Source organism: Symphalangus syndactylus, chromosome 8 (assembly GCF_028878055.3).
Source record: "Symphalangus syndactylus isolate Jambi chromosome 8, NHGRI_mSymSyn1-v2.1_pri, whole genome shotgun sequence".
NCBI lineage: Eukaryota > Metazoa > Chordata > Mammalia > Primates > Hylobatidae > Symphalangus > Symphalangus syndactylus.
Genome location: NC_072430.2, coordinates 103,236,391 through 103,308,479, shown reverse-complemented (window position 1 = coordinate 103,308,479; position 72,089 = coordinate 103,236,391). Strand labels below are relative to the sequence as shown.

At 35.2% G+C, this 72,089-nt stretch overlaps 1 long non-coding RNA gene across 1 annotated transcript; it reads left to right on the top strand.

The window, feature by feature from the left end:
- Positions 1–23,704: 23,704 nt before the first annotated feature.
- LOC129487300 (uncharacterized) lies at positions 23,705–41,810 on the top strand. The gene is made up of 3 exons (XR_008659286.1): positions 23,705–23,740; positions 41,008–41,075; positions 41,760–41,810. It is a non-coding gene; the product is annotated as an uncharacterized lncRNA (long non-coding RNA).
- Positions 41,811–72,089: the final 30,279 nt, after the last annotated feature.

Genomic DNA, 72,089 nt, shown 5'->3' with positions numbered 1-72,089 from the left:
ATTTGAATTGGACTTTTGCAAGTGATTAGGATTTTGTTGGGCTAAGAAGGAGGAGGCAGAAAGAGCATGCAGGCACAAGAGAGGTGTTTCCAAAGTCCAGGAGTTTTGATAACTCACCTGGGACTGGAAGGTAAGTTGATTTGGCTGGATCCGCGTGAAGTATAACATTATTGCATGTAAGCCTTGTCTTCGTCAGTTTGGGCTGCTATAACAATGTTCCATATAGGCTTGGTGGCTTATAAACCACAGGAATTTATTTCCCACAGTTTTGGAGACTAGAAGTGCAAGATCAGGGTGCCAACATAGTCAAGTTCTGGTGAGGACCATCTTCCAGGTCACAGACTGCTGACTTCTGGTTACATCCTCACAGAGCAGAACGAGGACTGGAGCGTTTTCTAGGGTCTCCTTTATGCAGACACTAATTATATTCATGGGGGCTCCACCCTCATGACCTAATTTCCTTCCAAAGGCCACCTCCTAATACCATTATACTGGTGGCTAAGTTTCAACATAAGGATTTGGGGAAACATAAACATTCAGTCTATCACAAGACAATCCTATAAGGTGGTTAGGCATTACTTTCTCTAGTATATGGATGAGAAAGTTGAGGCTAAGGGAGGTTAAGCAACTTAGTGAACATCACGCAGCTTGGGGTCATCTCCACAACTTCAGTTTCACAATCATGAGTAATAGTTTTATAGAACACAGCTGAATTTTGCTCAATGATATTAAAATGCTAATATGGGAGAACGTATGATATCTAAATAAGAATAATGCTAACAAGATAAACTTCCAAATACTTGAGAGCCAATTATTCATTACATATAAACCTGCCTTCTGCCACCCAGCACACTTTTGTTTACCCACTTCTGTCAGAAAATGACTTTTTTGAAATATATTGAGATGAGAGGTTTCTTGCTGAGGTTTCCTTGGGAAGTAAGTGGTGTACTTAAACTTAAGTCCATCTGAATGGCTCACTATAATACATTGATGCACCCTAAAGGATAACATTATTGCATCTTTATTTTATAGACAGGATCTCACTGTGTTACCCAGCTGTGCAATCACAGCTCACTGTAACCTTGAACCCCTGGGCTATCCTTTTGCCTCAGCCTCCCAAGTAGTAAGGACTACAGACACGCACCACTATACGTGGCTATTTTTTAATTTTTTTTTTTTTTTTTTTTGTAGAGATGGGGTCTTGCTATTTGACCAGGCTGGTCTTGATCTCTTGGCCTCAAGTGATCCTCCCATTTCAGCCTCCTGAGTAGCTGGGACTATAAGTGAACCCCACTATGACCAGCTTCTAAAAAGAATTTTAGTCTGTATCATGGAAGACAGCCTGAGAGATGGATAGGGGCTCCTGGCTTAGGAGCATGAAAGAAGATTCCTCACTGTTCAGAGGATAGGATGAAACATGTTTTAGTGTGTGAAAGAAATAAAACACAAAGTCTTTTGATTTATCATCTAGGAAAGGGAATAATAAAGCAAAGCCCGGGAAAGGAAATATAGTCAAAGGAATAGGAATTATAATAAACCCTTAAAACAAAAGTGGCTTAATGAGGTCAGGGGAGGAGACAGGACAAAAGGGAAAATATGTTAGGAGAATAGACTCCATTAAGTGATCATTAAAGGAAGAAAGAAATCCCTCTGGGAAAAATGACCTATTCAGGAAAAAGAAAGGCAGGCTCAATCCCTGGAATAAGACGCACTACACTCCAAATGGTGTTTTTGACCCTTGGAATTCAACATGATAGTCAAATTGTGCTTTGCTACTGACAAGATTCTCCAAATTTAGATAATTTATACAATGTATAATTATAAAACACTATCCTAAGAATTGTAATTCTATCACATTTCCATTTGAGACATTGTATAATCACTAAAATAAGAGCAATAAAACAAAGGAGAAAAAATTCAAATTGTTTTAGAAGACAGAAATTCTTTTGTGCTGTGTTTCTGGAATATTTTGGTAAACGTGTCAATAGCAAGGCATATACATTAATTGTGTCACCTACAAACAATAAAATGGAAGAACATATAAAACTAACTTAAGGTACATTTAAAATAACCTACCATGATAAAGCATTACCTTAAAAATTATACTGCCTTCTATTTGGGCCATTGTATTATAACTTAAATGTGATTTGCAATAAAACTAAAAGAAGAAAATATCAAAATTACATTAGACAAAAAAGCATCATCCTGTGGCTCTGGATTTCCAGAAGGAGACTCACTGGGAGGTGGGACCAATTCAAAAGGTGACCAACTTCTGTTTATGGATTGTGTGGCAGAAGGCTAAATCCAACAGCTGCTGTTGAGACACATTTTGTTGGTGGTGGAGGAGCTGCTGGGCTAGGGAAGCCCCTCAGTGAAGGTGATTTCTGGGAGATTCCTCTTCTCAGGAGTTTTCCCCTGAGATTCATCTGATGGGTTGGGGAGAGGGAGGACTCTGGGCCAGTAGTGTCATGTTGAGTTGTTTGTGTATGTGTATGGTGGGGGGGTTGAATCTAAAGACAGTCCCAAGTATCTGCCCTAGGACAGCACTAGGACAAACCCTGTCTTATGGAGTAATTGCTGCATCAGGACAGAGCTGGCCAGATGGATGGTCCTGATCCTGTAGTCCTGACCCAGGGGTGATGCTATCTGGTCAAAATCTGACACTGGACCCTGGATCCTCTCACAGCCTGGTGTTCCTCCTTCCTTAGGGACTCTGTTGTCTAGAAGATTCCCTGGTAGTTCTCCCTAGCCAAATGCCCTATTTGGAACATTGAGTACATAACAATATTTTTAAGGCATTTAAATTATTCCTTAATAGTTTTTTGTCTGATACGTGTATTTTCTTTTCTAAGTTAACATGATTTTTTTCAACCTACAAAGCTGGATTTCATAAATAGTGAGTGATGACTTTTTCTGAAAGAATTTTGGCATATATTTTATAGGTGTCCAGCTCTTTACATACATGGCTGATCTTTTCATCTTCCTTGAAAAGCTGCTCATCTATTTTTCCAGGATAAATTCTCTGTAAGTTGGATATTTAGTTAAAATTCATTTCCTCAGTGCAGTTCAGAAGGGAATTGACATTTTTGCTTTCTCTTTCTGACTGCAGCTAAGCTTTCAGTTTGGAGACTTTTAATATGTTCTTTAAGTGCATCAGTTATTTATTTTATTCAGTTAATTTAGTATACATTCGATTTCTGTTATCTCTGAGTTCTTACAAATTTAACTCAGCTTTATCAATCAGTTTCTTCAAAACTCCTTTGGATTCGTCTAAGAGGTCTCCATTTTCTAATGGATTCATTATATCCAATTCCAAGTTCTCACTATCCAAGAACAGCAACCCAAATCTTTCATCCAAAGAGTTCACCCTGAGTCTTCATCTGATTTTCTTTACCATTTTGATTTTTTTCAATCTCAGTTATACTTTCCTATTTTTTGATAAGTTTGCTCACTCATCTTTTCCGTTCTTCAGCTTCTTATGAAAGTAGCTTTGTACTTTCCAAAGTATTAGAATGTTCATTTAATGCATCCTTTAGTATTGTTTCTCTCAAGTTGTGCTTCATTACTTGTGATATATTTTTAAGGCAGTTTTTTTTGCAGCTACTTGAAATGGAATAAATTTTTGTGTATCTTTTAAATTCTGAACCTTTTTTTATAATGTTAGCCATTAGATTAACCTGTTATAAGTATTTAGATTTAACTTTTTCACAAAATCTATATTGTAAGCCTAAGTCCTACTTTGTATTGTAGCTTAATTACTATTCACAAAATTAAAAGAGAAAAAAATCAAAATTACTTTAGTGCGGAGAAAAAAATATTTTCTGTGTCTCTGGATTTTCAGAGGTAGACTCATTGCAAAACAAGATGTACAAATTAAGTGAGGTGTCCAATATCATTAGTCAGAGGAATGCAAATTAAAACCACAATGACATACCATTTCATATCTAGTAGAATAACTAAAATTTTTTTAAAATTGAATTCTCCAAATGTTACTTAGAATGTTGAACAACTGGCACTCCCATATATTGCTGATAGGACTTAAAATGGTACAGCCACTTCAGAAAAAAACAAAACAAAACACAGCAGTTTTTAAATAAGGGTAAACAATAGACTAGCCATTCTAGGAATTTACCCAAGAGAAATGAATACATATGTCCACATAAGGACTTGAACAAGACTGTTCACAGCAGCTGTATTCATTATAGCTCTAAAATAGAAGAATCCCAAATGTGCATCAAATGAATGGGTAGGCAACTTTCTATATATTCCATAGAATGTATAAAATATTTCATACAGGCATTTCATACAATGAAATACTACTTAGCAATAAAAAAGGAATGAGCTTCTGATTTACACAACATGGATGAATTTCAAAAGCATTATGTTGGCTGAAAGAAGCCAAACACAAGAGTATATATTATACCATTCAATAAGCTCAAGAACAGGCAAAACAAATCTGTGATAGTAGAAATCAGAATAGCGAGTACCTGCACAGGAGGATGGGGTGACAAAGTATGAGCTGGTAGCTCCTTCTGGGGTGAAGGAAACCATCTATAACTTGATTGTGGTCACATGGGATTTTACATTTCTTTGATATCTCATTGAATTGTACATTTGTACATTTTACCTTACTAAAAAAAGTGGACAGGGATTACTTTTGCTGAGAGGGTGCAATCAAAGCATTCTAAAGCCATGTGACTGCATCTGGATGAGAACTTGCTTCTTAAGGATCTTTTGATGTCTGGGGAAGAGCAATTGAGGAAGTATTAACAGAGCTTGAGCACTCTTGCTTTCAAGAAACAGGGTTGTTCACAGCTTTCAGCTGCTCTTCTGGTACCTTGACAGCATCTCCTGCTGCTACTGACAACCCAGATTTAAAGGGGGGAATTTATGTGGGAAAGACAGTCTCACATAAATTCCTCAAAATTCCCCAAAATTAAGGTCCTGTGGGAGTGGGTGGTAGAAGAAACAGTGGAATGGAAGAAAATGAAAGCAAATATGGCATTTAGCTTAAGGGAAGGAAAAAGCTTGTTAGAATATTTATGTAAACAGAGATTTTGCTTAGAATTGAAAGAAACTGAAATGTGGATACATGGAGCATGAGGCAACAAAGAAACTAGGGGCAGGCGATTAATACTTGCCAGCAAGTGAGAAGTGCTTCCTGTAAGCATTTAGGATGATTCTCTGATATTTAATGAATCAACAAAGTGTAAAAACAAAGTCTATGATATTGATCTGCTATATATACTAATTTACCAGTGATTTTTTAAAAAAATCAGGCTCCAAGTGAGTTAAATATTTCTACTTCTAAAATATAAATCATTCCACATATTATATGCTTTCATTTATTAGATATATCTAGAATAGGGAAAAGTATAGAGATAGAAAACAGATTAATGATTGCCTTGGGCTGAGAGAGTGTGTTTCTTTTTTTGAGGGGTGATAAAAATGTTCTAAAATTGATTGTGGTGCTGCTTGTAAAACTCTGAATATACTAAATGCCACTGAATTGTGCATTTTAAACAGGTGATTGTACAGAATGTGAATATCTCAATAAAACTGTTACAAATATCAACTATTCAAACCACACTGAACAGGCAAATAAAAAAAGTACAAGTGATTGTTTTGTTTGTGGGCAGATTTCATATGTATCTATGATTTGATTGAAAGTTTATATTTATAGGAAGGAAAATGAAGAAAGTTATCAATATGTTAGAATTTTCTATGCATGAAGAAACAAACTAAACTAAGATATAACATATTAAAGCTTAACAAAATAATTCCAAAAGAAAGATCACCTTAAAAAATGTTACTCTGTGGCAGACAAGTGGATGATATTAAGATCTCAATTGGCTTTTTCTTGAAAAGATTATTTGTGGTAATGTAGGAAACTGAACTACATACACGTAGCCTCTGTTTTGTATCCCTGTTATAAGAAATGAGGATGTAAACATACGTAGTATAGCTCACAAAGGGACACTGACTTATTATACTTTACCCTGTGTAGTTACAGTACCTGAGAGGTAGAAGGTGGTCAATAAATGGTTGCTGAATACCACCTTTGAAAATCGTAAATCACCATGAAAATGTTACATATTAATTACTCTTGGAAGGCAGCGACTAAGTTTTGTAACTCTTTGTTCTGTTCACAGTGCCTCTTACATGTCAAGACGGAGAGCCAAGGAGTGTAGTGGAATTAATTCCCACTGGTTTGGGAATGAGACATGACTGAGTTTGAATCCCAACTGTCAGCTCAGGCTAATTACTTACTGCTTTAAGCCTCAGTTTTCTTCATAAAATGGGGAGGCCATAACTCATAGAGGAGTTGTGAGATCCAAAGCAAAGAATGTAAAGAGCCTAGAAAAATCCTGGCATATTTAAAGTGCACATTACATTTTAGTCATTTTTCTCTGTATTTAACGGATAAAAAATCACTGTCTTATTCAAATGTAGATATGAATTCTCAAATCAAGTATTTAATTTAAGTATGGATTATTTTGGGAGCATTATGATAATATTATTGTTAAAAACATTTTCGGGGAAGAAATTTGAAATGTAAGAAGGTAATGATAAAAATATTCTAGAAAAATATAAATAATTTTATAAAAGTGTATAGGAGGTTTTTCTGAGCATAGCATGAAGACGGATGCAAAGGGAAATATTGATAAAATACCTAAGAATTTAAGTTTGTACATAGAAAAATCACAGTGAACAATATTGAAAGATTACAAACAGAAAGATATTTGATCTACAAGGCTGATAGTTTTAATATATATAAAGCCCCTGCAAATCAATGAAAAGTCAAACAAAAAAAATAGGTGAAGAGTAGAGGCATCCAAGAGAAGAGTTACAAAAGATTAATAACCACGTAAAAAATTCATATTTACTAATACTTTTAAAGTGTTAAAATTGATATTCATTTTTACCTATATATATATTCCAGAGATTAAAAAGAGTGCTATCTGGAAGATACACCAAGGAAGACCATATCCTGGGCCACAAAACAAATGCTAACACATCTAAAAGCATTGAAATTACAGTGTGTTTTCTGTGACCAATGTGGAGCCAAATTAGAAATCAATAATAGAAAGATAACATAAAAATCCCCAAGTGCTTGAGAACTAAGTAAAACACTGCTAAATAACACATAGGTCAAAGAGGAAGTCTCAAGGGAAATAAAAATATGCTGAACTAAATAAAACTAAAAATATAGCGTATCAAAATCTGTGGGACTCAGCTAAAGCAGTACTGAGAGCAAAATTTATAGCAACAAATGCATGCATTAGAAAAGGGGAAAAGTCAGCTGGGCTCGGTGGCTTATGCCTGTAATCCCAGCACTTTGGGAGGCCAAGGTGGGCTGATCACCTGAGGCCAGGAGATCGAGACCAGCCTGACCAACACGGTGAAACCCCATCTTTCCTAAAAATACGAAAATTAGCCAGGTGTGATGGTGGGTGCCTGTAATCCCAGTTACTCGGGAGGCTGAGGTGGGATAATCGCTTGAACCCGGCGGGTGGAGGTTGCCAGAGCCAGGATCACGCCACTGCACTCCGGTCTGGATGACAGAGCAAGGCTCTGTCTCAATAAAATAAAATAAAATAAAATAAAATAAATGAAAATAAATGAAAATAAAATAAAAATAAAAAATAAAAGGGGAAAAGTCTCAAATTGATAATATAAGCTCCCATCTCATGAACTTAGAAAAAGCAAAATAAACCCCAAGTAGAAAGAAATAATAAGCATAAGCAGAAATCAATTAAATTGAAAACAGCAAATCAATAGAGAATATCAATAAAACAAATAACTGGTTTTTCAAAATGACCAATAAAATTGACCAACTTCTAGAAATGCTGACAAAGAAAAAGAAGAAGAAGATTACCGATATCAGGAGTGAAACAGATAATACCCGTACATACCCTGAAGACATCAAAAGGATAATAGGGGATACTACGAACAATTCTACATATATGAAGTTGACAACTTAGATGAAATGGACCAATCCTTGAAGAACAAACTATTACAACTCACCAAATATGTAATAGATAATTTGAATAGCCCCATAACTACTTGGGAAATTAAATTTTTAATTTAAAAACTTCTCCAAATAGAAATTTCCAGCCCCCAATAATTTTACTGGAGAATGAATTAACGCCAATTTTATACAATCTTTCATAAAACAGAAGAGAAAGGAAAACTTTCCATCTCATTTTATAAGGCCAGAATTATTCTGATACCAAAACCAGGTAAGACAATGTCAACCTCAAAAAAAGAAAAGTACAGATCAAGATTTCCTGCATTTAGGCACAAAAATCCTCAACAAAATATTAGCAAACCGAATCAACAAGGTATAAGAAGATTAAACAACATCATGAAGTGGGTTCATTCCAGTTATGCAAAGCTGGTTCAGTAATTGAATATCAGTTGATGTAACACACCATATTAACAGGCTAAAGAAGATAAATTATATGACCATATCAAGTGATACAAAAAAAGCGTTTGACAAGTTCCTACACTCTGTCAAGTGTTCCTTACATTGATAAAATCTCAGTAAATCAGTGATAAAGAGGAATTACTTCAACTTGATAAAAAGGACTGCAGCACTACAAAAAAACCTACAGCTAAAACTCTACTTAATGGCAAAAGAATAAATGCTTTCCTTCTAAGAGTGGGAACCAGGCAATGATGTGGGTTCTTACTACTCTTACTGAACTTGGTTCTGGAAGTCCCTTATTATAATAGCCCAAAACTGAAAACAATCAAAATGCTCCTCAATAGGGCAATGTTTAAGCAGTAGTACATCCGTACTATGGAATGCTATTCAGCAATAAAAAGGAAAACACTTTTTATTAATGCAATAACTTGGATAAAGCTCAAGGTTATTATGCAGAGTGAAAAAAAAGCCAATCTCTAAAGGTCACATACTCTATGATTTCATTTATGTAACATTCTTGAAATTACAAAGTTATAGAGCTGTAAAACAGATTAGTGGTTTCCAAGAGTTAAAGAGGAGTTTGAGCCTAGAAGGGAGATGGGTGTGGCTATAAAAGGCAACAGGAAGAATCCTTGCAGGTGTAGAAATGCGGTATCTTGACATGGATCAATGTCACTATCCTGGTCCTGATATTGTACCATAGTTTTACAATAAGTTAGCATTGGGGGAAACTGGGGAAAGGGTAAGGGGATCTCTCTGTATTTTTTTTAATAAGGACATATGAATCTACTACTATCTCAAAATAAGTTTAAAAAAGTATAAAAAATAATGTTATGGAAAAATGGGCACACTCATATATTTTTCTCTTTTGATAATAAGTGTTTCTACACTTTAGAGAAAAACATGAAAATAACTCTTTATTTAAAAATTGTGCATATATATATATATGTATTTTTTTTTTTTTTTTTTTTTTTTTTGAGACAAGGTCTTGCTCTATCACCCAGACTGGAGTGCAGAGGCGCAATCTTGGCTCACTGCAACTTCTGCCTCCCAGGTTCAAGACATCCTCCTGCCTCAGCCTCCTGAGTAGCTGGGACTAGAGATGCATGACACCAAGCCTGGCTAATTTTTGTGTGTGTTTATTTGTTTGTAGAGATGAGGTTTCACCATGTTGCCCAGGCTGGTCTCAAACTCCTGAGCTCAAGCAATCTGCCCACCTCGGCCTCCCAATGTGCTGGGATTACAGGCATGAGCCACTGCACCCACCCCCAAAATTGCATCTTTTAACCAGCAATTCTACTTTTACGACTTTGTCTTTAGGACATCCCTTTGTACAAATAAAATGCTTATTTTAGCATTTAATGCATAGACTGAATGGTATAAATTATAGATACATAGTTACAGTCTATCAGTAGGGTACAGGTAAAACTAGAGTACGTTTGTATAAATGAGTATTATACAGCCATTATAGTGGATCAGATAAGGAAAGATGACCAGAAAAATAATTCTGAGGTATTAGAAGTTGAAAAAGGCAGATTCAGAACAACACTGTTTTCCATTTTTGTAAAATAATAGTAGCATGTATGCTTATACAAGCGTAGGAAAAAATTAGAACAAACAGAGGTCAAGTTGTAAACCATTTACCATCACTCCCACCCTGGGGCTGGAGTAGGATGACAGTGCAAGAAGTTGTCACTATTTACTTTATATATTCCTACATTGTTTTCATTTTTCATTAGGTATATTTGGTACTCTTATTATAAAACATAATTATGACATAAGAAACTTGTAATATCAGCAGAGGGTTTTACAGTTGAAGAGACACCTTTTTATGTATATGATTTCATTTAATAAGCAAACAGCCTCATGAGGAGAATAAGTAGATCCATGTGTGAAACGAGGAAATAGATGGTCCTAAAGATGAACTCACTTGCCCTAGGATTCTCAGTGGTGAGTGACAGAGCACAGGTCTAGAGTCTTTGGCCTATACTTTTCGCAGGCTGACCCATTATTACACTGCTTGTGAATTTCTTTTTCTTGCTCACACCTTCCTGCCTAGCTGGAATGACTCTCTTCTTTCTTTCTCTTTGCCTTGCAGCCTGTCAATCAAGACCACATCCTTTCAAAAGCTTACAGAGCAGAAGTAGACTCCTACCACGCGTTCAGCTGGTGTCCTTTGACTGCTGCTTTGCTCAGTTCCACCTTGGATGGCTTGCACTGCATTTAAGGGTATGTTGCACACTACTAAATGTTTGTCAGCTGTGGGCCTTTTATATACCCAAGGAGATCTTGTGTGATGTTGAAGGCAGAGGCCAGTTCACCATTTCTTTTGTTGTCTCCTTAGACATGGAGAATACAGTGCTCTGTTCAAAACATGCTTACAACAATTCACTATTAGCTTAACATCATCTTCAAAATAAGCATCTAAATACAACTCATGAAGGACACGGTATTCTTTTTAATTGGCTAATAGTGAAAGTAAGAGAATCACAGAAGCCTCCCAAGTTGATAAGGGTAGAATTCCTGTACCCTCAAACTGACAGCTACTTCCCTCTGGAAGTATAGTGACATGAGTTAAACTACATAGCAGCTTATTACTAAGATTTTTTCATTTAAAAATAAAACACTATTTTGCCAGCAGCTGCTTTTATGCTATATTTTCTACTCACATTGAGTTTATTGAGCTTCTGTTACAGAGGAAATCTGACTGTGTTGACAAGTTGTTTGACCCTGAAACTGTGGAAGTTCAACTCTCTTGCTGCCGATTTGACCTCTCATTAAAACTTTTGGCTCCTGCCTGCTTCTGGTTATGTTAACCATGGGGTGGGTTTTTCTATGCAGTTAAAGGATAAAGACCAAAAGTTTTGAAATCTGATCATCATTCATAGTCCTGTTTATGATCTCTTACCACAAATGATCTGTTAGACTGCCTCCTATTAATCATCCCTTGAAGAGGAGGTGGGAGTCAGTTTGCTGTATCTTTTGTGCATAGGAAGGTTCCCCTTCATTTAACCTTACTGGAAGAGACTGCAATAATCATTTCTCTTGCTGATGGGTGGCCATTGTATTATTGTTTGCTCCCTCATTCAAGTTGGTGGGTGGCATTTATAGTGTGTGCATTCCATCCTTCTGGTGATTGAGGGGTAAGGATTGGGTAGGAGAGGTATGGTAAGGAGGCAAAAGCTACCTCTGAGATGAGATTCCGAAATAAACTGAAAGGGTTCTTATCCTAGCAACCCTCAAAAAATACATAGAAACACATCTGTCCCTTATTTTTTCAGCTTGCTTTATGGTGAGTCATTCAAGTTTTTAAAACCATACAATTACACATGCTAGCAGCAGGGAAAAAGAGTCGATAATAAACCTGGCAGGGGTAATTTAACCAAACCATGCATATCAGTGGTTTATACCAAGAAGGGAGATTTAGAAATTCTTTTCAAGATACATGCTTGCATGTGTGCACAAACACACATACACACAGGTCCATAGGCATATATATTATAAAATTATATCTGTGCGCACAACTACGCATGTCATCTCTAGAATGTTCAGAGGAAAATGAAAATGGGGGTATTGTATCAAAGAAATGCAATGTAAAACAAATGTAGTTATAGGTTTAGAAAAACAGAATTCATTTGTGTGTGCTAGGTTATCATACTCCTGCAGTTAGGTAAAGAAATATTCTTTTCTGAGAAAATTATAAGGAAAGAAATGTAACAGTTTAAGAAACAGAATAACTGAATATATCCAGATCATTGCTTTCTTTAAGGAAATGAGTAAGGGCACAAAAGCTTACTTATCCCATTGCATTGGCTAAATCCCACTATATATATTTTTAAAAATCTATTAATAAATATCCTTTGTTCTGAAACCGTAATTGGAAAAAATGTGAAGATTAATATATCCTGGAACATTATCTATATGCTGTAAACAAATGAAACAGAACTAGTTATAGATATAGCATCCTTCAGAAGAAGGAACTTAACACGGCACTGGGTCCTGGGCTGTCTCTTTAATATATTTATTATAGTTAACTTTGCAGATGTTAGTCAGAGAGCCTCAGAGGTTCAGGGGAGACCCTTATTACCTAAAGTTTACCATAAGATAAAATTCTTAGACTTTATCACTTATTCTTACAAAATAGTTATTTGAGTCATTTTTGTTTAAATTGTGAGTTACCATAGGATGGGAAAGTTAACTGTTGATTTTTTCCAAGCTTATAATTATTTTAGCATTTTGCAAATGTTTCCTACATTTAAAAATTATGTTTTTGAAAACAGTTGATAAAAACGAAAATGTGGGGAAGACTTTTTTATTCCATAGAATTTATTCCCTACCTACAGGTCATCAGATCTTCAGCTTCTCTAACTCACTTCTTTCTCATGGTTCAGTGTAATAAAAGGAAGTGTTAAATGCATTTCTCCCCTAGGATTCTTTTAGGCATGGATCACAGACTCAAAGGAGATAAATACATTATTCACGCACAGACATATGCACACATCATACTTCTTTTTAGTAATTTTAAAAGGTAATTTGATTCAGGTTGTGAAGTTGTTCGCCAATTTGTCTAGTAATGTTAAGTCCATCCATTATTGGTATGATATGTTGTTATGATGTAAATATCTTTCATATATTCAACTGCATGTAATTGTGTGATGATGTTGGTCCTGGAAGTATTTCAAGGCACATTTTTGCACCTGAATCTGAAAGCAGCCCTAGTTTAGTGGCATACTTTGATTTTAGAGTGCTTTTACTTCTTTTCCCAATTAGGAGTACTCTGAGTGTGTATGTGTGTTTATATTTTTGTGCATTTTGAGAAAAGAGTTTATGCATGAATCTGGATTGAAGATACATTAAAAATATATCTACCCCAGAGCATTTTACCTTAAATATATTTCATTTTGTACATATGCCATAATTTTAACAACTTCTTCATGTGGTGCATTCAAGTAGTATCTTTCCTTTGAAATTTAAAGTGAGTAAAATTATTTTTGTTCATGTTTCAAATACTTCTGATTGATATTAGAGGTTAAGTGTGTTCCACAAACATTTTGAGGTCATGATGATTTAGAAATGTATTGTCAAATGTTGTCTTTATTATTATTATAAATTCCCTGACTTGACATATTAAGGAGTGAAGTAGAGTTTTTTTTTTTTTTTTTTTTTGAGACGGAGTCTCGCTCTGTTGACCAGGCTGGAGTGCAGTGGCGTGATCTCGGCTCACTGCAAGCTCCGCCTTGCGAGTTCACGCCATTCTCCTGCCTCAGCCTCTGCGAGTAGCTGGGACTACAGGCGCCCGCCACCACGCCCGGCTAATTGTTTTTGTATTTTTAGTACAGACGGGGTTTCACCATGGTCTCGATCTCCTGACCTCGTGATCTGCCCGCCTCAGCCTCCCAAAGTGCTGGGATTACAAGCGTGAGCCACCGCGCCTGGCCTGAAGTAGAGTTTTTAACTAAACTCTTCTGAGTGGTTTAATAGTCACTTTCTGCTTTCCTTTAGAGCTTAGAATAAGATGGATCTGATTTTTTTGTCTTCGATCTTATATTATATGGTATTTTGGGGTATTTGGAATATTTACATTTACATTGCATGCTAACTCAATAAGATTTCTAAAGAAACTTGTATCAAATAGTATTTTGTGAATTGAAAGAAATAGTATGTGTGTAACAAACAACCATAGAGTCTCAGTGGCATACAACAGTAAGTTTTTATTCTCATACTTACAGGTTAGCTGGGGTGGCTCTGCTTTAGGCTTGGGTCAAAGAGACAGATGGGATAGCTGTGCTCCATATATCTAATTTGGGAACCTAGGAGCAGTTGATATCTGGGACAAGTTTTCCTCAAGGTAAAGGCTGACAGAAAGCTGAGTGGATCCATGAGCATTAAGGGCTGGAACACTATAACTTCCACCCATATTCCCTTTGCTAAAGCAGGTCATATAGCTGAACATAGTATCCAATGGGGTAGGGAAAAGTAATTTGTTTAATAGGGGGCAGGGAGTGAATGTTTGCTATCACAGAGATAGATTGGATCTATACAATCTATCCAGTATTTTTGGATTTCCTTGTTACAATTTAAGAACGTACTTTGTCCCATTCATTGACTTCCCATTAGGACTAATCTTGGAACCCCTGGCTCCTCAAAGATGCCTGGCTTCACCTACATTTAAAAAGCCATTGGAATTCTTCTTACATGCAGTGTGCAGACGTTTCCTGACTTATGATAGCTTGATAGAGGATTTTTTTTACTTTACAATGATGTGAAAGTTATATCCATTCAGTATAAACTGTACTTGAAGTACTCATGCAACCATTGTTTTCCACTTATAGTGCAGTATTCAATAAATTACATGATATATTCAAAACTTTACTATAAAATAGGCTGTGTTGAATGATTTTGACCAAGTCTAGGCTAATGGAAGTGTTCTGAGCACATTTAAAGTAGGCTAAGCTATGATGTTCAGTAGGTTAGGTGTATTAAATGCATTTTTTACTTACAATATTTTCAATTTTCATTGGGTTTATTGGGATGTAATCCCATTGTAAGTTGTGGACCATCTGTATTAATTTTCTATTGCTATTTAAAAATCACCCACCATTTAGCCATTTTTAATGATGTACACATTATCCCACAGTTTCCATTAGACAGGAGTCCAGACAGAGCTTAACTGGGTCCTAGGCTCAGGGTCTCAGAGGCTGCAATCAAAGTGTTAGCAAGACTGTGATCCTTTCAGGAGCTTGGGGCTGCCTTCCAACTCATGTGTCAGCAGAATTCGGGTCCTTGTGGTGGTAGAGCTAAGGCTTCTGCTGCCTTGCTGACTCGGAGCTTCTCTTAGCTCCTAGAAGGCCCTGCAATTTCTTGCTACACAGCTACCCATTGTCTTCCCTCACAACATGGCGACTTACTTTTTCAAAACCAGCAGAGAAATCTCTTCCTCCAGCCTGCTAAAGTGGGGTCTTATATAATGTAATGTAATCACAGGAGTGACTACCCATCACCTTTGTCATATAACATAGCCTAACCAAGGGAGTGACTATTCAACCCCTTTGCCATATTCTATCAGCTAGAAGCAATCAGTGGGCTCCTCTCCCACTCAAGGGGAGGGGCTTATGTAAGGGGTTTGGTCAATGGGGGTCATCTTAGAATTCTGCCTGTCACATACCATGATCTACCAATTAAAAGCCACAAACCCAGCACTAGTGCCTTTGGAAGAATCATACTTACAACTCCAGAAATTCTGGCTTCTCTGTTTAGTAGCCATCACTTGATGCATGGAAAGCAGTAGGTAATCTGTAGCTCCAGGACTAACCTAAACTTCCTGAGGACTAACATTCCTCAGAAATACTGGAGGGATCTTAATTTAAGCCCCCAAAATATTATCAGTGGTGGGATGGGCATAGAAGTGGGTAGTTTCTTTGAAAAAAATACAAAGAAAAAAACAACTAACAGTAACACCTAGGTTTTAAAATCATGCCCAGCTCATGTTTGACAATCCTTCTGATAGCCCAAATACTATAAATTTAGTTGACGATAACAGAACAGATGGAAAAAACATATGGCTTGTAGGTAGTGTGTGGTAGTTGATATTTGCGGTACATTAGGGGAATTTATTTTATTTTGTCTCTTTCCTTGTGTAACTTTGTGATACTTTATCAAGTGAATTTTATATGCCTTTTCTGACTTATCTATGTTGTAGCTATTAAACTCTCTTTGTGACTTGAATATAATATTAACATGGATTTTTAAAATAATATTTCACAGCAGGCATTTAGATTCACTGGTAAAAAGACTATTTCATTCAGGAAAACATATCTTTAGCCATTTGTCATTATGTAGAGTCCTTGGATAGAGATTATACAGGTAAAAGAAGCAAGAATTTAAGGAGATTAATTCAATGAAGGATTAGTAAAGAAGGTCAGCTTAACTGGGATTTAGTTTAGACATGTCACTAAAATTTCAACAAAAACCACTAGGTCTTGATTTAACATTGATCTCTAATAACTTCACATTTTCTAAAGAAAATTTAGTCAACAAATCAGAGAGTTTGTTGAAAATGCTACTTTTTGATCCTGTTACAAGAATAAGAAAAATTTAATGTGCTGGAAATGGCATAAACATATTTGTTTATGTGTGATCTTCAATTTGATTTATTTTAAGGCTAGACAGCAGCCCTAGAAACCCTGTACCACTTTAAGATTTACTACACAAAACCCTAAATAAAATGCAACTTTGTGATGTTTGCCTATTTGCAATCTTGTAATTAAAAAAAAAAATCCGGATATTTATTTAAGGTTTTTCAAACATACAGGGCAAGATTAAAAAAAGAACATTTCTCTTTAGAGGGACTAAGGGATAAAAGTAGACTTTGGCAATTCAGTATAAATTAAATAAATATGTGTGAAAATCCCTATTCCTGTTGGCTACTTAATACCGTGTCTGTAATGATGAAGCCACACTGAAAATCAAAACTGAATTATTGGTAAATATTTCTTAAATGATTCATTCAGTTTCCTGACATGACTCTTTTTTCCTTTGCCTTATCTATCATATCAAGATAGAGACCCATATTCCTAGTTATCTTAGCAAAAGAAGAGCTTGCTTTCTTTGGATTTCATCCACATGACTTCTCTTTAAATAGCTGAATTTTATGGGTTCTTTTTGTCCCTCAGGCTTTGAACTCTCTCACACACAAAACCTGCTAGAATAGGTGAGAATAAAGATGTTGTCTTAGAATGGCTTATTATCCTGTAAAATATCTATATAGTATATATTTCTGTTTCTCCCTTAACAGTGAACACAGTAGAATAATGCATTAGGCAAATTTTAAATTTCCAGTCAAAACATAGTTAGGTTTAATGAATGATTAGTCATTTTGAATTATTATTAAAAGAATTAATCAAACATGTTTTTATCTTTTTAAAACAGACTTTAATTTTTAGAGCAGTTTTAGATTCACAAAAAGTTAATGGAAGGTATAGAAATTTCCCATATACTCCTGCCCCCACACATATTTAGCCTCCCCCATTATCAATATTCGCTACCAGAGGGGGAATATTGTACATTTTTTACAATTGATGAACCTACATGACACATTGTTATCACCCACAGATCATAGTTTACATTAGGGTTCACTCTTGCTGTTTTATTGGTTTAGACAAATGTATAGTGACATGTATCTACCATTATCATATCATACAGAGTAGTTTCACTGCCTTAAAAATCCTCTGTGCTCCTCCCATTCAACCTTCCTTCTTCCCTAACCCCTAGCAACTACTGATCTTTTTACCATCTCCTTAAACTCTTCCAGAATATCATATAGTTGGAAACACAGTATGTAGCCTTTTCAGATTCGTTTCTTTCACTTAGTAATATGCATTTATGTCTTTTCATGGATTGATAGCTCAATTCTTTTTAGTGTTGAATAATATTCCATTGTCTGCATACACCACAGTTTATCCATTTACCTACTGAAGGACATCTAGGTTGCTTCCAAGTTTTGACAATTATGAAGAAAGCTCCCATACACATCTGTGTACAGTTTTTTGTGTGAACATAGGTTTTCAACTCTTAGAATAAGTTTAAACTCTGAGTAGATTACCAAGGAGCCTGACTGCTGGATCATATGGTAAGAGTATGCTTAGTTTGGTAATAACCGAAGTGTTTTCCAAAGTAGCTGTTTGCATTTATATCAGCAATGATTAGAGTTTCTGTAACTCCACATCATTGTCAGCATTTGGTGTTGCCAGTGTTCTGGATTTTGGCCATTCTAATAGGTGTTTTCATTGCTATTTTTACTTGCATTTCCCTGATGATATATTATATGGAACATCTTTTCATATGCTTATTTGCCATCTGTATATCTTTGGTGAGATATCTGTTAAGATCTTTGGCCCATTTTTTAATTGGTTGTTTGTTTTCTTATTGTTGAGTTTTAAGAATTCTTTGCATATTTTGGATAATAGTACTTTATCAGATATGTCTTTTGCAAATATTTTCTCCCAGTCTGTGGCTTGTCTTTTCATTCTCCTGACTGCATCTTTTGCAGGGCAGAGATTTTTAATTTAAATGAACCATAGCTTATGAATTTTTCATTCATGGATTGTGCCTTTGGTGTTATATCTAAAAGATTATCGCCAAACTCAAGGTCATCTAGATTCTCTCCTATGTTATCTTCTAGGAATTTTATAGTTTTGCATATTACTTAAGTATGTGATCTATTCTGATCTAATTTTTGTGATGAGTGTAAGGTCTGTGTCTAGATTCATTCTTTTGCATTTACAATTTTTGGGATATCCAATTGTTCTAGCACTATTTGCTGAAAAGATTCACACTCTTTAAACTCTATAATTTTATAATAGCATATTTAATCCTTGCTATGGTTTTAACATTTGTTCTTTCCCAAACTCATTGGAATTGAAATATAATTGCCATTGTAACAGTATTAAGAGATGGGACCTGTAAGAGATGATTAGGCCATAAAGGCTCTGCTCTCATGAATGGATTATGCCATTTTTGTGGAGTAGGTTTGTTACCACAGTAGTGGTTCCTTATAAAGCGTAAGTTGGCCCCCTCTTTGCCTCTCTCTCTTTCCCCCTCTTGCTTTTCTGCTATGAGATTATGCAACAAGATGGCAACAAGATTATGCAACAAGATGTCAACTCTTTGATCTTGAACTTTTCAGCCTCCAAAACTATAAGCCAATAAATTCCTGTTCATTGCAAATTACCATTTGTGATGTTCTGTTATAGCAATACAAAATAAACTAAGACAGAAAATTGGTACTGGAGAAGTGGGGTGTTGCTGTGACAAATACTTGAAAATGTGGCAGTGGCTTTGGAACTGGGTAGTGGGCAGAGGCTGAAAGAGGTTGGAGGAGCAGGCTAGAAAAAGCCAGTATTTCTATAAATAAAGAGTTAAGGACAATCCTAGTGAGGGCCCAGTAGAAGAAAAGAACTTCAGGGTAAGTATAAAACTTTTTAGAGATTACTTAAGAGGTTTTTATCAGAATATTGGTAGAAATTTGGATGGTAAAAGCAAATCTGATGAGGTCTCTGATGGAAATGAGAAATATTAAAAATTGGAATGAAGATTGTTCTTGTTATGAAGTTGCAAAGATCTTGGCTGAATTGTGTCCATGTCTCAGGGCTTTATGGAAGGCAGAATTTAAGGGCAGTGAACTAGAATATCTGGCAGAAAAAATGCCTAAGCAAAACATTGAATGAGCTATGTGGATTCTTTTAAGTGCATACAGTAAAACCATAAAAGAGAGAAATTGATAAGATTAGCATGGATAGAAGAAAGCCAGGTGCTATTTATCAAGACAATGGGAGATTGATTCTGAAGGCATTTCAGAGATCTTTGAGGCTGCACCTCCCATCGCAGGCCAGAGCTATAGGAAGGCAGAATGGTTTTAGGAGAAGGGCCCAGGGCGCTCTCCATGGGCTCACTGCCCAGGGCCACCTTGGGACTCTGCTCCCTGCATTCCAGTGCAATGTTCCCTGGCTGTGGCCCCAGCTGTGGCTCAAGTGGCCTTGAGTGCAGCTCAGGTTGCTGCTCCAGAGGGCACAAGCTGTAAACCTTGGCAGTGCCCACATAGTGTTAATTCTGCAGGCGCACAGCATTTGTGAGCTGTGGAGGAATGGCTACCTACATCTAGATTTCTAAGAAGTTATTGACCAGCTAGGTACCCCATGCAGAAACCTGCTGCAGAGGCAGAGCTGCCAGAGAGAGTCACATTAGGGCAATGCCTAGTGGAGCCGCAGGGATAGATTGCCCTGGGACCCCAGAACTATAGAGCCATAAACATGCAGCCCCAGCCTGGGAAAGCTATAGGCACAAGACTCCAACTTGTGATAGCTGTTATGTGGGCTAAGCCCAGTAAAGTCATGAGGGTGGTGGTGTCCAAGGCCTTGGGGGCCCAACCCTCACCCCAATGTGTCCAAAGTGTGGGATATGATGTCAAGGAAGATTATTCGAGAGTCTTAAGATTTAATATTGTTTGCCCTGTTGGGTTTTGAACTTACTTAGAAGAAGTTGCCCCTTTCTTCTTGCCTGTTTCTCCCTTTTGGAATGGGAATCTGTCCCTGTTGCACCAGTGTATTTTGGAAGTAGATAATTTGTTTTGAATTCAGAGGCTCAAAGCTGGAGGGAATTTGCCTCAAGATGAATTGTGCCTTGAGTCTCACCCATATTTGAGAGATGAGACTTTGGACTCTTGATGCTGGAATAAGTTAATACTTTTGGAGCTATTGGGATGGAATGAATGTATTTTGTATGTGAGAAGAACATGAGTTTTGGGTGCCTGGGGCAGAATGTTACAGTTTGAATGCTCGTTCCCTCCCAAACTCATGTTGAAATTTAAATACCATTGTAACAATATTAAGAAGTGAGAACTTTAAAAAGTGATTAGGCCATAAGAGCTCTAAATGGATAATGCCATTATCACAGGTGTGGGTTCGTTATCATGGGAGTGAGCTCCTTTTAAAAGAATGAGTTTGGCCTCTTTTTGCCTATTTTTCTTTCTCTCGCCCTCTCTTTCCCATCTGCCTTTCATCATGATGCAGGAAGAAATCGCTCACCTTGGACTTCCCAGACTGCAGAACTTTCTCTTCATTATAAATTAACTGGTCTGTGATATTCTGTTATAGTAGCACAATATGGACTAGTACGATTCTATTCACAAATAAGCAGTATATATTGCTAACTGTAAATCAAATAATGCCATCACAAAAATAACTAAAATCACTTGAGAATCACAAATTGCTTTTGGTTCAAAGCTCAACATTAGTCTATATTTGGTAAATGCTAACATCTCTTCCCACCCCACCATGGATGTTTTATCTAAAGAAATTTTATGTTTCAGCATATCTTGTTAGGTTTCACTGTAGCTTCAAGTCCAGGGAAATGAATATATTGTTTTGCAAATTAATTCCATAGTCTTCCTATTCCGGTGTTTAATCTTTGGTTTTTCAAAGATATTCTTTGGTCTGATCTAATTTCCTTTTGCTTTCACTATGATCTGTTTCCTCCTGTTAAGTAAAGATGAACAGGTTAACATCTAACAAATAATATCCGAGTCACCCTTAGGCTTATAAAAATTGTGCTGTAAGTCCAGTTTCTTCAATCTCCTTAAATTATTTGTAAAATAGTCTCATTATAAGTGATATTCTAAATAAACCAAAGAAATGGGCACTAGTTACCTCTTTGACGGTTGCATATGGTGATCTTTACACACTTTTGTTGAAAGAAATGCCAACATGTATTTGTTCATGTAGGTTTCGTTATCTCACACTTTTGCTCCGGCAACCGTAATGTCAAAAAATGCCCTTATTTGCTAAACTCAGCTACTTTCTTCTCCACCTGTGCCATTGTTGCCAAGACCAAATGGGTTTTCTAAGAGAAGTTAGATTTTCTGTCACTGTGATGACACTACACTGTGCTGCTCTATTTGCTCTTAGAATATAAACTACAAAGGATATGCAGTCAAAGCCTTGTGCTTTCTGCTAGGATCACTTGAAATGAATCTTTCTATGCTTGTGTCACAAGTTTGATATACAATTTGGTTCATTTATTTCAAATTGTTTTTGACTTTTAGAGGTTGCTTTTGAATATTTTAACATATTTTTTAGATATATAAATCATTTGTACAATTCCAAAGTGAAAACTTTGTAACAAAGTGTATTCATAAAAGTCTCACTTTCATACCTTTTTGCCACATTATGTACACCAGAGCCTACCGTTTTTATTAGTTTTGAGTTTATACTGCCAGTGTTCCTTTCTCATCTTTTTCATTTTTTTACAAATGAAATTAAATGTGTGTGTGCACATCTATCCCCGACACATATATATGTGTTATATATAATATATATGTATATATAATAGGAGTGTATTGGTATCTCATTGCACATATTATATATGTATATGTGTATATAAACACATAATATACATACATGTATGTATGTACATATATACACACATATGATATATATACATATGCATGCTCACACATATATTTTTCTACACTGACTGTTTTCACTTTGCAGTCAGCCTAAACATAACCTATATTAGCATAGTCCCTTTCATTATTATTTTATGGCATTGCATAATATCCCATTGTGAAGAGGCACCATAGTTTTTTCAAGTAGCTTCTATTTGTGGGCATTAGGGTAGTTTCCAATATTTTCCTATCGCATATATAATATTGCAATAAATGAACTTGTAACCTTGTTTCTTTTTAAAATTCACAAACTCTGGGATACTTTCCTCTGAGTAAATCCATTGATTTTCTAAGCATTAAGAGTAATCACTTATCCCTTTCATATTTACAATATATTGTATCATATTTACACATATATTTCATTTATTAATGTTTTCTACATATTACAAGTATCTTGGGGTCATAATTTGTGTCTGGCTTTTACATATCCCAAAAACATTGGGTATGATATAGCCCATGTGGCTTCTGATTGTTATGAACTATAAGCTTCTTTTACTGCCCATGTTTATGAGTCAATATGTATGTTGATACAGAGGTTCTTTTGCTTATTAATTTAGAAATGTTTATCAAAAGTCTACTACTCTATGTGGTGCTGTGTAGGATGTAAAACTGTGGAAAACATTCTTCCATGAAGCTTATGCTACCTGTGATTTACCTTGTGCCTTAAGGTCAGGCAACTTACATTTTTGTATCTCAGTTTTTTTATCTGAAAAATGGGAACTATAATCACTGTTTTGATTGTTTCATGGGGCTCCTGAAAGAACCTGCTGCAGTGATGAATGCAAAATAGCTTGCTAAGACATAAAAAGCCATAAAATATATACAATAGTTACTGTCATTTTAGTACTATGTGTTCTTAAATGTTTTGCTATTATCTTCCCCAACAGACTCAGCTGTTTGAGAAATATGAGTATAGTTATTGTTCGTTTTATATTTCCTCAAAGCAGCTAGTACAGAGGGAACAGACACTGAATTTATGAAACTTTTATTTTATTGAGTCATGTACCAAGGGTTTCAAACTCAAATTCCTACAGGGGCTACATGGAGAACATAAATTGGACCACAGTAGGAAGTGCTGAGAAATTATGGCCAAACTGGAGAGTAAATTCTAGGCCTAAAAACATTCAAATTCAAGTTCAAAAACAGCACCGTGTGAAGTAAACAAACAACTGAGGGCCACATTCAGTAGTCTTTATGTTCCTCTGTGCATGGTGGTTTATACAAATGTTATATGTGAGACAGAAACCTTATTTCTTTGCTCCATTCAGATTCTAGATGATTTTAAAGATGTGGGATATTGACAAACACAGGTAAGTCATCATAATAATTATCGGTAAACCTAAAATAATAACAAAAATGTGTTGTGTGACTGTGAGGGTGTAGTAAAGGATATAAGATTCAGCCTTAGATGGTTATGCTTATTGTAGATGTGCTTTCTGCATTTGCTTCCTACGTTAAACATGCCCTATTCATGGGCACCCAAGGGCTGACATTACTGTGCTACTTCTCAGAACTCAATTTGCTTTTATCTTGTAGATACTATGTATCATACCACTGATTGTATTTCTTTTTTTGCATGGTTCGTGGAATGTTCAGAGCCAAATTTATCACTGACTTCTAGAAAAGTATACCAGATCTCCTGTCACAGATACTGGATTCTAATTTTGATTTAGCGTTGTCTTTTAACTCCTTGTTCTCCCTTCCCCTTTCTCCTGACTTACGTTTTTTTCTTATGCTGTTTTGCTTTATGTATCTTTGGAAACTACCTCAAAGTTTTTTGGAAAAAGGTAATGTATAAATGACAGAAGTCCCAAAGTATGTGCGTTTGGAGATAAGAGAGTAGTCACCTCTGTTATTCTTATTGTTGTTGTTTACAAAGAAATGGTACATGTAGCCGGTGGAATATTACTTCTATAGCCAGACTCTTAAGAAGGAACTGAAAAATGTGTGCTTTCTATATTTTGCTATCCAGTAAGCTTTACTCAATTTTCCCTACACAATTTTTGGAAGAAAAAAATTATTTTCAATTACAGAACTTTCTTTTAGGGGTCTGGGATGGTCCCTATTGCCACTTTTCGTATTTTTCTGGCTTTTTACTTTACAAGACAAATTAGGATGTAATTCCTGGCCTCTTTTTGGTGACGTGGGGCCATATGTTTAGCTCCAGCCAATGAGTTGTGACTGAAAGTGACTTGAGCATGTCACTTCTGGGCCAGAGCATTGAATTGCCCTTGTGAAACCCTGCAGCAATCTCCTTTTCTTCCATGTGTCAACTGGCAACATCTGAAATGGTGGCTGCTGTATCTGCCAGGATCCCTGAATGTCGACCACTGTTAACTTGTATTAGGGAGCAGAGAGTTTGGAGTACTTTGCTACCAAAACACAGTCGTGGCTATCTTAGGCAGTTCAAAGACAATTCATAACAAACCAAAGATTAGGGACATGGATTGCTTATCAATTGTGCTTACTTCTTGCTACGTAATTAAGATACAGGTGAGGATCCAAAAATAAGTCGAAACAGATTTCAGAATTTGCCTTGGAATTTAAAGGAAAAAGAAGAAAATCATTCAGAATGAGAAATATTATCTTTCAGAAAGAAAAATCTCTTCTAAAACCTGAACACTCCCACTGCTCAGCTTTGCTTACATTAAAATCAAGAACAACAACAAAAAATGCTCCCTATGACAGCCTGAGTATCTGGATACTATGTTTATACACTTTTCATCAGTTCTGTATTTGTGATGCTTCCTACAGCTCGAGGTGAATGAGAATCTAGAGGGAAATTATGACTTGATTTAGCCCTCATTTGCCTCAACTCGACAGGCAATTTTTACATTTTCAGAGACTCAGGGGTGTTATTTGGAGAAATTACTCAGGAATAAAGATATCCCACCAGGCAAGAGAGGATTTCATGTTTTTGAGACACCTCTTTCTTCAATTCCAGTTTGTAGGTGGGACTGGGGGGAAGGAAGCGGCATTAGAAATATCTAGATAATATCTGTGACTAAGAAGAGGAAGCCCCCCTCCAAGCTCAGCGAGTGAACTCTCAAAGGAGACAGATTGGCCACCTGTCTTTTTGTGGTTGTTGTTTTTGAAGTTTTTGGAAAAAAGCATAAAGAAGGAGGAGCATCCTCCTCTGAATGGAATAGCTTTCATCAGATACTCCTGTATTTCCTGGGGTGCAGGCCTGGATGCTGGTTTCAAAAATCTGGTCTTGGAAAAATGATTCTCTTTTGCTCTTGATTTTAGGAAAAGGTGCTAGCCTATATTATAAATGGTGGTATGACTCAGGCAAACTGAGATTAGAGAGAGATAAAGACAGATATGTGGATGGAAACACAAGCAAGCCAGGTTTCCAGAAGCAAAAGATGATTATCCTTCATTAGGGATGTTTAAAACTCTTGCCATTCTGTTTTTTGTTTTTTTCTTTTTTTTCTTTTGAGACAGTATATCTTTCTGCCAGAATGTAGTGGCACAGTCATAGCTCACTGTAACCTTGAACTCCTGGGTTCAAGTGAAGCAGACCTCCCACCTCAGCTTCCCAAGTAGTTGGCACTACAAATGTGTAATACCATATACCTGGCTAATTTGAAAAAAATTATTTTGTACAGACAGAGTCTCACTATGTTGCCCAGGCTAGTCTCGAACTCCTGGCCTCCAGTGATATTCCTGCCTTGGCCTCCCAAAGCACTGGGATTACAGGCATGAGATTCTCTTGACATTCTTGACAAGGCTTCTAGGGTGGGTGAAAAAGGAAGTTAGAAATTCTAATGTAATAATTTTTTTTTTCTTATTTTGTAGTGGCCATATCCTCCATTGAACTGAGAAATTTTCACACCTAATTGATTCCTAATTGAAAATGAAATATGTATTTCCACAAGCAGCTTTAAAACATCTAAGATTGCCAGCAAAATTTTTCATTATAGTTTGCAAAGAAAACACTACATTATTTCTCACTTCTTAAAGTGATATATTAATTTCATCCTGTCTATATACATTAAGCACACATGTTGTATAGTATTTCTTATGAATTATGAATTTTGCTAAGTGATTACACAAAGACATATAAGAGTGTTAATTGTAGTGCTCTTTATTGTAGCAAAATATTAGAAACCATCTACATATATTAAACCAAGAACAGGGTTAATAATTTACAGTATAGATATATTAAGCAATATTATATGCTCAGTAAAGTTACATATCACAGAAGGAATCTATATTTACCTGAAGAAAGTGTGCTCAAAATGTTAAAAATCAGATTAAAAATAAAATAATACTTTTTTTTGTAAATAATAATTGTGTGTACACATGTAGAGAAAGAAATCTATGGTCGTTTTTAATGCTTTGTTCCCCAATGGTCATGCATTAACATTTAATTTAAAGTGAAAGATAAAATTAAAAACATATATTTGGATTTTTAGCCCAGACCTCGCCTTTGAGCCACAGATTATGTTTGTGTTATCTTCCCTTGTATGTTTTACAGGCATTTCCAAGTTAATGTGGCCCATGTTGCACACAATAAGTCTGCGCCAATCCAGTGCTTCCATGTCAGTAAACCACAGCTCTGCTATTTCCAAATGAGTCAACTGAGGGTCAGTTTTGCACCAGTCACACCCACAGCCCAACCCTATTCTCCATCTAATTTATAACCAAGCTCTGTTTCCAACACAGATCCTCACACAGACTGTGAACACCTCTGTATCTCTCCATCTTAAATGCATTACCTCATTCCAGGTCCCATACCTCTTGTGTGACTTCCGGCAACACTTCTGTGCTCTCCCCATCTTTTCACCCTTATTATTAGCCAGGGAAAGCTTTTGACGCACCAGTGACCTTCCATTGCTCCTAGAGTATGTTAAATATTCTCTTATGATTTAGAGAGAACTGACTAATATGGTAGTCTGGTCCCTGGTCCCTGCCTTTACCATAGCCTCATATTGTAGCTTGTTTTCTCTCTCTCTCTCTTTTTTTTTTTTTTGAGATGGAGTCTCACTCTTGTCACCCAGGCTGGAGTGCAATGGTGCGATCTTGGCTCACTGCAACCTCCGCCTCCTGATTCAAGCGATTCTCCTGTCTCAGGCTCCCGACTAGCTGGGGTCACAGGTACCTGCCACCACACCTGGCTAATTTTTTATATTTTTAGTGGAGATGGGATTTTGCCATGTTGGCCAGGCTGGTCTTGAACTCCTGACGTCAGGTGATCCGTCCGCCTTGGCCTCCCAGAGTGCTGGGATTACAGTGTAGCTTGTTCTCTTTTGCTCACAAATCCCTGGACACTCTAACTTCCTCTGTCGTCTTGAAGTACTTCTTATCAGCAACTTCTTACCTTAGGGTCTTTGTACAGTCTTTATTCTTGAAATGTTCCTCTCCACTTTTCACATTTAATTCTGATTTCTTTTTTAGATGTTACACTCTTCTTTTTCTTATCACATTTTATCACTATTTGAACTGTTTATAGTCTATCACTCCCACTAAAATGAATGCTTCCTGAGAACAGAAACTTAATTGTCCAGCTCATTATTGTGTCCTCAGTGCCTAGCACAATTATTGGCACATAGTAGAAGTGCAATACTAAGTATCTGTTGGACAAATGACTACATGAATGTGTATTTGTGTCATTCAAATATTAAAATGTGTTTATACATTGGCCATTCTTAGGCTATGATATAGTTGACTTTTCTTTTTCTACATTTCCCATTTTTTTGACTAGATAAGTAGTTGTTAATTTTCTATTTTTTATTCTATAGAAAATGATAAAGTAATTTTTTATTCAGATTGACAGCAAAAAAATTAATAGAAATTTTAATAAAAGTACAGTGTTAACAGCCCTCAACCTTTGAAATATGAAGCATGCTGGGACATGTTCTTTCATTTTGATCTATAGGAATTTAAAGGTATTAAACTCGCTGCAGGCATACTCCTTATTATTCTTTGAATGTAATAGAAACATATTGATAATTACAAGTTAAAATTGAATGTAAGTGCTATAGCACTCAGACAAAAATCTATTCTCCAGTTCAGGAAAATTCAAATTAAATTTTGATCATGAAAGGTACATCAGATGTGAGCAAAATAATATTATTTTTTGAAATCAATGAGGATATTATGTATAATAGAATAAATAACATTTGAATTATGTAAACAAACCTTGATGTTATGATGATCCCTTTGATAGCCATAGAGAATACTAGCAACTTTACAGAGAAATTCAACTGCCAAAGAATTTAAAGCTCTTTCTTTTAAATTTGCAAGTTTTTTTGACATAGAATTTACATCTTTATTTCACTGGATATCACACCATCCAGTTTTAACATTCCCTATATTTCTATTAATAGACTTTAGAATATGTGTGAATACATGTTATAGTTAAGGGTTATATCTAGATAATGTCTATCAATGTTAAGCTAATTATTGCATAAGACAACATCTTTAATTTATCCTTGTTGAGAAGGTATTTGCACATTAAAGCATCATGGTATTTGGATTTTAAAAAGTTTAGTAACAATTGTTTATATTATAAAAACATAAGCATTTTATGCTTTTTATTTATGTTTATTTTAAATTAACTATGAAAAAAATTCTCATAGTTAATAAGTATAATTAGTAAGGTAATAAATGACAGCATAAATGAGTGGTATATTAACTAAATGTAAATATATTAATTCAAACTATGTATGTGTACATATATTTGATGTTCTTTTTTCATTGAATGATTTTGAATAGGATGGTATATATATATATATGTATTCTTTTAAAACAATTAGGATTTTGCTATATACACAATTTCAGATCCTGCCATTTTCTTTTTTTTTTTTTTTAGTAACCCCTTTTAGAAGAAAATCCTGCCATTTTCTTATAGCATAATATCTAAGCCATTTTCCCATGTAATTACGATTTTCCTCCTACATTCTTTCTTTTTTCCCTGTGCTTCCCTATTAAACAATAAATATTGTTTCATTATTTATATCAACATTTCTCTTTGTAGGATATTGAAGGTGAGTCTCACCTTTGTTAATATAAATGATTCTGAAGTGAATATCCTTGAGTCTTTCTGATTATCTATCTAGAGCAGTTGTTTTTCAAACGTTTGTGTGCATTAGAATCCTTTGTTGGGCTTGGCAAAACAGACTGCTTATTTCCCTCCCCAAAGTTTCTGCTTGAGTAAGTTTAAGGTAGGGCTTTGAGAATTTGCTTATGTTTATGCTGCTCATCTGGGGGCCTTGATTACAGAACTACTCACATACATGCAGTACATTTTTCGAAGTAAGGTTATCGGATTAATGAATATACATTTTTTAAGGTTCTTGGTACATATTGCCAAATTGTTTTTCAGAAAGACTGTATCAAATTGCATGCCTACCAGGAAGTCTCATAGCATGGAGTATTTTAATTTTAAATCTCTTGTCATTTTGAGACATGAAAAATGTTATCGCCATTGAAGCATTTTGTATAATAATGAAACATTGGAAACATTTCCATCAAAAGGAAAATGGATAAGTAAACATAGGTATAGCCATACAAGGAAACTCGATTTAGCAGTTTAAATGAATGGGCCTAGGTCTAGTCTATTTGTATCCAACCCCGGAAAAATCACAAACTGTAAGTTTGAATGTAAAAGGTTTTAAAACATGCAAACAATATTAATTGCTTATAAATACATATACTTACCCAAGATTTAAAGAGCACACAAATATGTAGTAAGGGTATAAAGAATATGCGAAGGAATGCTAATACACCAAACTCCAGATAGTTACTGTGAAAGGAGAGAATGAAATCAGTGAGGTGGCATTCAAGAGGCTTCCATTACATCTGTGGTATATTTTTATAAACAGATTTAAAGCCAATATGACAATATGTTAAGGTCTGTCGAACCTGGTTAAATACTTATTGCCTTATTCAGTATTAAAAAGAAAAAATGGGATTTATCAATATTATTTGCATATCTTTAATTAGTAGTGAGGCCGAATATTTTCTAAGACTATTAGCTAATTTTTATTTCTTTCTTCTTCATATGCACATAGATTAAACTAGAAAAAATTGATTTGGAATCGTTAGTTGTAGAATTTATTTGCATTTCGCTGTTGCATGGGTTTTAATTTCTAAACATCATTGGTTACACCCATTTTTAAAAATAAAGGATCAGTTGAAAAAGACCTATGAAAACAAGAGCAAGAGAAAAAGAGTCTACTAAATTACTCTAAAATGAAATAACAATTAAAAACAACAATACAGCTACATGCAAGTATTTATGGAATGTTATACTAAGCAAAAGTTGAGAAGAACCAAAACCATGGTACACCTAAAGACTTCTGTACTAAGCTGAATAATAGCCATTCAAATATATCACGTCCAAATCCTTGGAACACAGCTTGAAAGGAAAAAGAACCTTTGCAGATAAGATTGAATTAAGTGTCTTGACACAGAGAGATTTTCCTGGATTATCTGAGTGGGCTCTAAATACATTCACAAGTGTCTTTATATGAGAGAGGTAGATAAAGATACACAGAGGGAAAGGTGGCAATGTGACGATGGAGACAGAGATGGGAGTGATGTGGCAGCAAGTCAGGAAATGCCAGCAGCCACCAGAAACTGGAGTAGATTCTCTCTTAGAGCTGCTGGAGGAAGTACAGCCCTGTGATACCTTGACTTTGGCCCAGTAATATTGATTTAGGACTTCTGGCTTCTAGAACAGGGAAAAAATAAATTTATGTTGTTTTAAGCCACCGAGTTTGTGGAAGTTTGTTACAGTAGCCATAGGATATGAGTACATTTTCCAAATCAGAAATTTTAGTTTGGTCATATCCTGAAATTTTTTAGTCATTTTTCAAGAATACTAAACACATTATAAAAAGTGGCAATTTGTCATGTTAAGCATTTCTGGTTTAAAACAAAAATATGCACAAAATGGCCACATCTTTTGAATTACTACTGTAAGGTTTTAAGACACAATTTCTTAAAATTTCAAGGTGAACTGTATTGAAGTTATCAGCAAAAGTTAACAGCAAAAATGCTTCTAAAATGAAGAAAGTGTGACTCTTTCATGTTACCTCCAAATGATTTAGCTTCATCGTTTTCTGAAACAATTGAATCTTATTTAAAATATTCCTATGGCTAAGATTATAGAATACTCTGAAAAAATGAAGAGATTTATAACATAGACAAATCAACTATGATAATAACAATTCACAACATAGTCAAGGGAGAAATAAATGGAGAAATGATTATAGATAAATACAATTGATTATAGCTTTAGACAGACATGTGGTTGAATTAGTTTACTTGTTTCAATTATTAATGAGAAATTGATATGCCAACTTCAAAATCTTAACTTTGATCTTAACTTTGTATGCATCTTACAGATCCAGCAGATTTGTTTCATTTGTTAACTTAAAAAATATACATTGAAAGAATTCTACATTCATAGAAAGATGGAAAGACATTTATAGGTAGGTTCCATGCACCCTTCACTTAGCCTTTCCCAGTGTATATCTTGCCTAACTCTAGTACAATATCAAATCCAGGAAATGAACATTCATATGATCCATACAGCTGAATCAGATTTTGCTAGGTATACATGCAGTCATTTGTGTGTATGTATATGTTGTATGTGTATACTTCTATGCAATTTTATCATGTCTATCATCACATAACCAAAATCAAAATACTTAAGCATCACCACAAGGTTCCTTCATGCTATCTTTTTATAGCTATACCCATCACCTCCTTTGTTCTCATTAACCCACAGGAATTACTAATATATTCTCCATGTCTAAATGTGTGTTTTGTCATGCAGATTATATATGTGGAATCATGCAGTATGCATTTTTATGACATTGGCTTTTTATTCTTCCTTACAATTTCCCTAATATATATCCAAGTTGTTGCATTTATCAATAGTATTTTTCTTTTTATTGCTGTGTATTTCATGGGATGGATGTCCCACAGTTTGCTTAACCATTCACCATTGAAGGACATTTGGGGAGTGTCCAATTTTCAGCTATCATAATTAAAGCTTCTATGAATATCTGTGCACACATTTTTGCATTAAAATAAGTTTTCATTTCTGTGGGGTTTATGTCCAAGAGTCTTAACTGCTGGGTGATGTGGTAAGTTCCATTTCTAGTTTCAAAAAGAATTTCCAAACATTTCCACAGTAATTGTATCATTTTAAATTTCCACCAGCACTGTATGAGTGATCTAATTTCTCCATATGCTCTACAGAAAACTGTTTTATTACTATTTTTTTTTTTTATTTTTGCCATTTAGATAGATGTACAGTGATATCTCATGGTGGTTTTCATTTGTACTTCCGTAATGACTAATAATGTTAGGCATCTTTTATTTCCTTATTTGCTGTCTGTATATTCTCTTTAGTGAAATGTCTTGTAATTCTTTTACCTATTTTCTAGTTGGATTTTTAAAATTATTGTTTTTTAAGAGTCAGGGTCTCACCCTGTCACCCAAGCTGGAGTACAATGGCATGATTATAGTTCTCTGCAACCTCAAACTCCTGGGCTCAAGCAATCCTCCCACCTCACCCTCCCGAGTAGTTGGGATTACAGGTGTGAGCCACTGCTCCCAGCCTGTTTGTTTTTTAATGTTGAATTTTGAGAGTTCTTTATATATTCTAGGTTCTAATTATTTGTCAGATATGTGATTTGCAAATATTTTTTTCCAGTCTATATTTTCTTCACATTCCTTACAGAATCTCACAGAGCAAAAGGTTTTTAATTTTGATGAAGTCCAATTCATCAAGTTTTCCTCTTTTGGGTTATGCTTTTGGTGTCAAGTCTAAGAACACTTTCTGTTGTTGTAGGTCCTGAATACTTTCTCCTATTTTTAAAGACATTTTATAGTTTTAAGTTTTAAATTGCATTCATTATTCAGTGAGTTAATTTTTTAATAAGGTGGGAGGTTTAGTTTAAAGTTCATATTTTTTATGTATGTTTAACAGTTGTTTTTGTTCCTTTGCTAAAAATTAGCTGGACACAATTTTGTGGATCTATTTCTAGGCTTCTCATTTTGTTTCATTGATAAATGTGTTTATCACTCTACTCTGTCTTGATTACTGAAGCTATATAGTATGTCTTAACATTGGAAAGAAGAATTCCTGCTTTTTTGTTCATTTTTTCAAAATTGTTTTTACTATTCTAGGGCCTTTCACTTACCATATAAATTTTGGAATAAGCTTATCTATGTTTGCAAAAACCTTACTGAGATTTAGATAGGCATTGCATTAAACCTATACATCAATTTATGGAGAATTGAAATCTTTATTATGTTGAGACTTCTAATCCAGAAAAATGATTTTTCCCTTCCAGTATTCAAGTCTTCCTTTATTTTTTTCACAAGAATTTCATAGTTTTCATTATTCAGATTCCATACAGGTTTAGTTATATTTATGCATATGGTTTTTATTTTGGAGCAATTGTAAATGGTATTGCATTTTTTATTTTAGTTTTAATTTGTCTATTTATAATGGATAAAAATGCAATTAATTTCTTCATGTTGATTTTGTCTCCTGTGACTTTATTGGAATCAGTTATTAGTTTGTGGAAGATTTTTTTTTTTTTGTAGATTCCTTGGGGTTTTCTATATAGACAATCATGACATCCATAAATATAGATAGTTTTATTTTTTTTTCCTTTCTAGGCAGGACATTTTTTTTTTTCTTGCCATGTTGCAATGGCTAAAACTTCCAGTACATTGTTGAATAAGAATGGCGAGAGTGAATGTCCTTGTCTTGTTCCTGATTTTGGAAGGAGAATATTCAGTTTTTCACCATAAAGTATAGGTTTTCTTGTAAATGCTTTTTATAAGGTTAAGGAAGTTCTTCCCTATTCCTAGGATACTGATGATTTTGATCCTGAATGGATATTGCATTTTGTCAAGTGCTTTATTTGTGTCAATGGATTTGATCATAAGATTTTTTTCTTTGGCTTGTTAATATGGTGTATACCAGCCTTGCATAATTGGAATAAACTCTACTTGGTTATGGTGTATAAGTCTTTATATATATTGTTGGATTCAGGATAATAATATTTTGTTGAGAATTTTTGCGTCTAAGGTTATGAGAGATATTGGCTAGCCATTTTCATTGTTTTTGTGTGTTGTCTTCATTTAGTTTTGGAATCAGTGTAATACTGATTTCATAAATTGAGTTTGGAAGTGTTTCTTCCTATCCTGTCTTCTGGAAGAGGTTATGTAAGATAGGTGTTAATTTTTAAAATATTTGGTAAAAATCTTTAGTGAAAGAATCTGGGTCTGAAGATATCTCCTTTTTTGTGTGAGGTTTTTAATTACAAAGTTAATTTATTTCATAATTATAGGGCTATCCAGGTTATCTATTTTATCTTGACTGAGATATGGGAGTTTGTGGTTTATTTATTTATTTATTTATTTATTTATTTTTAAATGATACTTAAAGTTCTGGGATACAAGTGCAGAACATGGAGGTTTGTTACATGGGTATACCTGTGCCATGGTTGTTTGCTGCACCTATTAACCCATCATCTACATTAGGTATTTCTCCTAATGCTATCTCTCCCCTAGCCTGCAACCCCTGACAGGCCCTGCTGTGTGATGTTTCCTTCCCTGTGTCCGTATGTTCTCATTGTTCAACTCCCACTTATGAGTGAGAAGATGCAGTGTTTGGTTTTCTGTTCCTGTGTTAGTATGCTGAGAATGATGGTTTCCAGCTTCATCTATGTCCCTACAAAGGACATGAACTCATCCTTTTTTATGGCTGCATAGTATTCCATGGTGTATATGTGCCACATTTTCTTTATCCAGTCTATCACTGATGGACATTTGGGTTGGTTCCAAGTCTTTGCTATATACTATAAGGCTACAGTAACCAAAACGGCACGGTACTGGTACCAAAACAGATACATAGACCAATGTAACAGAACGTGTGCATGCATCTTTATAGCAGAATGATTTATAATCCTTTGGGTATATACCTAGTAATGGGATTGCTGGGTCAAATGATATTTCTAGTTCTAGATCCTTGAGGAATTGCCACACAGTCTTCCACAATGGTTGAACTAATTTACACTTCCACCAACAGTGTAAAAGTGTCCCTATTTCTCCACATCCTCACCAGCATCTGTTGTTTCCTGAATTTTTAATGATCGCCGTTCTAACTGGCATGAGATGGTATCTGTTCATACCCTTTGCCCACTTTTTGATGGGGTTGTTTTTTTTTTCTTTTAAATTTAAGTTCCTTGTAGATTCTAGATATTAGTGCTTTGTCAGATGACTAGATTGCAAAATTTTTCTCCCATTCTGTAGGTTGCCTGTTCACTCTGATGATAATTTCTTTTGGTATGCAGAAGCTCTTTAGTTAATTAGATCCCATTTGTCAATTTTGGCTTTTGTTGCCATTGCTTTTGCTGTTTTAGTCATGAAGTCTTTGCCTATGCCTATGTCCTGAATGGTATTGCCTAGGTTTTCTTCTAGAGTTTTTTATGGTTTTAGGTCTTATGTTTAAGTCTTTAATCCATCTGGTGTTAATTTTTGTATAAGGTGTGAGGAAGGGGTGCAGTTTCAGTTTTCTGCATATGGCCAGCCAGTTTTCCCAACACCATTTATTAAACAGGGAATCCTTTCCCCATTGCTTGTTTTTATCAGGATTGTCAAAGATCAGAGGGTTATAGATGTGCAGTGTTATTTCTGAGGCCTCTGTTCTGTTCCATTGGTCTATATGTCTGTTTAGGTACCAGTACCATGCTGTTTTGGTTACTATAGCCTTGTAGTATTGTTTGAAGTCAGGTAGTATTATGCTTCCAGGCTTGTTCTTTTTGCTTAGGATTGTGTTAGCTATACGGGCTCCTTTTTGGTTCCATGTGAAATTTAAAGTAATTTTTTTCTAATTCTGTGAAGAAAGTCAACTATAGCTTGATGGGAATAGCATTGAATCTATAAATTACTTTGGGCAGTATGGCCATTTTCATGATATTGATTCTTTCTGTCCATGAGCATGGAATGTTTTTCCATTTGTTTGTGTCCTTTCTTATTTCCTTGAGCAGTGGTTTGTAGTTCTCCTTGAAGAGGTCCTTCACCTCCCTTGTAAGTTGGATTCCTAGGTATTTTATTCTCTTTGAAGTAATTATGAATGGGAGTTCACTCATGATTTGGCTCTCTGTTTGTCTGTTATTGGTGTATAGGAATGCTTGTGAATTTTACACATTGATTTTGTATCCTGAGACTTTGCTGAAGTTGCTTATCAGCTTTAGAAGTTTTGGGTTGAGATGATGGAGTTTTCTAAATATACAATCTTGTCATCTGCAGACACAATTTGACTTCCTCTTTTCCTATTTGAATACCCTTTATTCCTTCCTCTTGCCTGCTTTCCGTGGCCAGAACTTCCAATACTATGTTGAATAGGAGTAGTGAGAGAGGGTATCCTTGCCTTGGGGCAGTTTTCAAAGGGAATGCTTCCAGTTTTTGCCCATTCAGTATGATATTGGCTGTGGGTTTGTCATAAGTAGCTCTTATTATTTTGAGATACATTCCATCAGTACCTAGTTCATTGAGAGTTTTTAGCATGAAGGAGTGTTGAATTTTGTCTAAGGCTTTTTCTGTATCTATTGAGATAATCATGTGGTTTTTGTCATTGATTCTGCTTATGTGATGTATTATGTTTATTGATTTGTGTATGTTGAACCAGCCTTGCATCTCAGGGATGAAGCCAGCTTGATCATGGTGGATAAGCTTTTTAATGTGCTGGTGGATTCAGTTTGCCAGTATTTTATTGAGAATATTTGCATCGATGGTCATCAGGGATATTGGCCTCAAATTTTCTTTTTTTGTTGTGTCTCTGCCAGGTTTTGGTATCAGGATGATACTGGCCTCATAAAATGAGTTAGGGAGGAGTCTCTCCTTTTGTATTGTTTGGAATATTTTCAGAAAGAATGGTACCAGCTCCTCTTTGTACCTCTGGTAGAATTTGGCTGTGAATCTGTCTGATCCTGGGCGTTTTTTTGGTTTTTAAGCTATTAATTACTGCCTCAATTTCAGAACTTGTTATTGGTCTATTCAGGGATTCAACTTCTTCCTGGTTTAGTCTTGGGAGGGTGTATGTGTCCAAGAATTTATCCATTTCTTCTAGATTTTCCATTTTATTTGAATAGAGGTGTTTCTAGTATTCTCTGATGGTAGTTTGTATTTCTGTGGGATCAGTGTTGATATCCCCTTTATCATTTTTATTGTGTCATTTTGATTCCTCTCTCTTTTCTTCTTTATTAGTCTGGCTAGTGGTCTACCCATTTTGTTAATCTTTTCAAAAAACCGCCTCCTGGATTCATTGATTTTTTGAAAGATTTTTCGTTCTCTATCTCCTTCATTTCTGCTCTGATCTTAGTTATTTCTTGTCTTCTGCTAGCTTTTGAATGTGTTTGCTCTTGCTTCTCTAGTTCTTTTAATTGTGATGTTAGGGTGTCAATTTTAGATCTTTCCTGCTTTCTCATGTGGGCATTTAGTGGTATAAATTTCTTTCTGAACATTGCTTTAGCAGTATCCCAGAGATTCTGATATGTTGTGTCTTTGTTCTCATTGGTTTCAAAGGACTTATTTATTTCTGCCTTCATTTTGTTATTTACCCAATAGTCATTCAGGGACAGGTTGTTCAGTTTGCATGTGGTTGTGCAGTTTTGAGTGAGTTTCTTAATCCTGAATTCTAATTTGATTCCACCGTGGTCTGAGAGACTGTTTGTTATGATTTCCATTCTTTTGCATTTGCTGAGAAGTGTTTTACTTCCAATTATGTGGTCAATTTTAGAATAAGTGTGATGTGATGCTGAGAAGAATGTATATTTTGTTGATTTGGGGTGGAGAGTTCTGTAGATGTCTATTAGGTCTGCTTAGTCTACAGCTAAGTTCAAGTCCTGAATATCCTTGTTAATTTTCTGTCTCATTGATCTCATATTGACAATGGGGTTTTAAAGGCTCCCACTATTATTGTGTGGGAGTCTAAGCCTCTTTATAGATATCTAAGAACTTGCCTTATGAATCTGGGTGCTCCTTTATTTGGTGTATATATATTTAGGATAGTTAGCTCTACTTGTTGCATTGATCCCTTTACCATTATGTAATGCCCTTCTTTGTCTTTTTTCCATCTTTGTTGGCTTAAAGTCCATTGTATCAGAGACTAGGATTGCAACCCCTGCTTTTTTTTTTGCTTTCCATTTGCTTGGTAAATCTTTCTTCATACCTTTATTTTGAGCCTATGTGTGTCTTTGCATGTGAGATGGATCTCCTGAATACAGCACACTGATGGGTCTTGACTCTTTATCCAATTTGCCAGTCTGTGTCTTTTAATTGGGGTATTTAGCCCATTTACATTTAAGGTTATTACTGTTATATGTGAATTTGATCCTGTCATTATGATGCTAGCTGGTTATTTTGCCCATTAGTTGATGCAGTTTCTTCATAGCATCAATGGTCTTTACATTTTGGTAGGTTTTTGCAGTGACTGGTACTTTTCTCCTTTCCATATTTAGTGCTTCGTTCAGGACCTCTTGTTAAGGCAGGCCTGGTGGTGACAAAATCTCTCAGCATTGCTTGTCTGTAAAGGATTTTATTTCTCCTTCACTTATGAAGTTTAGTTTGGCTAGATATGAAATTCTGGGTTGAAAATTCTTTTTTTTTTTTATTATACTTTAAGTTCTAGGGTACATGTGCACAACGTGCAGGTTTGTTACATATGTATACATGTGCCATATTGGTGTGCTGCACCCATTAACTCATCATTTACATTAGGTGTATCTCCTAATGCTATCCCTTCCCCCTCCCCCGACCCCATGACAGGCCCTGTTGTGTGATGTTCCCCTTCCTGTGTCCAAGTGTTCTCATTGTTCAATTCCCACCTATGAGTGAGAACATGTGGTGTTTGGTTTTTTTTATCCTTGCAATAGTTTGCTGAGAATGATGGTTTCCAGCTTCATCCATGTCCCTACAAAGGACATGAACTCATCCTTTTTTTGTGGCTGCATAGTATTCCATGGTATATATGTGCCACATTTTCTTAATCCAGTCTATCATTGATTGATATACTCTGTATAAAATTTCAATTATTTTAAATTTGTTAAAATTTGTTTTCTGATTAGATAAGATGTATCTTTGTGAATGTTCTATGAACACTTGAAAATTATGTGTATTTTTCTCCTGTTGAACAGTTTTCCAAATAAATCAATTAGGTCCTGTTGGTTGATAATGTTCAGTTCTCCTAAATTTTTGCTGATATCCTGTGTAATAGTTTTTATTAATGATTGGTAACAAAATGGCATTCAGTAGCTTTAAAAGTAAGGTTGTCATTCTGACTTTCCTCACAGAGGTATGATAAATCATCAATGAACATGGTTTTTAAATCCTACAATGTAAAATTTACACAAAACATTTACATTAATCATTAAAACTCACCTGTGAATCACATAACTTTTTTTATAGCTCTTTATGTCTTCTGTCAGTTTGAAGAAAGTAAAGGGATATTGGTGGTCTCAAACTTGAAATTTTCTATGCAAAAGCATCAATAAATTCATTAAAATATCAAGTGGAAGTAGAAAATATGATTAGAAGAAATAAATGTTTAATTTAGCTTTGGATTAAGCATCATACTACATTATACTGAGGGAAACAGCTTCAAATGCCTCGCAGACTCAGGCTTGGTAATCACCACATTCCTTGAATTGGGAAGAGGTAGGAAGGGTTCTCAGTTCCACTTTATGGATAGTGATTGAAGTAGGTTACACTTCAGAAATAATTGGTAATTCTCACAACTTGTAATGTCTTTTCTACAAATAATTTTTATAAACTAATGGTAGTTACAAATATGAGAAAATCAGAAATGTAGAATAGTGTATACAAATGGAACACTGAATTATTCAATATAGCATTTTGGCCACTGAATTCTGTCCCACTTTAATATTGCAGTTTGATTCTTTACAGCATTGTGACCTAATTCAAAACCTTAAAAAAAGTTTTATCTTTTCTTAAGATGGGAAGCCTCAAGAGTTGCTACATACACTAAAGCCTGGATTGTTGATTTCCCTGTACTGTATTTTAAGCAAAATATTTTTCCAACTGAAAAGCAAAGCAAAAGAACAACAAAGGCTAAGAAAGGAAACCAAATAAAAAGGCAGTTACCATGGAATCTTCAACATTAGGCTTGAGAAAGCAAGAGGATTTTTAATTCTATCAAAAGAAAAGAAAAAAATCATAGAGAAACCGTTGCTATACACATTACTTTATAAATCTACCATTAGAACTGTAAACACAGGTTTAACAGTGGATTTTGTACTTTTACAGCTGCTCTTTGATAAAGTAAGAGAAAAATTAATCCTTTATAGTCCTTGATTATCTGGTTATAGCTTACTAAAGATATCAAGTAAAGCCATTTTAATGTTTATATTTAAGTTGTCCTTGAAAAAATACATGATTTTTATTTAAAATCAACGTATTCAAAAATACGTTTATAAGACAAATGGTGATATAGTTCATAATTAAAGCAAATATTAGTCTTTCAGCAAATATAAACCACCAACTTTTCCAGGAACTTGGGTATGATTTTTTTTCATAGAGATGAAGATGAAAATAAATTTATATTGCTAGCTTGATGAGCTCAAGAGTCTAGGTGAAGATTTACAAGTGAGTAAATCCCTTATGCTATCAATATTCTTGTTTAACATTTCAACTGTATTCATGAGATTAGCCTTTAGATAATGTCTAGGTTGATAATCGAAAGTACACTAATTAATAATGATTGAATTCTGCTTCTTCTGGTGAATGAGTCATGCTCGACATTATTAGAGTTTATTACAGTTTATATTTTGAAAGCTTACCACTCTACAACTATGCAACCTTGAAAGAAAGGCAAGCGTGGGAGGCAAAGAGTGAGAAAGCTGTGGAACCTCATCATTGGGCTGATGATGAGGGCATAGTTTATGTTTAGTTCTGGTTTCAAGTATTTGGGTTGCCGTGTTTTCAGAATGCCACGATCACCAGGGGCCATTGGAAGAATCAATTATAAAGTTCATAGTTTTCAAGACATACTCTTAACCACAATGGAAAAGAGGGTTTTGTTTATGATAATTCTTGTCAGCATTAAAAAGTAAATTATTTTCAAGATAATTTGACTTTAACACAGAGGAAAAAATCCCTTAATTTCTCAGAATCATAATTAATTATTTGTAATTTTTTTAATGCAGAGATGTTTGAAGTGGTGCCAAAGAGTAAATCAATTGTCTTCTGTTTTGTTCTTAGTCACTGAACAGTTTCTTACTGTTTGCTGTCTGCTTTCTGTTTCTCTCTCTCTTCTCTCATTCTTTCCAGCAAAACAAAAGCTCATTATGTCTCATGGGTGACGGGATGAGAAGGAGGAAGGAATAAAATGGATTGGAGTCCTACCATGTGCTAGTTACTGTAAAATTTGATTGATTCTATTAAGTAAGTACATGTACTCCCTTTTAACAGATAAGGAGACCTAGACTCAGAGAGATTTGTCAAGAGGGTTGCAAATGAAACTTACTTCCCTTCCTTCTGTTCTCAGGTTTTGAGTGTGACCGCATACAAAGTAGATCATCTCAGTTAGAAGCCAATTCTACCAAGATGTTACTGATTTAGCTTGGGAAAAGTTCTGAAGCCCCATTTTCTGTGAAAAATGATGTTTAAAACACAATATTATGTTGTTTTCTGCAATGTAGGTGCTAAAAGATGTGAAGAGTTCTTGTTTTCCCTAAAGGATCACAAAGTCAAAGTCTATACGATGTTGACTTTGCAGGTACTGCTGTGGTTTCCCCAAGCAAAAGAACCTGCAAATGAAGTGTGATGACTTTGTGAGGGAGAAGAATGTCATCCTTCCATGTTTTCCCATTCATACCAGGCTCTAAATTTATGAGCAAATTATGTTCTGTGAGTTCTTTCACAAATCAGTTTCTTGGTAGTTGGAATTCTTTTCTTCATTTAAACAGTGTGAGAAATGTTGATTTGGCTCTCTATGTAAGTCAGCATCTTAGGTAAGCCAGGAAGTAGCAGGACCACAGAACTAACAGTGTTTTTTGGAAGATAAGCACTACTTTGAACACAATTTCTAGTGGATAGTACATTTTTTTTAGTTTGAAGACAAAGAGAAGATACTGATATCACTAGTCAATCTTCACATTTCATTCATTTTCTGAGTCAATTCTTTTCAACCTCCTTTCTAAATATGTCTCATGTGGCTTCAGTTTCCACTGAAGGCATGAGACATACCTGCCTTGCACCTTAATGCACCTTGACTGGGCTGTTCAGATGGACGCACTGTTCTAGGTTGAGATGTTGGAAGGTGATGGTGTTGGTATTAACACAAGAAGCTGACAAAATCCTATGGCTAATTATAATTAAAACAAAACTTTATTTCCTTTGCACAGGATCTCAGCAAACAAAGATAGGGCAGTGGAGCAATAGTAGATGTTAAAACTATTTGCTTTTTTTTGTTTTACATCAGACGGTAAAATATAGTATTATTCAGGAAATTCTCAATTTATATGTGTAGCAATCAACATTTCACACCTCTCATTGCATATTGCATAAAAAGTGAGCTTGGTAGAAAACATGTCATAATGTTTAAATGTTATTTTTACGAATGGCCTAAAACTTTGTTTCTCAATGTACATTGTAGGGCATTTGACAAAGAAGCCTGGAGACATTTTTAATTTCCACGGCACTGGGAAGGGTTGCTAATGGCATCTAGTGGATAGAGGCCAAGATGCTATTAAACATTGTTCAATGCTCAGGATAACCCTCTACAACAAAGCATTATCCCATTTAAAATGTCAATAGTTCTAGGGCTGAGAAACCCTGGCCTATGAAAAGCAGTGTGCTAAAATTGTACTCTAAGGCCTCAGAACAAATTATTTAGTTACATGGCTAATATAAGTGGTATGCATTTTTACTGAAGTAGCAGAGTTGAATTTGTAAAATGTTGTCTCTTTAGGTACTTTTTTTTGTCAAATTTTAGTACAACGGTGACTTAGTCAGCCCCCACTGCCATAACAAAATACCTTAGATCAGGTGACTTAATCAACAAAAATTTATTTCTCGCAGTTATGGAAGCTGGAATTCTAAGAACAAGGTGTCAACTCGGTTGGATTCTGGTGAGAGTTGTGAAGCCTCTCTTTCCAGTTCGCAGATAGTCTCCTTCTCACTGTGCCCTCATATGGGGTGGGAATGAGAGGGCAGAGAGACAGGGAAAAGAGGAGAAAGCTCTCAGATATCTCTTCTTATAAAGACACTAAGCCCATCATGAAGGCCCTCACACTCATGACTTCAAATAAATCTAATTATTTCCCAAAGGCCCCATCTTTAAATACTATCAAATTGGAGGTTAGGGCTTAAACATCTGAATTAAGGGGGACACAATTCAGTCTATAGTACATGGTTATTTCCAAAAAACATGTATAGGAAAGATACTGTTAGCAGAATCTAGCAATGCTCTCAAGAATGGGAATGGATTGTCAGATGTAAAAGAAATCTTAAATGTTTACAATATGTTTTATCTTCAGTAAATATTTGCAAAGTTCATTACCTCTGAATGTAATATCTCATAAGATATTATATCTAAAGTCTCTGGAGATAAATTCCTCAGAGATATATTTTTATACCTTCTGAAATGAAGAAGTAGTATTGTAGTCAAAATGATTTGTGTTGCTAGAATTTACTGCTTCTTTAGTTAAGAAATGACTGGTTAAGAGGGAGCCTGTATTCTGCATGGGCATAACTAGGAGCCTAATTACTTCATCCAGACTTACACAACATTAAAAAAAAAGAATTCGGTGTTAATACAGTATAAGGTCAACATATTTTGATCAGCATTTGTATGCCGTGGATGGCTTGGAAATTCAGTTCAAATTTTAAGTTTTTACCCTTGATTTTTGTCTGTGTTTACCTAGTTTCTTTATTTCTCAGGCTTAATCATTTTTTAAAGAAAGTAGATGAGTGGTTGCAAAGGACAGAAGGGTTAGGGAGAAGTGGTGAGTGCTAATGGCTTCAGCGTTGCTTTTGGAGGGTGATAATATAAAATTGTGGTGATTGCTACATAACTTCGTTACTAAAATTCAATACTAAAAACCACTGAATTGTACATTTCAAGTGGGTGAATTATATAGTACATGAATTATACCTCAATATAGCTGTTGTATTTTTTTAAAATTGTGATTAAATGGAGCACTGCTAACTAGGTAGCATCGACTAGTGAATTGGGCCTAGGCCAGGCAGCTCAAGGACCTGCTAATTGTATTCTCTCTCTAAGTAAGGTATCCTCATATTTCCAAGAGACAGTACCTCCACCATCATTCACTTAACCTCTAATAATGTCAAATTGAGTGGCTCAGTTTCTCTTATTGTTTAAGAGAAACATATTATTCCTGACCTTGTAGCTTCTTTGCAGACAAGCCTCGTATGTCCTTCTGTTGCTTTAGATATCATTAATTTCCTTAGACAATATCCATTATGATATTATTCTGTAAAACAATACATGGCACTTTTGTATTAAACTTGGGTTTAAATGTGCTTTACCTTGGGAGAAGTTTCATGAAGCTCATGTTTAAATTTAACTCCGGGTTCCTTAATATGCCAGGTTAAGATGCTTTTGGGGATAAATACTTTGCAATGACTTTTAACTTAGAGTTACCTCGATTCACTGTGTTTGTTTCTCTTCTAAAGAAATTTGTTTTGACTGAACAGGATGCCATTGAGCAAAGTTATTTTGCCTCTGATATAACTAAAATTTTGGAGGCATTGTTATTATAAAAAATTGTAAAAAATATGTTTGACACACAATTCCTCTCTGTACACATTTTTATTGAGAACAGTTTCAAACATAAAGTGTGCTGATCACTTTTCTCCTTGCTCTCCATCTATTTCCCCACTTCCCTTGGTCTGGCCTTATGTCCGGGGAGGTCTGGGAAGCCTGCATTTCCCAAACTCTCTTACTCACTGCCTTTGGGCCAGATTGGGCTAACTGGAAGGAGACTGCATATCATAAAGAAGAATCTTTTTCAGGAGGGTCTCTAGCAGTGGCTGCGTCTCCTTAGTAGTCACAGGTGCTGTTCATACTGCTGATCCTGCTCAGTGGTCCTGCCACTTGATATTACCACATTTTCCCTTTGTTCCTCAAGTTGTTGGGTAAGAGGGGCTTCCTGCTACTGATCATCTCAGAATTGCTATACGATCCCCTATTCAGGTTTTTAGGGTGTCTAACATTTTTGTAATAAGTTCCCGTGTTAAAATTCCTCTTTCAACTACTAAGTAGACTCACTCTATCTAACTGGACTTTGTCAGGTAAATGCAGAAAAGTTGAAAGCATACGTGTGTATTTGACACCTTAATCATTGTTATTGTTTTGTCGTATTTGCTTTATAATGTAGGTACATGTATGTGCACGTGTTTTTTGTGGTGAATCATTTGAAAATGCAGAGAAGATGACACTGTACCTCTAAATCCTCTGGCATGAACCTCTTAAAGACAAGAACATTCTCCTACTTAACCATGGTAATATTGCCTTACCTTAGAAAGCTAACAGACATTTTCTAATATCTAGTAGTTGGTCAGTATTCTAGCTTTTATAATTAACATTTTATTTTAAAAGTGTATATCATTATAGCTAAAGACTTCATTTTGAAAGTTATACATTTTTTTTTCAACAATGATGATTATATTCAGAACACAATGAAACTGGAAATGAGTAGCTGACTTCTCATGGCTACAAAGACTGTTGGCCTTATTATGACTCCTCATTCATATTAATAGATTTCAGTAATTTTGTGAGAAATATGCTATTGTAATTTAATCCCGTATAACCATGTGTAAGAACTATCTAAAATGAAACTATGTTTTTCAAAACACATGAACAAAAATATTTCATGCATCATTTTTCAATTAACTTATTTGAATACTTTTACTGATTTGTAAATTTGGTAATCATCTCATCATTAGGGTATACTTTTACCATTTGAGTCCTTCAGTTAAACTGGGTAAAATTTCTCATAACTTCCACAATTTTCAATTCATAATTAAATGACATGAATTGTAAAATGTTATAGCCTTCATGGTTATTTTGACATGCGTTTCTATCTTGAACCATTCTGTTTTTAAAGATGATTCCTTGACAAATGTGATATCTCTTGGTAATGTTGTTGAATTATTAAATGGTTCATGGAGCCATAGCTCTTAAATAGCAATAAGGAAGAGATTTGGAGTATCTAATCGTAATCCACTGCTTCCTATGTTAGATGGGTGTAATGTTGTCTACAATGCCTACTCCTACTTCTTCAAGGTAAAAGTACTGCAGGTAGCCTTTGTTCCCACAACTTGCTCATTCCTTGAGGGATAACACTGAGTTGCTTGCATTCTATTCTCAGACTTATATTTCTTTTAAACAGCTCTTAGAATAGACTACAAATTTAGTAGCATAAAAGCAACACTTTTTTTTTTTTTTAACTGTGTCCCTTTGGGGAAAAAAGGAACTTCTTCCCAGGCCTAGACTGTGTTTTTCAAAGTTATGTCTTAGAATGGTTATTATGAGCTGGAGCAATTCTGCTATAGTGACTGTGTGTGTGTGTGTGTGTGTGTGTGTGTGTGTGCTTGTGTGTGTGTGTGTGTGTGTGTGAGAGAGAGAGAGAGAGAGAGAGAGCGTGCTGTGAAGTTTTTGGGGCAAGTGATACTCCAGAGAGGTTGCCCTAGAGACATGGCTAGCCTGTGTAGCCTTTTTATCTGGGAGATCAGAAAATATTTTTTTATCATAAAATTTTTGGAATTCTCTACAATTAAGGCCAACAAATCAGATGAAGGGACTTGATATTTTGGCTGAAAAAGCTGAGATCATCAGTCAGAAGGGAGCATCTTTTTGGGGCAAATGGTGGCTGCCATTAAATCTATGCAGGACTTAAAAAATGTGAATGTTCTCTGGGGCCATAATGGGTAGAATTATGAACAATGGGTAGAAAGTACAGGGGAACATATTTTATTCAATGTAAATAAAAATTTCATAATACTTTGAATTGTACGTTTTAAAAATATTTCTATTTTGTGACGTAACTCTCAGTAAAGCCTACAAATCTTAATTATACGGCTCCAAAAATTCTTACCTATATGTTCACCTATGAAACCACCATCTAGATAAGATATAGAGCATTTTCCACACTCCTGAAGTTTCCCTTGAGTCCCTCTCTAATCAGTACTCTCCACCCAAAGGTAGCCACTATTCTGACTTCTACCACCATACATTAACCATGCCTTTTCTTCAACTTCACATAAATGGAATCATGCAATATGTAACTATCTCATTCTTTAAACATGTTTGTGCATACGTAGTACGTGTATATATTTATGTTTTGAGATGTTTTGGTACAAGCATGTAATGTGAACTAAGCACATCATGGAGAATGGGGTATCCATCCCCTCAAGCATTTATTCTTTGAGTTACAAACAATCACATTAGTCTACTTTAAAATGTACAATTAAGTTATTATTGACTATAGTCATTCTATTTTACTATCGAATAGTAGGTCTTATTCGTTCTTTGTAACTATTTCTTTGTACCCATTAACCATCCCCACCTCTCCTCCGGCCCTCACTACCCTTCCCATCCTCTAGTAACCATCCTTCTACTCTCTGTGTCAATGAGTTCAATTGTTTTGATTTTTAGATCTCACAAATAAGCGAGACCATGTGATGTTTGTCTTTCTGTGCCTGGCTTATTGCACTTAATAATGATCTCTTGTTTCATCGATGTTGTTGCAAATGACAGGATCTCATTCTTTTTTTATGGTTGAATAGTACTCCATTGTGTATAAGTACCACATTTTCTGTATTCATTCATCTGTTGTTAGACACTTAGGTTGCTTCCAAATTGGCTGTTGTGAATAGTGCTGCAATAAGTGTGTATACTGATTTCCTTTCTTTGGGGTGTATAACCAAGAGTGGGATTGCTGGATCATATGGTGGGTCAGTTTTTAGTTTTTTGAGGAACCTCTAAACTATTCTTTATAGAGGTTGTACTATTAATAATTTACATCCCTACCAACAGTGTATGAGGGTTCCCTTTTCTCCATATCCTTGCCAGCATTTGTTATTGCCTGTCTTTTGGATATAAGCCATATTAACTGAGGTGAGATGATATTTCCTTGTAGTTTTGATTTGCATTTCTCTAATGGTCAATGACATTGAGCACTTTCTCATATGCCTGTTTGCCATTTGTATGTCTTCTTTTCAGAAATGTCTATTCAAATGTTTTGCCTATTTTTTGATCAGATTTTTAGATTCTTTTCCTATAGAATTTCTTGAGCTCCTTATATATTCTGGTTATTAATCCCTATTAATAGTTTGCAAATATCTTTTCTCATGCTGTGGGTTGTCTCATTCTTCATTAATTGTACTCTGCTGTGCAGAAGCTTTTTAACCTGTTGTGGTCCTATTTATCCATTTTTGTTTTGATTGCCTGTGTTTGTCGGGTATTACTCAATAAATCTTTGCCCAAACCACTGTCCTGGAGATTTTCCCCAATTATTTCTTGCAGTAGTTTCATAGTTGAGGTTTTAGATTTAAGTCTTTCATCCATTTTGATTTGATTTTTGTATATAGTGAGAGATAGGGGACTAGTTTCATTCTTCTGCACAGGGATATCCAGTTTTCCCAGCACCATTTGTTAAAGACACTGTCTTTTCCCCAGTGTATGGTCTTGGCATCTTTGTCAAAAATGAGTTCACCGTGGTTGGTGCATTTGTTCCTGGGTTCTCTATTCTGTTCCATTTGTCTATGTGTCTATTTTTATGTCAGTACCATGCTGTTTTGATTACTATAGCTCTGAAGTATAATTTGAAGTCAGGTAATATGATTTCTCCAGTTTTGTTCTTTTTGCTTAGGATAGCTTTGGTTATTCTGGGTGTTTTGTGGTTCCATATACATTTTAGGATTGTTTTTTCTATTTCTGTGAAGAATGTTCTTGGTATTTTGAAAGGGATTTCATTGAATCTGTAGATTGCTTTGGGTAGTATGCACATTTTAACAATATTTATCCTTGCAATTCATGAACATGGAATATTTTTCCATTGTTTGGTATCCTCCTCAATTCTTTCGTCAGTATTTTATAGTTTCCATTGTAGACATCTTTCACTTCTTTAGTCAAGTTAATTCCTAGATATTTAATTTTATTTGTGGCTATTGTAAATGGGGTTACCTTTTCCATTTCTGTTTCAGATTGTTCACTGTTGGCATATAGAAATGCTGATTTTTGTATATTGATTTTGTATCTTGCAACTTCCCTTAATTTATCAGTTCTAATAGTTGTCTTGTGGTGTCTTAAGGTTTTTCCAAATATAAGATTATATCATCTGCAAACGAGAATAATTTGACTTCTTCTTTTCCAGTTTTTGCTCTTTATATCTTTCTCTTATCTGATTGCTCTGGCAAGGACTTCCAGTACTATGTTGAATAACCCTGCTGACAGTAGGCATCCTTGTTATGTTCTAGATCTTAGAGGAAAAGCTTTCAGGTTTTCCTTATTCAATATGATACTAGCTGTGGGTCTGTCCTGTATGGCTTTTACTAGGTTGACGTATGTTCCTTCTACCTCCAGCTTTTTCTTTTTTGTTGTTTTTTTGAGACGGAGTCTCGCTCTGTAGCCCAGGCTGGAGTGCAGTGGCCTGATCTCGGCTCACTGCAACCTCCGCCTCCCAGGTTCAAGCAATTCTACTGCCTCAGCCTCCTGTGTAGCTGGGACTATAGGCACGTGCCACCATGCCCAGCTAATTTTTTACATTTTTAGTAGAGATGGGCTTTCACTGTGATAGCCAGGATGATCTCAATCTCTTGAACTTGTGATCTACTCATCTCGGCCTCCCAAAGTGCTGGGACTACAGGTGTAAGCCACCATGCCTGGCCAGGTTTTTTATCATAAAGGGATGCTGAATTTTATCAAATGCTTTCTCAGCATCAACTGAAATAATCATATGGTTTTTGTCCTTCATTCTGTTTATATGATGTATCACATCGATTGATTTGCATATGTTGTGACATCTTGCAGCCCAGGGATAAACTCTACTTGTTCATAATGAATTATCTTTCTAATTACTATTGAATTCAGTTTGATAGTCTTTTGTCGAGAATTTTTGCATCAATATCCATAAGAGATACTGGCCTGTAGTTTTCTTTTTTTGATGTGTCTTTGTCTGGTTTTGGTATCAGGGTAATACTGGCCTCATAGAATGAGTTTGGAAGTATTATTTCCTCCTCTATTTTTCAGAATAGTTTGAGTAGGATTGGTATGAGTTCTTTAAATGTTTGGCAGAATTCAGCAGTGAAGCCATCAGGTCCTGGACTTTTCTTTACTGGGAGACTTTTTATTATAGCTTTGATCTTGTTACTTGTTATTGGTCTGTTTAGGTTTTGGATTTCTTCTGGTTCTATCTTGGTCAGTTATATGTATCTCAGAATTTGTCTATTTCTTCTAGATTTTCCAATTTATTGGCATATAGCTGCACATAGTAGCCACTGATTATCTGTTACATTTCTTCAGTATCAGTTGTGCTGTCTCCTTTTTCATTTCTGATTTTATTTATTTGAATTTTCTCTCTATTTTGCTTAGTCTGGCTAAAGATTTGTCGATTTTGTTTAACTTTTTAGAAAACCAACTTTTCGTTTCATTGATTTTTTGTATTTTTTCATTTCATTTTTAAAATTTCTAGTCTGATCTTTATTATTTCTTTTCTTCTACTAATTTTGGGTTTAGTTTGCTCTTGCTTTTCTAGTTCTTTAAGATGCATCATTAGATTGTTCATTTGAAGTTTTTCTTTCTTTTTTTTTTTGATGTAGGCACTTATAGCTGTAAACTTCACTCTTAGTACTGCTTTTTCTGTGTCCCATAGGTTTTGGTATGTTATGTTTCCATTATCATTTGTTTCAAGAAATTTTTCAATTTTCTTCTTAATTTCTTTGTTGACTCACTGGTCATTCAGGAGCATATTGTTTAATTTCCATGTATTTGTGTGTATTCCATGTACTGTATTTGAAGTTTCCAAAACTTCTCATGTTATTAATTTCCAGTTTTATTCTATTGTGATCAGAGAAGATGCTTGATATTATTTCAGTTTAATTGAATGTTTTAAGACTTGTTTTGTGACTTAACACGTGGTCTATCCTTGAGAGTGATCCATGTGCGGAGGAAAAGAAAGTGTATTCTGCAGCTGTTGGATGTAATGTTCTGTAAATATCTATTAGATTGATTTGGTCTGTAGTGTAGATTAAGTCTGATGTTTCTTTGTTGATTTTCCATCTGGATGATCTGTCCAATACTGAAAGTAGAATGTTGAAGTCTCTAGCTGTTAGTGTATTGGGGCCTATCTCTTTCTTTAGATCTAATATTTCCCTTATATATCTGGGTTCTCCAGTTTTTGGTTTATATATATTTAAAATTGTTATATCCTCTTGCTGAATGACACTTTATCATTATATCTGCTACTGATTTTTTATGTTGATTTTGTATCCTGAAAGTTTCTTGAATTTGTTTAACAGTTCTAGTAGTTGTCTTGTGGAGTCTTTAGGTTTTTCCTAAATGATCTTACGTTTGGAAAAACCTAAAACAATTATACAATGACCTTCTTTGTCTCTTCTTATAGTTTCAGTATTGAAATCTATTTTGTCTGATATAAGTATAATAACTACTGCTCTTTTTTGGTTTCTATTGGTATGGAATATCGTTTTCTATCCCTTTATTTTCTATCTATGTCTGTCTTTCTATCTAAGTGTGTTTCTTGCAGGCAACAGGTTAATGGGTCTTGTTTTTTCATCCTTTCTGCCAGTCTATGTCTTTTGATTGAAGAATCAGTCCATTTACATTCAATGTTATTATTGATAAGTAAGGACGTACTCCTGCCATTTTGTTGTTCTCTGGTTGTTTTATAGTCTTTTTTTCCTTCTTTCTTTCCTTCTTGTCTTCCTCTAATGAAGGTGATTTTTCTTTGGTAATATGACTGAGTTTCTTGCTTTTTTATTTTTTGTATATTCATTGTATGATTTTTGGTTTGAAGTTACCATGAGGCTTGCAAACACTATCTTTAAACCCACTATTTTAACCTGATAACAACTTAACACTATTTGCATAAACAAACAGGCAAAAAGAAAATTAATAAAAACTGTACATTTTAACTTTATCTGTCTACTTTTTAACTTTTTTGTTTTTCTTTTTATATCTTATTGTACTGACTATGTCTTGAAAAGTTGTAGTTGTTATTTTTGATTGGTTTATTATTCAGTCTTTCTACTTATGATAAGGATAGTTTACATATCACAGTTACAGGGTTATAATATTCTGTGTGCTTACAATTACCAGTGAGTTTTGTACCTTGATGATCATTTATTCCTCATTAATGTCGTTTTCTTTCTGACTGAAGTACTCTCTTTAGCATTTCTTGTAGGACAGGTCTGGTATTGATGAAATACCTTAGCTTTTGTTTATCTGGGAGTCTTTATTTCTCCTTCATATTTGACAGATACTTTCACCCTATATACTATTCTAGGGTAAAGGTTTTTGTTTCTGTTAGCACTTTAAATATGTCATGTCACTCTCTCGACCTATAATGTTTCCACTGAAAAGTCTGCTGCCAGACATATTGGAGCTCCATTGCATTAATACGTTATTTGTTTCTTTTCTCTTGCTACTTTTAGGATCCTTTCTTTATCTGTGAGGTTTGGAAATTTAATCACTAAATGCCTTGAGGTAGTCTTCTCTGGGTTAAATCTACTTGGTGTTCTAGAACCTTCCTGTAGTTGGATATTGATATCTTTCTCTAGGTTTGGGAAGTGCTCTGTTATTATCCCTTTGAATAAACTCTCTACCTCAGCGTCTTTGTCTGCTGCCTCTTTAAGGCCATTATCTCTTAGATTGGCTATTTTGAGTCTATTTTTCTACATCCTATAAGTACATTTCACTGTTTTTTAATCTTTTTTCTTTTGTCTCCTCTGATTTTGTATTGTCAAACAGCCTGTCTTCAAGCTCACTAACTCTTTCTTCAATTCTGCTATTTCTTCAATTCTGCTATTAAAGGACTCTGATATTTTCTTCAGTATGACAATTGCATTTTTCAGTTCCTCAATTTCTTTTTGATTCTTTTTAATTGTGTCTATCTCTTTGTTAAATTTATCTGGTAGATTTCTGAATTTCTTCTCTGTGTTATTTTGAGTTTCCTCAGCACAGCTATTTTGAATTCTCTGTCTGATATGGTTTAGCTCTGTGTCCCTACCCAAATTTCATTTTGAATTGTAATTCCCAATGTTGGGGGAGGGACCTGGTGGGAGGTGATTGGATCATGGGGGTGGATCTCCCCCATGCTGTTCTCGTGATAGTGAGTTCTCATGTGATCTGATGGTTTAAAAGTGTGTGGCACTTCCCCCTTCTCTCTCCTGCCACCATTAGAAGAGGGCAGTTTTTTTTGTGTTTTTTTTTTTTTTTTTATTATACTTTAGGGTTTTAGGGTACATGTGCACAATGTGCAGGTTTGTTACATATGTATCCATGTGCCATGTTGATTTCCTGCACCCATTAACTCGTCATTTAGCATTAGGTGTATCTCCTAATGCTGTCCCTCCCCCCTACCCCCACCCCACAACAGTCCCCGGAGCGTGATGTTCCCCTTCCTGTGTCCATGAGTTCTCATTGTTCAATTCCCACCTATGAGTGAGAACATGCGGTGTTTGGTTTTTTGTCCTTGAGATAGTTTACTGAGAATGATGTTTTCCAGTTTCATCCATGTCCCTACAAAGGACACGAACTCATCATTCCATGCTCATGGGTTGGAAGAATCAATATCGTGAAAATGGCCATACTGCCCAAGGTAATTTATAGATTCAAGGACTGTTTTTCTATCTCTTCAGTACCTTTTTCAATGGTATGAAGTTAAAAGCAGGTACTATGAGTGCTTACCTGATTTTTGGTCCTTATAAAGGTGCTTCTTCTGTGTAGATAGTTGTTAACTTGGTGTCCTTGCAGATGGGAAAATCAGTAAAACCTTCTATTTCACCATCTTGCTCCACCCTCTCTCATGCTTCTTTTGCTCAACATTATATCAGGGAGATTTAGCCTTGCTGTTGCATAGTTTGTTCATATTCATTGTTATGTAGCATTTTATTGATTCTTTTATATGTTTTTCAGTGAACATTAGCTGTAAATTTTATATCCATTAGGTAAGCAAAAAATGTTCATTGAACCCATACTGGGGACTAGATCTTGTGTTAAGTTCTGGGGTTTTAGCAGTGAATAAGGCATCTTACTCATATCCTTTCTCAGTCATCAGTGATGCTATCTCCACCCAGGCTCACTCCTGCTCAGTTCATGAAGCTCAGTTTGCCAGGCTTCATTCATGAGGCAGTTCTGTCCTAGGTGAGCCCACTTGTTGGTGAAGTCTTGCCTTAGCCTCAGTCCACAGTGTCTTCCATGGTTACATTTCCTCAATCCCTACAGGGTTGGCCCAGATCCTATATCTAATCTACTGATGTGGTTTATTGTCTTTTGCTGACACCTGTGCTATTTTGAACTTCAGCCATTTGGTTAGATTCTTGAGATTGCCTAGTTCTTTCCTCTCCCACCTTTCAGCCTCTCTAGTATCTTCTCCAGGAGTGACCTCACATTGCCTCCAGGAGTGACCTCACATAGGGAGTGACCTTCACACCCCTATACTCTTAACTATGGAATCAGACTTGACCATGCAAGGATGCCTTGATTAAGGATGCTGGACAGCATATGAAGGCTGCTGCTCCTACTTCAGCTGCTAGATAACCACTGTCTGGATCAGAATTTCTTCTATATTACTGGTAGGCCAAAGTACGTAAAGTATGCCCCATCTTTGGCAATTAGACAAATTAGACAAGCTGACCATGTACTCAGAGGGATAAGTTGTAGCTGGGTCAGTTTTTTACACTTCCCTCCCAGCCTTCTCCATTTGCACACTTACCTTACCTATTTAATTCTCAGGGCTCCTGAAAATCAAGTTTCTATGTAGGTTATGACCTGTCCAAAGATGAACTGAGGTGCCTTGAGAAAGGAATTTTTTATTCTATCACTGGAAGTGTTTAGGCACAGATACAATATCCCCTGGAATGATTGCTATTAAAAAATCCAGTGTGTGTTCTACTCAAAGGGTATCAAATGTAGAGCCCTAACTGAATTTCTTCATAGCTTTAAGAGTCTTGAAAAATGTCAACTTTCCAGATGTTTTTTATCTATAGCATGTGTGTATTAATAACTCTCATAGCAGTATGTGCTATATAGATAAACTGAGATATGTGGGAAGCTGCTATAACATTAGTTATTATTATCCCTTTTCCTTATTTCCTTTGGTCACATTCTCCCAGGTTGGAATCAAGGAATGTCATGGCTACAGACAGGAGGAGAAGTGGGCTTGACAGCAATACCTTCACAAAGACTTCTGTTTGAAATTTAGAGGTTTAAATTTTTGTTATTTGATTTGTCTCACCCATCAGAAGACACATTTTACCACTTAAAGGCCCATGATTAGCCAGGCACGGTGGCTCGCGCCTGTAATCCCAGCACTTTGGGAGGCCGAGGGGGGTGGATCACGAGGTCAGGAGATCAAGACTATCCTGGTTAACACGGTCAAACCCTGTCTCTACTAAAAAATACAAAAAATTAGCCAGGCATGGTGGCAGGTGCCTGTAGTCCCAGCTACTTGGGAGGCTGAGGCAGGAGAATGATGTGAGCTCAGGAGGCGGAGGTTGCAGTGAGCCAAGATCGCGCCACTGCACTCCAGCCTGGGCGACCGAGTCAGACTCCATCTCAAAACAAAAACAAAAACAAAAACAAAACAAAAACAAAAAGCCCATGACTTATTAGAGAAAGCTCTGATCCTCTGATCCTGGAAGAAGAGGAGAAACAGGCTTAGTCACTTAGGAACTTTTAGTGTTCTTCTCCAATGGTGGAATCCTATTCTGTAGGAGGATGTGAAACCTACAAAGAGGGTCTAGACTGTTATGAATTTCAGATGGTTTCTTTTGGAATATTGAGTTTGACCTTGGCACTTTTGCCTCCATGATTGATACCTTACGTTTGGGTACCTGGGAGAACATTATCCCACAGACTCAACTTGGAAAGACAGACGAGATCTAGTCATTTTATTTATAGAAAAAGTAAAGCAAGATAATGACTAAATCATATGGCAGGGGGCTGGCAGGGGGCATACATGTCTAGGAGAAGTGGTAGAAAGAACATAAACTGGACAATGGTTAGAATATAAAGATAATTACAGCAGCATTTCATAAATGAAGAATACTAGTTTTACAGCATGTTCATACCATGTTTTGGGAAACTAAGATACCGTCAATTATAAGATATACCATAACTTTATGTGCTTTTAAGCTAAAAGTATGTTGGCAATTAAATTATAATGCAATGCTTTAACAATAACAATAGCCCTATGAGACTAGACTCTCATTTCTTGAAACTCTTTGATCCATTTTGAGAGATTGAGCAATTTCTCCAGTCTTCAATTACATTGCTTGATGTGTCATAGGAAATATGTATCTGTTTTTCAGTAACAAAACACAATTCATGTATGTACAGGTAGTTCTTTCCTGTGGTCTCATAAAACAATTGGTTGTTGCTTTTGTTTTTTTTTAAAAAAGCAAAAAAAAAAAAAAAAACAACTATGCAATTGCAGTTATTTCTCCAATGGCAAATATTTGCTTCAGTAATATTTTATACCCCATTCTATTTTCATGCTTTTCTGCTTACAAAGTAAGTTTTTTGTTTAAATACTAAATTATAGTGTACTCTTTTTAAGGATATTTTAAATAGCAATTAAAATTGACATGTGTAGTACCAACAAAACATATTACTCAGTTGCTATGATGAAAAAATGAACAGCTATGATAGTGTTTGTTTATGCACAGGAAATGACAACTACATCATGACTGTTACCAGCTAATAGTGATTTTATTTTATTTTATTTATTTATTTTTTTGGAGACGAAGTCTCTGTCACCCAGGCTGGAGTGCAGTGGCGCGATCTCGGCTCACTGCAAGCTCCGCCTCCCGGGTTCACGCCATTCTCCTGCCTCAGCCTCTCCGAGTCGCTGGGACTACAGGCGCCCGCCACCACCCCCGGCTAATTTTTTGTATTTTTAGTAGAGACGGGGTTTCACCGTGGTCTCTATCTCCTGACCTCGTGATCCGCCCGCCTCGGCCTCCCAAAGTGCTGGGATTACAAGCGTGAGCCACCGCGCCCGGCCGCTAATAGTGATTTTAAAATGCCATTGGTTGTTAGATACAACCCAATGTTAAAATGTGATAAACATGTATGTCATGTTATCATGTTATCATGTTATGTTAACATAAATGAGGAAATAGGTGCTATTGTGACAAAATGAGTTCTATAGTCCAAAAAGTTTGGAAAACCACAGTTATGCAAGTTTCTTTTACTATCAGATTTCACAGAGACTTTAACATATTAATAAGGACCATGATTCTTCCAGTGGAGCGGTGTTTGGCAAAATTAATTGCCCGTAAGTATTCTTTTGAATCTCCTCTTTTTGTATCACTGATTTGAAGAAAACACTTTAGAAAACGCTTATGAAGAGGGACTAAAAATAAGAGGTGAAAAAATTTCAAGGAAGGAATTTTCAACAATTATGTTTGAGAGAAGTCAGAAAAAAAGACCTAAAAACAGGCCATTGGGTTTGTTAGGAAGTCATTGTTAAAATGTTGAGGATATTATTAGAGCAAACCAAATGTGGATTAAAGACAGATCACATGGAGCTAAAGGAAATGGTGGAGTAGAGTTAATTGATACAAACCATATTTTTGAGAAAGCTTGGCAATGAGAAATGGAAGATGGTAGCTCTGGTTCCCAGTGTTGAGTAGGCTTTCCCATAGGGTGGCTCTACTGGAATGAGATGAGTATTTCTGTCCTCTCTGCTGGCTCTCAGAATCTTAGCTCAGATAAGAAACTCAAAAAGCCATTATCTCAGACCTGTGCCGCTCTCAGCATCCCTTCTATTTCTGCTCTGACTCAAAAGCATTACATATAGCAACTGCATCATGCAGGCTACTATATAGCCTGCTTCCTTCTTGAAGGTTGTTACTGAACAATATGTTATGGGAGGTAATAACAATAACTGTTTATTGTAGAACTGTAGCCACTAATAATGCTGATCTTTTAAAGATAGTTAAGGTGATAGTCCGGCAAGATCCTCACTGCATGGAAAACCGATGTCCACCAAGCAGAGTGCTAAAGTGCTGAATTTCTAATTCAGAGTGTGGCGGTGATGCTAATATAGATCCTAGCTCCACTAATTAGAGCTACTAATAGCTCTGATCTATGAACAACAGTTAATGTAAAAACTAGGTTGATAGCCAGAATTTCGGAATGTTGATAAATATTTATGGTTTTGTTGAGGGTTAAATATAGATATTATTATAGGTCAGATTAACTTCTGACTTATAATACATGGAGTGCATTAATAATGAGAATTGTTTTTCTTTTCTCCTTTATTTTCAGTGCAGGGCTCATTAATAGTTTATATTTTTTTCTACATTTGATAATAGGTTAGTCTTAATTTTTTAGAGGCATTGGGAATAGCAATTCACAGTGAATAGGATTTTCAGAGGAAATTCTGATTTGTAAAATAAATAAGATATTGTTAGCTAAATCTGTTGGTGCTCATAAGGCCTAAGGACTTAATCTTTTAAAAATAAAGTAAGAGGTAAATTGGGAGGAGGTTGAGGATGAAAGAAGGCAAGTTGGAGGGACTAAAAGCCTTAAATAAATGAAAGTTTCTCATTGGGAATCCAACCTAGAAAATCAACAAGGAATGAATAAAACACTATTTGAGAAGCAGTAAAGGCACAGATGAAATTTGACAGCCTGAATTTATAATAACCATGTCACTATAGTGACCGGAGAAAAGCCATATTAATTTAAAACTATGACTGTATTTACAACTCTACTCAATATTACATGTCCATAAATTCATGTCAAGTCATCAAATAATTTATTCTCTTGTTTTTTTTGAGATGGAGTCTCGCCCTGTCACCCAGGCTGGAGTGCAATGGCACAATCTCGGCTCACTGCAACCTTCGCCTCCCCGGTTCAAGCGATTCTCTGGCCTCAGCCTCCTGAGTAGCTGGGATTACAGGCATGTGCCACCATGCCCAGCTAAGTTTTTGTATCTTTAGTAGAGATGGGATTTTACTATGTTGGCCAGGCTGGTCTTGAACTCCTGACCTCATGATCCATCCATCTCGGTCTCCCAAAGTGCTGGGATTACAGGCATGAGCCACTGTACCTAGTGCAAACAATTTATTCTTATGCATCTATGTACATCAATGTATAGGCTGAGTTGAAAATGCATAATTCTTATTCTCTATTTTAGAGAATAACAATCTGAAATAATACTACATTGTCATGGACAGATAAGTTGGCTATATATGAAACAAATATATGGTAGGTAACATAAAATATATGTTTTCCCATGGAATGAAGTTAATTGGTGTACCCTATGTAGTAAGGTTACTTTGGGAAAACCTGTGAGTTTGAATATTTGGCCTATTGCCTGTTTGGGTGAATGGAGTTAGTTTCTGAGGTTATTTTGATACTGTTGGTTGTGGTACTGTAGCCACTAACAATGCTGATCTATGAAAGATAGTTAAGGTAAAGACTAGCCAGAATTTTTTAATATTAATGAATATTTACCATTTTGTTGAAAATTTAAAAATAGATATTATTACATATACATAGTAAGTTAATAATAAAATCCATGCAAGTCTTTAAATGCCTAAAATTATTTCAGTTTTGATAAAATTCTTTTTGAAACAGATTACATATTTCTGTGTCTCTTTTTTTTTTTTTTTTGAGACGAAGTCTCGTTCTGTCGCCCAGGCTAGAGTGCAGTGGCGCAATCTCGGCTCACTGCAACCTCTGCCTCCCGGCTTCACACCATTCTCATGCCTCAGCCTCCTGAGTAGCTGGGACTACAGGCATCCACCACCATGCCCGGCTAATTTTTTACATTTTTAGTAGAGATGGGGTTTCACCATGTTAGCCAGATGTCTCGATCTCCTGACCTTGTGATCTGCCCACCTCGGCCTCCCAAAGTGCTGGGATTACAGGTGTGAGCCACTGAGCCCAGCTTCTGTGTCTCTTAAAACGAAAAAAAATTGAGTGTAATTTAACATTTTCTTGATAATTCTGGGTTAATGTGTAAGCTCCACTGTACCCAACCATTGGGTCTGTGCAGAAATCTACATGGAGGCATGTTTACTCCAACATGAAATGCATTTAATGAGCTCAGTCACCTCTTGGCCAGTCCTGATCATCTCCTTGCACTTCTAATTTGCCTTGTCTAATCTGTGACTTGCTTGAAATAAGATTACTACTCTAGTTAGAATTTCAACTAGTAAAGATGCTGTGAGTGAGAATCTGAATTCTTCTCTGTTAAAATACATGCATTTGACAAGATGAGATTAGGGAAAATCTATTCTGATTGTGTGTATGGCTTTTTCCCCTCTTATTTTCTGGTTCATTGCCATATAATGGATAAACGAGTTCTGTACATGGGAGATGCCAATTTACAGATAATTTGCACCTAAAGTATTTATGCTTGGTTGGTAAACACCCTCTCTAATCCCTGCAAAATGCTTTAATGGTATAGTGAAGGAAGAGGACATTATGAGATTTGCAATGAGGAAAATTGTAAGTTTTTAATTAGAGATGTTCACAGAAGAAGACTGCAATTTAATATTTATCTTAGGCAAAAGTATCTTCAATGTTCCTGTCTTGTATTTGCATTTTATATATACATCATTTATAACTCAAGTATTCTTATGGTTGGGTTTGAGCTGGCCGGCTAAGCTTTTTGTATATTAATATTGACTGGTTATTGGGTAATAGCCTACACTGCATGCCTCCTGCCATAATATGATGAAAAGTGATTATGAAAAGTGCTTTGGTTTCAAGTCTGGTGAATAAAAGAAATACCATTTCAATTTCTCCATGGGGAGATCTCCGTTGATATTTTAATTTGTGTGTAAAGTAAATGTACAAAAGGAGAAGGAAAACAAGGTGATAAAAACCTGAAGGAACTTATTAATATTTAACATGAAGGAGAAATACTTACCCATGATTCCTTTTAATATTATGGGGCATCAGGGAATGAATGATTCTGTATATAATGTTAAAATACACATCCACATATATGGATATAAAATTAAAATATTTTGATAATATTTGATGAGCATAGTATTTTTTATCCAATTGTTAAACCTCAAAGAATTTACCTTATAAAATAATAATGAATAAAGACAATTAAGTAAGTTTTTGGAAAGTCACCACAACCTAATTTATAATATTAAAAAACAAATAAATAATAACGAATAAATAAAACAAACACATTTGTGACATATTTGTCATGGGAAAACATCTGATGACAAGAAAAATGCTGAGTTAATGTGAAAATAACTAGACATAAAACAGTATATGTAGCATACCTCAATTTTATAAAAATGACTTTAAATAAAATAACTAAAAATGAAGCAAATGTCAATAAATATCTCTGGGTGGTAAAAATATGAGTAATTTTTATGGTGTTCTTTCATTTCTTAATTTTTAAACACTATATGCATTATTATTGTTGAACTTTTTCTAAATAGATTTCTAAAATTAGAAGAAAATGTGAATAAAGTGTAGCATTAATTTTTCTAACATCTTAGATGTTAAATGCTACACTTAAGTGTTAAGATGCTATACTTTAAGTGTAACATCTTGAAGTGTAACATCAAAAATATTTTTTTAAAAAGATTTCATTTGAACTAAGATATGAAAATAAAAAATTTGGTGACAAGTTTAAAACTGGTTTGATTAAAGAATACATATACTGAACAAAATTTATATAAAGAGCTGTTAAAAGAATACTACCCTTTTAATGTAGCATATGTGATCCCAATATCTACTTTTCAAGTTCCTTCAGTGAAACAAATTTGTTTTCAGAGAAGTGAATTTAAACTAAAACTAAGTAAAATAAAATTTGAAAAAAAATTTTGAATTGAGCCATCATCAAAAGCTCAGCATGCAACTTGTCTTATATCTCCTTAATATATTTGCAGCAAAAATAAGAATGCATTGAAAATCTCAAACAGTGTGCCAAGGAATCAGTTGTTGAATACTCAGCCACAGTCTTGGTGTCACTGTAAGAATGTATCACCTTCTGAAAATAGTCCCCAAGATGTTTACCTTCTGTGATTCTGCTTCACCTGCCCTAGCAACCGAGTCTTTCCTTTTCCTTTCATTGTGGTTGTAAGAGAAGTTCTAATCAGCCACAAAGAATTAGCACTAATTATTGAAAGTATTCTAATTGCTTACATTAGAAATAAATGCTGTGTTTTAGGGTCTTGATAATGTGTCCTACAATAAAGTAATAATATATTATGATAATATGGAATATTTTTGGTTTGTCATTTAAATTTAAAAGACTGATTAATTGAATTGGTTAAAGCAACATTGTAGGAGGTTAAAATTATATCAGGCTCCATCTATGGGTCTGAGAACATAAACTGACTTCTTATAGAAAGCAGCTCTGTTCCACAGACACAAATTTTCTTTTAACATCTGGTCAATCATCTTGCAAAGGTGTTACAGGTAAGAAGTGTCATTGAATAAGCAGAAATTCATGCTTATGTGAAAAAATACCCAATTATATGTTCATTTCTCCATTATTCTGAGTTGGATACTAAGAAAAACACAATCAGGCACAGCAAAACTAAAATGCTGAAAATATAAAAAGTATTTTATAATACCAGAGTTGTCAGGAAAAGAAAGACATCCTCTGAGGTTAAAAATGATAAATAAATATAAACCCATAGGATTGGCAGACTCTGGAACTGGCACTTGGCCCACAAGTCTCTGGTATCCCTGGTAGCCTGGTAAATGGGTTTAAATGGATCATGTGAAGGTGTCAGGTGCTCTAACCCAAGAATCAAGGAAGATATGAGGTCAGACCAGACACCCTCTCAAAAATTTTTGCTCATTTAAGAGTGATATTTAAGAGAGTGAAGTAGGAAGAAAAATACTGCTTGAAAAGAGAGAGTAAAGAACATGCCTGTTTTAGCCTTGGCTCTGAGGCAAAAAAAAAGTCTCTCCTGATAATTCTTAACTTCAAATTTGTACTGATGTAAGTTGGAGCATGAATTTGTATTCTTGTGTGGTTAAAAAATGAAACAAAGCAAAACATAATTGTAAAATTTGAGCTAAAAAATGTCTCAGGCTGTTAATGACCTCAGACACCTGGCAGAAGCAAACACTGATCTTCTCTGAAGGAACACATTCTACTTTAAGCACAGAACTCCAATGTTTTCTACAGATGAAGTTCCAAGAACACACACACACACACTTAAACGTACAAAGAAACCAGCATGCATGAAAGTTGTTAGAAATAGCAAGCAATAGAATCAATTAAAAATACAGAACAAAAACAAGTTTATACAGATAAGTAAATGTATACTAAAAAATAAAAAATTTACCAGAAATATTTGAAAATGACCAAAATAAACTTCTAGAAATAAAGAAATATAATAATTCAATTTATAAGCTCAATGGATAGGATGTAATAAGAGAGTCAGAAGACTTCTACTTTGTTTATGACATATTACATAATTTGGTGTAATCAATGCATTAAAGAAACTGTAAAAAAATAGGCAACTTATTTTTTAAAAAGGCATCTGGCCTGGTGTGGTGCCTTACATCTGTAATCCCAACACTCTGCGGGACCTTGGTGGGATGATCACTGAGTCCAGGAATTCAAGACATAGGGAGATCCTGTCTCTACAAACAATAAAAAAAAAAAAAGTAGCCAGGTGTGGTGGCATGTGTCTGTAATCTCAACTACTCGGGAAGATGAGGTAGCAGGATCTCTTGAGCCCAGAAGGTTGAGGCTGCAGGGAGCTGTATTCCTGCCACTGTACTCCTTCCTAGGGGATAGAGTGAGACCTTGTATCAAAAAAATAACAAAACAAAAAAACGTGTTTGAAGGCATTGAAAGGATAACAATAAGATTATTAGTTCAAAAATTTAAAGAAGATAGAAACTCAGAGAAGTGAGATGAGTATCTGGGACTAGCTTTGCTTCGGGCATCTTTAATTACAGAATGAAAATGAACAAATTATAGCTACCCACAATAACATGCCAAATGTCACAATAGTAGTATTGATATAAATGAGCTACACAAGAAAGCATGAATACTGTATTTTATAATCAAAATGGACTAATAAAGAGAATTAGTGTTCTAGACGATAGGTCAGGAAAATACCTGGAAAATATGGACGAGAGATTAAGAAACTTGAAAGAGTGAGGAGGTGCAACAAATATGTAACCCAGTATCCTTCTAACAGGGAATATTGGTTACCAATATTCAAAGAGATGATGAATGAAAATTTTCCAGAATTGTATTAAAATTCTTAGATTCAGGAATCCTGATAAATTCTAAGCTGTGTAAATGTGTCGTCTTGTGGCAGTAAATTTGTGTAACACTAAATATGAAGATAAGATCTTGAGAGCAGCCAGAGGGAAAAGACAAATAATAAAAAATGAGAGTGATATTGATAACTGATTTTCAACATCAATGGAAATTGGAAGTTAATGGAATAATGTCATCAAATGCTGAGAAAAATAAACGTCAAACTAGAGTTATGTATAGTGAAACAATATCTCAGAGCCAAGAGCGACATAAGTATAATTTGAATTCAAAATATAAGATCAAGAGCTATTATACACAGAGCTTCAGTTAGGACATTTTAGACAGTGAACTCTTAGAAGAAAAGGAATCCCAAAAGAAAAATCTGATGCAAGACGAAATGGTGAGTAAAGAAAATGACAGATTTTTAATAAAAATAGTTTACTTTATAAAACAGTAACAAAAATGTCTATTATGTTGGATTAAAGTCAAGCAAAAAGCTAAAATGCTAGATAGTAATTGCATATCAAATAAGAAAGAAGTGATACAGGTTAGTGTTCTAAAGTTTTTGTATAATTTACCAGAAATACAAAGAGGTGATTAAAGTAAAAGTGTTATATATAAATGTTAGACTATATAGGGTAACATTAAAGGTACAGAAACAGAGCATAAAACATCTAAGTCATTAATAAGAAATAAATAAAAAAATCTCAACCTAAAAGAAGTCAAAAAAAGCAAAAGAAATCCAGAACAAGTAGGTCACATAAAGTGTATACAATAAATTGGGAGAAATGATTCCAAATAGAACAGCAATCTCAATCAATGTAAATAGACTAAACTCTGTAGTTAACAGACGAAGTTTGTCAGACTGAATAAACAGAACAAAACAAAACGTAGCCATACTCTGTTTATAGCAAACACACCAAAAATATAACAACACAGGAAGGTAGAATGTGAAAGAATGGAGAAAAGCTACACTAGGTAAATACTGGCCAAAAGAAAACTGGAAAGCCACATTAATACCAAACAATTTAGATTTTCAAGTTGGGGAAACATTGCTAGAGCTAACAAGGCCTCTTAAATATTGATTAAAACTGGATTCATGAGTAAGATTTTATGTAATTAATATTATGATATTGAAACATACACAGAAAATTTAAAAAACTAAGATGAAATGACAAATTTGTTATCATAAGATATTCACACATCTGTTTCAGAAGTTGTTAGATCCATATTGATGAAAAATTATGATAAATACTTGCTTAATCTAATGGTTATGCTTAGAAAATTGCTGTAACAATGAAACAATTCACATCATTTTCAAGCATATGGAGAACTTTTATAAAATTGACCATATACTAGACCATTAAGCAAATCCCAAAAAATTATTGAAAAGGAATTTCTTACAGATCACCTACACTGACCATAATTCAGTAAAGCTGGAAATCCATTACACATCTCTGAATGTATTTTGAAATTTAGAAATATATTTCTATATAACTTGTGTATTAAAAAATTATAATGAATTTAGGACAAAATTTGGATTCTATAAAAATGGAAATTCTACATATTAAAACTCATGAGATGCAGTTAAAGCTATACTTGGTAAGAAATTTGCAGCTTTAAATATTCATATTTTAAAAGACCATTTGAAAATAAACAAGCTAAGCATTCAAATACAAAATACTACAATCTAAATGTAGAGAATATGGATGAAAGGAAATAACTTAAGACAGGAGCAGAAATGGATGAAATGAACATAAAGATATAAAATACAGGACCAATAAAACTAAAGATTGGTTATTTGGATAAAAAAATATGATACATTCCCTTACAAAAGACAACTTGAGTTTAAAAGGAGAGAAAAAATAAGCAATATTATGAATAAAAAGGCGGGTATAATTATGGATGTAGCAGACACTAAAAAGGAAAAGAGTATTATGAAAACTTTGATAATACTTTTGAAACAAAGGTGGAATAGATACATTTCTGGATGATACAAATTAACAAAATTGATTCAAGTCTAAATGGAAAACTTAATAGTCTATAACCATTAACATTTTGAATCAGAGATCAAATGCCTTCCTATAAAGATAATATCAAGCCCAGATAATTTTACCTTTGAGTTCTTGAAGCAATCAATAATCATGTTATTCCTATCTTACACAAACTAGTATTAAATACCTAGTATATAACCTTAATATTGGAACCAAAACTGAATAGTATGAGGAAGAAAAATTAAAAGTTAATTTATTCTTGACCATAGATGGTAAAATTTTAAACAACATATTTATAAAATGAATTCAGACATGATTAAAACATGGACTCTAGGCTTATTTCAGAAATGCAAGTTAGTCAACATTAGAAAATCTATTACTGAATTAAAAAATTAACAGATTAAAGGAAAAATTATAAACATTTCATTAAATACAGTAATAGGATTCATTTAAGTTCAACAACATTTCATGATAAAATTCGTAGAAAACTAAAAATAAAAGGGGGACTTTTCTAACCTGATAATAATATCTACAAAAAAAATCTAGAATATCATGCTAATAAAGAAACATTACAAGCATTCTCTTTGAAAACATGAACAAAGCAAGATCAGTACTACTACACTTTATACCCATTCAACATTGTCCATGAAGTTTCAGTTTGTACAGTAAAACACACAGGAAAAGCATGTTAAAGCAAACTAAATATGGCCTGAGAAGGACTCCGTACTTCTATATTTGAGTCCTTGTGGATGAACTGTAACCAGCTTAAAAGTCAGACAAAATTGAAATCCTAAATAGTATACACCTGTAACAATGGCTGAGTGCTGGCCAATCCCAGCGGCCATACTCAGAGACTGCTGAATGTTGAAACCGTGTTCAAATAAGGCAAACGTTGAGCTTTTCCTTATTTGAACGTTGAACCAATCCCACTATTTCTCTACCTCCCTTCTGATTCTTGTATGTCACTTTACCTTTTTTGTCGATAAATTTGTTCTGACCATGGACCCCTGGGGTCTCTGTGAATCTGCTGTGATTCTGGGGGCTGCTCGATTTGCGAATTGTACATTGCTCAATTAAACTCCTTTGAACTTAATTCAGCAGAAGTTTTTCTTTTATCAAGAGTAAGGAATGGTCAGGAAGATACATAGTTTTCATACATTCATTCACAGATAAAACATTTGTCCACAATGAAAACCCTAAAGAATCCATAGACAAACTATTACATAAGTTTATCCAGTTTCCTAAGTTCACCCAGGTTAATTTCATTTTTATATGCCACCAAACCCAAGTTCCAGAAAGGTTTTTTATGAAACTTGACAAACTAATTCTAAAATTCACATGGAAGAAGAAAGGGCCAGGAATACTGGCACTTCTGAAGATGAAGTGGCTTCCCCTACCCAATATGAAAAATTACAACAAAATGGTAATTTTAACAATTTGATATTGGCACAAGAATCAAATCAACCAATAGAATAGTGTAGGGAGTACAGAAACAGAGCCATGTATCGATGGATACCTGATAGACTGAAGAGCCTGTATTGAAGGTCACTGGGGAAAGGATAGTCTGATCAATGCATGGTGTTGAAACAAAAGGTTATTTTATGGTTAAAAAAATGTATCCTTGAATCAAACCATATCAAAATAAATGTATGAGTAAATTTGAGGTGGATCCGTAGTTTACATGTCAAAAGCAAAACTTTAGAATGCATTGCAGAAAAATATATGAGAACTACTTTAATGAGCTGAGGCTATGGAAGAAGAGGAGAGAAGAAGACAAAGAAATGGAAGAGAAAGGAGAGGAGGAAGAAGAAGGATAAACCTTAAAAAACAGATATAAAACTTCTCCTTATCAAGACAATATAAAGAAAGGGAAATGACACGCCAAAAATTGGGAAAAGATATTTACAATATATGCAACCTACAAGTGACTGGTGTTTGGTAAGATTATATGAGACTCCTGTGAATCATTAACATCAAAGCAAACAATGTAACAAAAATGGGCAAAATCATGAGCAGTTAATTCACAAAAGAATAAGCCTGAATGGCAACAAACATGTGGAAAGGAGCTGAACTTCATGGTAAGAGTGCAAATTAAAACCTAAACAAGTGCCATTTCACAACTGTCAGACTGTCAACAATTAAAACTTTGATAATATCAGTGTTTGTAAGAATGTGGAGGAATGTGCTAGAAAGGATGCTTAGAACATAGTAGGCACTCCGTAAATGTTTCTGGTTGTCTATTACTGTGTAACAAACCACCCTAAATTTAGTGATTTAATATTTAATTATACTGATGACGTGTTAGGAACTAGGGCATAGATTTACAGGTGCTTCTGTTCTAAAAGAAGTCACAAAGGTATGAAAGCATTATATGAACACTTAGAAGAAAATTCTAAGATTTGAGAAATTATTTTAGGACTCAAGGAGGAAATGGAATATGAATTGGGCTGAAAGTACTTTAACAGTTGAAAGGCAGAGAAAGTCATGACTATACTGTGCCATAGTTTGTTTTGGTTGGAGGGAAGGTTGATAGAAGGTAGCAGTGGGAAAATATCATAAATCTGGGGGCCAATTTCAAATTGGTCATTCCTGTCATGCAAGGATTTCTACACTCAGTGAATATTATCAAGTACCGACTTTGTGTCAGGACCATGCAGTGTGCTGGGGATGCAAGAAAGAACGCCACACTGTCATTGCCTGAAAACAGTTTACAATCTAGTGGGAGTGTGGAGGAGGGAGGTGGCAAACGGGTAACTAAAACACAATGAGGTAAGTGCTAGAGTGCTGTGAGTCAAGGGAGATAGGCACATTCACAGAAAGAGTATCTAATCTAAGGTTGAGATGGAGGTGGTCAGAGAAGGGAGCAGGTGACATGTTAGTAGAGAAAGAACAATGGGTGCTAGTGAAACGACAGTTGGAGGAAGAACATTCTGACAGAAGGGACAGCATGTGTAGCATTGAAAAGTGCAGGAGATAGTGTCATGTGGGTTCAATTGCAATTAGTTCAGTACAGCCCACTGGACTGTGAAGTCAATGAAGGAGATGATGTTGGGAAGTTAAACCTCGTTTACAAGTCACCAGGCCTCTGATATAAAAGTGCTGATATAGACTTTATTATGGTGGCAAGAGGACTCTGTTGAGGCATTTTAAGCATGGTAGTAACTTGATTTTAGAAAGAGTCTGTGTTTTAGGAAGAAGATTGTCACTAAAACAAATTTAAGAGGATCTAAACAATCTAAATTGTACATGGTAAAAGAATAAATAAGAGTGCTCCTGAAGCAAAAGTGGGAAACAGAAAGACTAGTTAGGCCACTGCAGTCATTGAGGAAGGAGAGGGTGGTGTTCTGGCTAAAGGGATGGAAAGAAGGAAATGGATTCAAGAGGTATTTAGGAAACAGGAACAATAGAACCTGGCCATGTACTGGATATGGGGAATGAGGGAAAGAAAGGAGTTAAAGTAACTCGTATTCCTCCATTGAGCAACTCAGTCTATGGTGATGCTGTTGCCTGAAACAGGGAACACAGGGAGAACCGAAGGTGTGGGGTGGTGGACAGTGATGACTAGGAGTCACTAACTGTTGCCATGGGAATGGATGATTTGTCAAGAAGGGTTGTAGAGAAGGAGGACTAAGAACCAAACGTTAAGGAACAGGTAGAAGAAGACAAATGTGAAAATTAGGCAGAAAAGGAGGATTGAGGGAGGCAGCATGGAAGCTAGAAAGGTGAGCTGTCATGGAAATGAAGCAGAGAGGGTTTCCTGGTACAGGTGACTAAACCATTGTGAGAAATAAGAGGTTAAGTGGAAGGAGTCCCCTGTCCTTCAGCAACAACAGTTCTCTGGTGACCTTGATGACAACACTTTTTGTGTGTGTGTGTGTGTGAAGCTGTAAAGTGGAGGGGAGAATGAATGTAGGCCTTTTCTTAAAAAAGACCCATGGTTGCTACTTCAATAAACCAGGGAAGAATTTTGAAGTAATGTTAGTAATATTATGAGTATTCAGGTGTTATTTTGTGGATATAATTGTAGAGGGCTTAAACCATTTAAATTTTAGATGAGAAAAGAGAGCTAAGGATAGGGGATAAAAGGGAGTACGGGGTCACATGTTTGATGAAAGCATTTGACTTTAATAAGCTGGTAGAGACTTGAACCACCTGAAATGCTGATGGGAAGGCCCAATAAATATTAAAAAGTTGACAATATATAGCAGTTGGACTGGATGATTGTCTATGAACAGACAGAAGAGGAAAGAATTTGTATATAGGTGGAGGAATTAGCCGTTAGAAACTGCCTCCATCATGCCAAATTTTTACAAAGACAATATTCATTGTTACAGCTTTTATATTTAGATTGTATAAAATAGTTTCATCTTGATTTCACCATTTTAGTTCTTTGGAACAAAATCTTGGGCCATTTATCCTTGAACTCATTCATTGAAGGAACATTTGGGGCAAAGTCTAGTATGATTACATTACCCAAAGACCAAATTACAAACATGTAATCTAATGAATTTCCTTGGAGTGTATTTCTTTGCTATAGTGGCACTTTCAAAACAAATGGCACTTTGAAAACAAGTTTCTTAGTAATATCTAATACTATTATTTTATGCACCATGAACACATGCTTAAATGGCCATTTCTCAATTTCTCCAGTAATCATTTCATTTTAATCAGCTAACTACTGATAGCCCAGGTGAACATCTTGCACGCAATTTTATTTAGCACATCTCTTAGAATGACTGAAGTGTCAGAACATCCCAGGTACACTGCTGTAGATGCCAGCTGCACTGGAGGAGTGTTGCCCAAAAACATCTGGAACATTATTCAGTATGAAAGGGAATAAATATGTTTATGGAATAGATATTCACATCTGTGGTCAGGTTCTTTCAAAGATTTCAGATTTCATATAGTTTCCATCATTTTTTTTTTTCTATAGAACTTTTGATAGAATTATAATTTGTGGGGTTAGATTATTTGATCAAAGAAAAAAGGCTAATATTTTTGGAGGCTGGGTTTGAATACTGTACCAAATAAAGCATTATGAAGAATAAGTTCCAAGAACTAATTTATTATCTGAATCTGGGAAATCTGAGATATATTGTTTCCCTTCTGTTTCCCTAAGGGTTTGCAGGAAAAAGAGAGGAAATGTAATTATTGACCTCTTATGAAAGGAGAGGGATAGG